Source organism: Lathyrus oleraceus, chromosome 1 (assembly GCF_024323335.1).
Source record: "Lathyrus oleraceus cultivar Zhongwan6 chromosome 1, CAAS_Psat_ZW6_1.0, whole genome shotgun sequence".
Lineage (NCBI taxonomy): Eukaryota > Viridiplantae > Streptophyta > Magnoliopsida > Fabales > Fabaceae > Lathyrus > Lathyrus oleraceus.
In genome coordinates, this window is record NC_066579.1 from 381,338,005 (window position 1) to 381,410,093 (window position 72,089).

At 36.2% G+C, this 72,089-nt stretch overlaps 1 protein-coding gene, 1 non-coding gene and 2 pseudogenes across 2 annotated transcripts; 3 read left to right on the forward strand and 1 right to left on the reverse strand.

Moving 5' to 3' along the window:
* Window positions 1-15,256: 15,256 nt before the first annotated feature.
* Window positions 15,257-15,363, reverse strand: LOC127117175 (small nucleolar RNA R71). The gene has a single exon (XR_007801933.1). It is a non-coding gene; the product is annotated as a small nucleolar RNA R71 (small nucleolar RNA).
* Window positions 15,364-24,263: 8,900 nt separating this feature from the next.
* LOC127108352 (plasma membrane ATPase 4-like) lies at window positions 24,264-28,860 on the forward strand (annotated as a pseudogene).
* A 5,471-nt stretch (window positions 28,861-34,331) lies between these two features.
* LOC127108361 (uncharacterized mitochondrial protein AtMg00810-like) lies at window positions 34,332-34,817 on the forward strand. The gene is made up of 3 exons (XM_051045827.1): window positions 34,332-34,480; window positions 34,523-34,659; window positions 34,705-34,817. Exons 1-3 carry the CDS (start codon window positions 34,332-34,334, stop codon window positions 34,815-34,817), a joined length of 399 nt encoding a protein of 132 aa, XP_050901784.1.
* Window positions 34,818-49,252: 14,435 nt separating this feature from the next.
* Window positions 49,253-50,134, forward strand: LOC127108380 (ATP-dependent 6-phosphofructokinase 2-like; annotated as a pseudogene).
* The last annotated feature ends 21,955 nt before the right edge of the window (window positions 50,135-72,089 follow it).

A 72,089-nucleotide genomic window follows, 5' to 3' on the forward strand; every position in this document is an offset into this window, starting at 1 on the left:
TAGGGACTTGATCGCCCCAAATTATCTCTGGCAGAGGTTGAGGATCAATGAGTTATTCCTCCTCATCCTTTTCCTTAGTATTTTGTGACTGATGCAGTGTGTAGACACTTTTCTATAGAGATTCATTTTGCTGGTGCAGGTTCTCCATAATTGGTAGGAGCTGTGTCATGTCTGGTGTGGTGCGAGATTCACTCATGCTAAGTGATAAACCAGACATTCTATAGCTATGGTGAAAATGTATTATTTTTGTGAGGCCTGAGAAAGTTTTACCGAGGCCGCATGGCGTATTTTTTTATTTAAAAATAACCAACATTTTCATTTAAAATACTAAAATAACCAAACTTAAAAAAAATCTACCAAAATTACCATCTTTTTTAACTGATGCGCCATTGGAGATGACGCATGCTCCCAATGGCATTGCACTTAGGCGTCATGCTTCTTGGCGCATGCATGTGTGGTTTAGTGTGTGCATCCATGCATCTGGCGCATGCATGTGTGTGCTTGCCAAGTGCGTGTGGAGTCTAGGAAATTGACGCATGCATTTCATGGTTCATCTATAAATAACATGCCCATCTCCAATATTTTTATTGAGAACTTCTTATCCTCCAACCATATTTTCTTTCATTCTATTTCAGTCTCCTTCACTTTTTTGTTCTTTAACCATGTATGAATACATTCACAAGAGAAATTTTGATTTAATCTTTTCAGCAGTGCAACCTCCGATAAAGATTCGACATTGGAATATAGAATCGTTTGAACATCTTAATCGGACATTGAACCGTTGGTTAACTGGAAAAATTGCAGATGGTGAAAGGTTTAGAAGATCTCAATGACTTGAGTCCAAGTTCAACTAAAATGGAGAGGTGCGTGTATGGGTGGATATTAAGACTGACAGAGACGTTCACAGGATGATGTATTATATGTTCAAAATTGTTTTGATGATCGTAATCACTTAGTTATAGTAATGGTATTTTAATTGTTGTAGTCTGTTGTGTTGTTGTTTGTGTGTTGCTTCTGTGTTGAATGTGTTGTATTTGTTTGTGATGGTATTTTCTCACAAAGTTATCATATGAAATAAATATTGTTTTTAATATAAAGTGAAAGAGTTACATGTAAAATTATCTTGTTGTGCTTGTTCCAACACTGGGACAGTTAGTACGATTGCGATCGGACTGGCGACATGAACTACATAATCGAACCATTTTGTTCTCCGTATCCATTTCGGTTTGAATACGGGTTCTGTTTTTCCTTTTTCTTTATTTGCATACTTTCATTGTGACAGAGAATGTCCCCTTGATATTCAAGTTAGTAATCCTCTTTTGTAACAAAAACACCAATTATCTGGTTCACTACTGTGGATATGCACCAGAGTGACCGTGTAAAACTGTCGTTCGGCATGCAGCAACAAATTCCAGAACCTCCGACGTGTTTGGGAGATTGGCATCAACAAAGAGTCGATGCCCAATGTGATTATTTCGATTGGAGAGGCTTTGTAAAAGAGATGTGTCGTCATTGGAGGAGTCGACGATAACACATCTTAAACGAACCAGTCATACAAGGTGCTAGATAAACTCAACAGTATATGACATGGTTTAGGTCGGTTACAATGCCACAATTTGTGTCTGATCCAAGGTATTTCATTGATCTACGCCAACTAGCTTCGTCATCATACGCCTAACAACAAATCCCCATCCAATAACAATGCCAACCCACCCAAACCCAACGACCAACGTCACACCATCACCCTACCATATACATCCAACAATCAAACACCCAACCTCGCAACCCATTCATGCCACACACCCAAACTCAAAACCAAGAATCAAACCCTAACCACCAATAACCATACGTATGCCCGACAATAGTCTATAGTCCAGATGATTCATGCAATCGTAGCCCCCCACCAATAACCACCCAGACATCTCATCGCCACAACATCCAACCATTGTTTGACTATAGTACACCCCATGAACCATTAATTCGTTTCCAAACCGATTCAATGTCCCAATCCGGGCAACCATACCGTCCACAACTCACCCAACCACAACGACCCAACTACGACAACATGGGTATCGAACTCAATTACGAAAGCGCCGTTGGCGACAACCCCCTCAGCTATTGGGAACAAATGATGACACATCTATCAAATATTGTTGGACCTTCCACCAGACCTTCACATCAGCCACCATTGGATCATGTTAGCACTCAAAGATCTCAAACACCTCAGGAAAATCGTGGGAGACCTCGAAGACAGACTAACGCAACTGGATGTGGAACATGGGGCGTTTTAATCGGGCGTATCATTGAATTTCTTATCAATTCTATGTAATTTTTTATTATAATATAAATATAATTTTTATTTTCAATATTTTTTAATTAATTATAAATTTAACATTTAAAATTAAAAAAAAAAATTAAAGGTGGATGCGACACATGCATTGACACATACACTATGTAGTGTATGCATGCGCCAATGCATGTGGCACCTACATGCATTGGTTTTGCATGCATGCGCCTGCACTATGGGCGCATCCTTTGGATCTTAATTGGATGCGGCATATCAACTGACGCATCAGTTAAATTAGGTGGTTATTTTGGTATTTTTTTAAAATTTTGGTTATTTTGGTATTTTAATTGAAAATATTGGTTATTTTTAAAAAAAAAAATCCCCATGGTGGGCCTCAAATGTTCATGATAAATACTATTTGGATTAATCTCCCTGAGGGGAGTCAGGAGAGATCAAAATCACCATGTATGTAGGAGGTATCAATTGTCTCTCTTCCTTGTTAGGAAGGCACCTTTTATACTTGTCCACTCATCAAGGGTCATTAAGGGATGCCCCTTCAGATCCCATGTTTAAGTTATCTCTAGTAACGTCACCATCTTCCCTAATTATCAAGTAACCCCTGTTCCATCAATTTCTGTAACTCTTATGCAATTATGGAGATGTTTCGTAACTGTCGTGTGTGACTTTTTATGTTGCCTTCTCTTACCTTCATGAGATCGGATCCGACTTATTTAGATTTATGTAATCCGACTTATTTTCTCCTTCGTACTCGGCCTTAGAAATTCCGGGATGTACATCCCTCAAATCAATTAATTCTGATCGATTTTATCTGATTTTTCACGAGTCTCATTGTTTTATTATATATATGATCCAATAACCCAACCAAACCAATAACAAATCTGATCTCCAGTTCAAGTAATTGGATCAGTTAAAACCGTCTGGATTTTAAAATTATGCTCAGGTTTTTTTACTTTCCAGAATCAAAATACCATTACATAAAAATACTGTCATTGAGTGAAAAGAAAAAAAGTATATTTCTTTTTTACTGCGCTGCACCTAAAAATCACAAGATTTGATGTTCTCAATGGATCATTATTTTTGGCATATAACATTACAAGTGTGGGGTCTAAATGTGATCAAATTAGTGTACGGATATATACACCAATACTGAAACATCGATATTGATAAAAAATTTAAAAAATTAAATTGAATGTATCCCAAGTATTAACAGTGATATCTGACAAATACATACACACTTTTTTTTTTAGAAGTGTCGGGAGTGTTACAAAAGTTATAACAATTGTAACATAATATCAATATTTGATCAATATTTAATAAACTTAAAAGAATGAAAATAAATCATCCATACACACTGCAAAACTATTGAACCAGTTTAATATCCTTTCCCAAGACCATACATGACCTTCATCACAACACAGCTGCAGGAAGTTCAAAGTAGGAACTGATAGAATCATCTTCGCTATTATTTTCACGAACTATTCTTCCTTGTGCATCCGTGTCAAAGTTTTCAAAAGAAATTGAAAATGTACTAGACATCACATTCACTGAATAATCCACTTTGGTTTCACTTTTTCTTGCTTTAATTGGTTTTACTTTACCAAAACCTGGAAGACACATTCCAAAAGCACAGCATTTCAACCCATCACCACCCTCCATTTTCTTGCTACGCTTCGGAACCTCTTTGATAATAGTTTCCTTTTTGTAGAAGATCTGTTGTTTCCTGTTTCCATTTTCACCAGTCCTCAGATCAAGCTCATCTGTGGTAGCATGTGTTTTTCCATTTTGAAACCTCATGTCTTGAAAACAAATATGCTTTAAATTTATGTGCTATAATATGATGAGAATGGTGAATATGTAGCAGATATGTGATTGAACTATTTATAGAAGAAAAGAGGATTTGAGTAATGTTGTTTCTGTCTCAACATCAATTGACATTTATGGCTATTTTAAATTACTAGATATATCTCTAGGCGGCATTGTACAAGGATGATTGACTTTAGAAAGTGATAGTTGAATTGGTTGAATGAGTTAATTTCACTTTGTTTTTTAGTTATAGTGATAGTTGAATATATGGTGCTGTGTCACAAAATAAGTACATAAATTGTAACGTGCTCTCATCAAAGGGAATGTACTTATAGTAGGAAGCAAACAAATCATAGAATCTTTGGATAAACAGAAGAAACATCTTATGGGATTATAGATTTGCCTGTGAGATATGAAACAGGCTTACAAGGTATATATACAAAAAGCCCTAAGTTTTAATATCAGCCTTAAAACAGAAACAATCCAAACGGCATAAGTTAGGGTTTTAGATCTCAAAATTAAAGATGATAAAAAATTAAAAAAAATTAATTTGGTTATACATATAAAATATCATTAATTGTTTTTATATATTATCATAGTTGAGTTGTTAAGAGGAATACTTCATCTCTTTTTGATCTTGAATATGACTCTTGGCTCTATTTAAAATCTTTAAATTAAAAATTATATTAGGTCTTTAAATAAGTTGGGTCGATCCAATGACTCATTAGTGATTTTATTATATGCCATAAATGTAACAAATTGTGACTATTAAGATTTGACTTTTAAAAGTCAATGATATGAGAAGAATTTTACCTAAACACCACTCTATTTGAATGGAGAAAGTTATAATGAGATTATAGGAAGACTTGAGAATGAGAAAATATTTGAAAAAAACACCATCATAAAAAGAGTTATGTATTTCAATCTACATGCGTCAGATATTTGTTATATAAGCAAACTCTTATGTAAATTTGAAAGTTCATTAGACTGGTTATGAACTAGTTATTGATAACTCTGTTTTTGTAGGATCATTTGAGGTTTGAGTTATGTTGAGATCTCGCCTACGTAAGAGTTGTGGAGAGTTGTGTGTGTTTTGCGAGGGAATTGGGGATCTCCCTTTTTTAAAATGGGATATATATATATATATGACTAGTTTCCCCTTATTTCGGTTAAAGGTGAGGGAGTGGAAACACTAGTTTCTTTCTATAATTGTGAAAGAAGCAGTCATTCCTCATCCTTTGATTCATTATGCGCACGCCACATATCCTATCAGTTGAATACGTAGGAAACGTAGTTTTGTTGTGGATGTTAGGCCAATGCCCAATAGGATGACTTCACATTCCTTCTAGGCCACATATGGCCTGACCAATGAGCACTTGCCCAATACTAGTACAATTGACTCAACTTGTTTTCTTCCAGGGCCCAGTGAAATTAGCCTAATCCACAATCCTTCAAGCACGAGGGCTTGAAAAGTGAGAAGTGGTTAACCCAAGCTTGTGCGGCCCTAAGGAATTCTTCGACCGGATATTTGGATTATTCATCCAAATGGAATTGGGACGAGTCCCTTAAGTACAACTTGGGCCGAGTCCCACAAGTGAAGCTTGGGTGAGTCCCTCAAGTAAATCTTAGGGCGAGTCCCTCAAATGAAGCTTAAGTAGAATTTCTCAAGTGAAGTTTGGGGTGAGTCTTTCAGGTGAAGTTTAGGGTGAGTCCCTTAAGCGTCACCGATAGTGGAATGTGCAACATTAAATGCTTCTAACGATGGGGTTGCCTCAGTAAGACAAAACAAATATATGAGAGTGGAAAGGTGATATAACCCTCTTCTTACTAGGGATTTAGATGAGAGTGGAAATGTGATAGAACCCTCTGATGGTAGTGGACAAAGTTATATTTACATTGTATGAAGATATTGAGTAAGCTGATGGGACAATCAACTATACGCTTTTAGATATGAGGATGTTTGCGAGCTATGAGAGAACCTCTGATTCTAGCAACGATAGTGACTTTTTTTATTCTATTTTTTACCAGAACCCCCTAATTGTAAATGGCACAAAACACTCCTAAGGATGTTTGGAGGCACATCGACTTTTTCAGCTATGGGCAATGAGTAGGATGTCATTCTAGAGCCCTGTTTTAAAGAGAAATATGCCAACATGACCACCCCACTTGACTCGCCCAATCCCTTCTTCTACTTGTATCACCCAATGATCCAAGATCTATGGATTTTAATTCCTTTTTACATTATTTGAATCACATGTATCATACGACTTTAAATATCGCTCCGTCTCAAATTTCACCAAACGACTAAGCCATTATTAGGGACTTTGAGATCATATGTTAATGACTGGATGCCAACCCTACTAAAGGGACACTCTATTCCTTCTACGGTACCAAGACCGAATTGGGAGAAGGTTAGGTGACCCTGGGCACCCTGGCGGGAAAGACATTGTGTAAGCCAAGAGAAATGACACCTATCAATTTCTTTCGTGTTAGACTGAGGACCCAATGCCATCATTTGCTTTGATTATGATTACGTCACCATCACAGAGAGGGAAATGGTTAACATTTTTGACGAGTTCTCTTTCATGAGCTCCATGAAAATGGTAGAGCTAGACCAGGGAGACGATAACAAGATTTATGAGAATCTGCGTAAGTTTATTATTATAGTTGTTTCTAGTCAGTGTTCTTTTATTCTCCCCATTGCTTATTCTTTTTTATTGCTTGTAGAAAAAATGTTATCCATTACATTTGCTGAGAGGGAAACCCCATTGGCCAAGAAGATGGTTGGGTCTAACGAATAATGGTCTGATAGTACAAAAATTCATTTGGGAGGCCTCGTTACTAAATTCACCAAAAGATGCATTATAGGAAACACCATTTATGAATCCAACCCCCTCAAAAACATGAGACCAGAGGGGAATTGAGGGAGTTCCTCTTTAACTCCCAATAAGAAGGATAAGGTCACCGTCAACACTGAAGATGGGGAGGAGGAAGAAGTGGGAGATCAACATGTAATGTTGTCCATCCAGACTGCGGTGCCCAAAAATATTTTGTCATCACCATGGAATGATTAGTTTGATGCGCAGAAGTACACCAATGCCAGACTTCCCTTTCACGATGACTTTCCCAATGATTTCCACATCGTTAGTTGGAGGGAAACTATGAGGTTATTTAATATATTATAAAACCAACTACTAAGGGGACTGATGATAGAGCTAATTCTCTTTGAGGCTCATGCTTATGAGGATAGGTTTGTGGGTGGTTTGCAAGTTGATTTGACCACTGCAAAGAGGTTGTGATTCAAGAGAAAGAGTCATTTAAAAACATGACTAAGGAGCACAATTGATTGAACTGTTTATACGTGAAGCTCAAAGAGGATATGAAGAAGATGAAGGAAGACACCAAAAACTTGCCTCATTGGAAAACACTTTGAAAAAGTCTCTTGAGACTAAGTTTCTTTCCAAGAAGAAACTGGAGGATAATTTGTCTAATTTCTAGGACGAACTGGTGGATACTTTAGACTAGTATTTTGAACGGTCCAAAGAACAAGTGGCATTCCTCTACCTCAACTTGAAGTTGGCCCATTTAGATCTATTCGAAGCGATATAGAATGACCAACTTGTGGACGAAGAGGATGTGACACCTCCAAAGGAAATTATTCCTTCTTCTAAGAAGGGCGTTCCGATTGAGCAAGAAGACGCCCCTATTAAGATAAATGAGATTCATGTCGAGGAAGTCATCTAAGAAGAGGTCACGCAAGAAGGAATGTAACCTCAGGAAGGAGGTCCGTGATCCCATAATTCCCTCCCCTTTGGGTTTTATCATTATGTCCTTAGTCACTTTTCACGTAATCACACCTTTTAGGGTTTTCTATGTAATCATGGCCTCAGGGGTTTTATGACTTTTGACCTTAGAGGCCTTTTGTAATATTTGTCCTTAGGGGATTCATGAATATAATATTTTGTGCCTTCAAGCAATTTGCTTATATTTATGTATCCTTACATGTTTTCTTAAGTACATTACTCGAGAGAGCCTTGAAGAATACCATGTCTTTTCATAAATATCATGCTAAGAATTCTTTTCCTAAGGCTCATAGCACAATTACTTTTAAGGGCCGTCAAAGTTCCTATTTGGGAGTCTGGCATTCACTACCTCTAGGGAGACAAATATTCCATATTGAGAATCTATCATTTAATTTCCACATGGGCGACAAGGACTCCATAATAAAGATACAACATTCAATTACCACTTGGGAATCAAGGATTCCATATTGAGGATCCAAAGATTTAATTACCACATGAATGGTAAGAATCCCATATTGAGGATCCAATATTTACATTGACACTTGGGTGACAAGGATACCATATTGAGGATCCAAAGTTCATATTTCCATTTGGACGACAAGGATCTAATATTGAGGATCCAACATCCATATTACCACTTTGGCGGAAAGGATATCATGTTGAGGATCCTAGATTCATATTGCCACTTGGGCAACAAGGATACTTCATTGAGGATCCAACATAACATATTGTCACTTAGGTGGAAAGGACACCTCATTGAGGATCCAACAATAAATTTCCACTTGGTCAACATGGATCCCATATTAAGGTTCCAGCATTGAATTGTCAATTGGGCTGAAAGGATCCCGTATTAACATTCTAGCATTCAATTTCCAATTGGGTGGAAAAGATCCATTATTGAGGATCCAACACTCAATTGTCCTTTAGACGGAAGGATGTCTCATTGAAGATATAACATAACATATTACAACTTGTGTTTCAAGGATCACATAGTTAGGATCCAACATTCAATTGACATATATCCTACAAAATTTAAACACAAGTGTGCGTAAATTTATAAAGAGGTGATGCACCACATTAAAAACCTTTGAACATGTAGGGGAAAAGAGTGTCACCCTATTTAGAACAAGAAAACCATGTACTTATAAGAAATCATACAATTGGGAGAGGTGACACCTCTCCCCTTAATCAACCAAACTAGTAACATAATTAATGAAAAAACAACATTAAATCTATCAAATCCTCTAAACTCTCTTTGGTACCCTTACTTTATAAACCCACACTCTTTTGGAGTAGTGTAGCCAACTGCTCATATTCAACTATAGTAGTGTGGGCTCCATTATTGGTGGTGCATTTTTCAAGAGGTATCATCTTCTCCCTTCAGGGCTCTGCTCCATACATCAAATCCATAATGTTCACTTCTTGCACATTTGACTGCTGAGCATGAGCCACGACCATAGTCTCCTTCTTTAACCTCAAGCTTTCCCGATATCACCTTAGAGAAGTCTCTTGATCACCTTGGACGACCCACACATGTCTGTTGGGAAGTGGTTACTTCATACTAACATTGACGGGGAGACTCCCAAGAGATTGAAGGCAGGCCACCCTAATGATTATATTGTACAATAATGGGTCATCTATCATAAGGTACTTTACCTTGACCGTCTTGGTGTTTTCCTCCATCCCAAACACTATTTTAGGGTGATGTAACATTTTAATTGCACCCGTTCGCTATAAAAGCCAATTAGTGAACCTTAGAAGGCTCTAAGATCGTTTGGATTTAGGCATAGCCTCTCGAAGGGGTCCTATTAGAGAATATATGCATAAGTATCTTGTTTAATTAATACTTGCTTGATTTTCCATTCGTCACACCTTAGGTTATGACCATGTGATCTATGTCACAAGGATTAAATTTCCTTGAGAAAGTGATATCGAACGCTAGAATTTATTTCGAGCCCAAATAAGGAATGGAGGGTGAACCTTCTACTGGCATGATTTTGGAACATTCTCATACTAGCGGAGTTAGTTTCTTCACCCCAACAAACCCTCGTGCTATAGTGTTTAGGGTATGGTGTATTGGCATGACATAGTCTCCTCTATTTGTTTTTTCTTTCCTTCTTGGGTTTGGGGCTTCTAAGGGGATCCCATCCTTAAGGTCTAGAGTCTTCTACAGACTGGTGAGAGCCACCTCGAACGTACTTTGTTAGGTGACCTTGTCGAATGAGCCACTCAATCTTTTTCTTGGTGTTCTGTGTGATGAACATTGATCTTATGATATTTACACAATTTGTTGGGCTCAAGTCCCATAATGTCAAACTTGGGGGCCGCTAGAGAAGGAATATCATGGGTATGGAGGACTTCACGTCATATATTTTCAGGGGCGTGAAGTTCTTCGTAGGTCTCCCACTACACTTGAAAATCACCATGCCCTTGACAAGTGAGGTATAATGTCTCATGCCCAATGAATTAAGATTTCCAGATACCCACTCCTTAGCATCTCTAGCCTTTCTCTCAGTCTTGCTCTCTTCATCCTGAATGTGACATTTCATGTGAGTCACATTCTTCTCCATGGAAGCAACTGGTTTCTAAGCGAGGGATTCATCGAAGTGTTCAGTCCCCAATCCATTATGGATAGATCCTACAAAGATCTCATGGTTCGGGTGCATGGCCTTGATAGTCACCTCATTGAAACATGGGAGATACTCCCTTATAATGTAGTGTCCCAATATGATCAAATTAGTTCAGTCATATCATATTAAGATGTATAATATAGTTATAACAACGACAACATAATATCATATTCAATAAACGTAAACAAAAGAAAATAAATCATCCATACACACTGTAAAACTATTGAACCAGTTTAATGTACTTTCCCAAGTCCAAGGTTTTAAAAAATGGTCGCAGTCACATAAATGTTTTCACGATTTCGATCGGTATAGGTGTCGCGACACTTGCAGTCATCGAAGTGTGAATTAACCATAATTTGTTCTTTAATATAGTCAATGGTGGTAACAATATCGGTATCACTATCTGGAAAAATTGTTTTGTCGCGGCCATTCTTCTTAACCTGTTATGAAGGATATGAGATTTGTAGTACCTGATGACGATGAGGAGGAATCTTCATTCCAATATTCTTTGACAGGTCCGGATGACATTATCATCCCCACAAATCAGATAGAGGTTTCTTCCTTCGTCCTTAATGATGAACATATTCTCGAGGAAAATGATTATGCTGGTTCGAGTTCTCCGATTGCTACTTAAATATTTGTTCCAATATTAACCCCATCCAACATCTATTTAGAGATACTAGTGGATAAAATTGTTGTTATGAAACCAGTGTTCGAAGTTAACGTTATTTCCAATTTATCCTCTTATGTCAGAGACCAAGTGAAAGACATTGTTTCTAGAGTTTTCATGAATCTCGATCCGATAAGGTGGATAGTGGAAGGTTCCAACAGTGGATATTTTCACGAAGACGGTGATTACGAAATTCCACCAAAACCTCATAATGTTATTTCAAAGATAGAAAGAACATCCACATCTGAAGCGTTTACGAGAGTATGCAGATTCACCATTTCTCCACTGCCACCAAAATTTTCATTCTCTGCCATGTCCATGATTCTAACAAGGGAGTATTTACATATGAAGCATGTTCAGAAATTTGGAAATATGGAGGTATTGAGATTCAACAACTATATCATTACATTTGTGGAAATTTATGTTTGTACGACTGATATGTTAGCAATTTTTGATGTCATTGAGAAATATAAATTTCGACATAATGCATTGTTAGTTGGCTCATGTTTAATGGATTTCATTAAGTCACTACTAGAAAAACATGAGACAACTGGTGGTTTTTATTTAGGATTGTTTCTCACTATTGGCTATGAGTGTGACTGTGTTATTGGAAGTAAATTCTTTGTTCTTGCAGCAACACATGGAAGTGTTATTCATGCATGCAAACTGTTTGAGAAAATGTCATATATAGAGGTTGTGATACCGTCAAGTGTATCTAAGAATTGTGCTTGATTTTTCTCAATTAATTTGGTTTCCTACTTTTTCCCACACTCTTTGCATTTTGCTTGCCTAACATTCACTTTTCAAATTCACCAAGCTTGTCCTAATGTGGAGCTCATCAGCACTATTACGTTTTCACATGCTAAGGGTTCTCTTCAAATTTTCATTGACTTACAAGATACTCAAACAAGACACCAAGCAACACATATCCCCACCAAAGAAAACAATGTTAGAAATGATATTATTTCTCTTGTGGAAGACCTTGCTCCTAAGACAAAGTTTCTTAATGATGGTGTCGCAGCGCGAAAAATACCCGAGTGTAAGGAACACTTGAAATGAAAACAAAATAGATTCGCCACTGAACTTTATTTATTCCGGAAAAGGGAAAGGGAAAATATCGATAAAATCCACAAAAAGAAAAAAGAAATAGTCGTCGTAATCAAATCGGGTTTGAGAGTCGATTATGCAAGGGAAAGGTATTAGCACCCCTCACATCTGTTGTACTAAATGAGACCCATTTAGTTAGTTTCATGTAAAAGTGTTAGCGTGATATTAGTTTGTGACCTTCTACTTATCGGGTGAGAAAAGAGAAAAGGAGAATATTTTTAATAATAGTTATATTAATAATAAACAATATAATGATAATAATAGTTATAATAATTATAAAATAAGTATAATAAACAAACAATAAAAAAGAAAAAAGGAAATAAAAAAATAAAAATAAAGAAACACAAAAGAGTGAGAGTGGGCGGTCGATGGTGTAAAAGAGGAAGAGATATTTGATAAAAAAATTCAAAAGAAGCATAGTTACCAACAGCGTTGCGACATGTGGCAAGGGGAGAAAAAAGTCAACAAAAACAACAAAATCCTTCCTCTTCTTCCCCCTTATTGCTCGGTTCTTCTTACAGACAGAACAAACAACAAAATAAGTTTTAAAAACAAAAACAATTGATAACATGAAATAATATCACATTCTAGGACTCGATTTAATTAAATTATATTATTATTTACTTCAGTTTATTTCATTTTACACGATATTACTCGGTATTTTCTTTCTATTTATCTCAGGTAGTTTATTTGAAGCACAAGAGAAAAAGGAAGAAAATGAGGTGCAAAAAGGAATGAAAAGAAGCAAATATCAAAAGCCAAAGCCCATCCCAAAAGCACAGGCGTTGTGCCTGTGACGAGCGTCACACAGGCTGTGACGAGTGTCACGCTTTACCCACTTGTGTTACGAGCGTAACACATGGTGTGACGGACGTCACACCATTCTCCTATATTTTTGGCTTCAGAAGCGCAACAAAGACGTTGAGGCCTATTGTTACGCTTGACCATTGGAACGTGAAGGGAAGAATTTTGGAAACCGTTACAACAAAGTGACCAGTATAAATATTGGCTGTGCAAACCCTGCAGAAGCTCTCCGACTTCGTTCAATTTTCCTCTTCCAGCCGTGCAAGCATACCATTATTTTTCTTTACTGTTTTTGCTTTTAATTGCAGTTTTTTGTTTTCATTTTTTTATTTTCTTTTCCAGTTAAGCTTTCAGCAATTAATTAATTTTTCGCACAATAGTTTCTACACCAGAAACTATTGTGTACCTTTCACTAGATCTAACCTTACGTTAGACCCTAGATTTTTATTCCTTCACTTTTATTTTTCTGTCTGATTGAAGAGTTCAAGAACAAATCCAACCGTCTGTGGTGGAGTGTTCAAGACTGCTATTGATTACTCAGGTTCTTTAATTATTGTTTGAATTTATATATGCCCTGCTTTATTGTTGATTTATATTATTTGCCTGAGATGAATCTGTTTATGCATGATAATTATTTAGATCTGTTTAGTATGTCTGGCTAATTTATTTAGGTATCGGTATGTAAAGTAAGCGGAATGAAGGAATCAAAACTAAGTTGGTTTAATTAAGTTTAAAATTAAAATCACTCTTTTCACGGTCTCAATTTACAGGTTTAATAACAAGGTTTTTGTACGAAAGTAAAAGACATAAAGAAGTTAAAATCAATAGAACGAGAGTTTGAGTTTTTAACTGGACATTGTAAATTGAACATTAATTCTAGATCAGGGCGAAAACAATTTTTAGAGTTAATTAAATTCTAATCTTTTTCAAAAAGTATTTTTAAAGGTTGAATGTGAGGACGAGAGTTAAGCATTTGAATTTAATTATATAACCTAAGTCAACAGAGCGAGAGTTTGAGACAAGGGTGTTTAAACGATTAGTGTTTTCTTAAAAAGAGTTTCTACGGATTCTATTGTTTTCAAAAAGTGGTTTTTGACTTAACTAATAAGTGACAGCTACGTTAATATAAAATCATAGTTTATTCAACAGAGCGAGAGTTTGAGATAAGACTTTTAATCAATAGTGTCAACTGAAAAGATTTATTTTAAAACCAAGAAACCAACGAAGAATTGATTCCCTAATTACGACGAACTACATACCGATATCCGTTTAGTTGATATTTAATTTAGATCTTATTTTAGTTTTAACTTTTCCCCCAAGCAATCAAAGTATTATCCGCCTTAACTTTACGAAGTAACCTTAGAAAACGGTATATCGATTCATAAGTCCCTGTGGGATCGATATCTTTTAAAACTACGCGATAGAACTGTGCACTTGCAGTTTGTACCCCAAATTCGACTCATAAAGTCGAGCGATCAAGTTTTTGGCGCCGTTGCCGGGGACTTTTATTTAGTCGATATCGTAACTCTTCTGTTATGCTGTAGAGACTAAGGCTTATTTTTCTTTTCTTTTTTTTCTTTCGTTGATTTGTATGCCACACACTCGCTCACAAGGCAAGCCGTTCTACTTACGAATCAACGATATCGAACTATATCTCCGAGTGTTACGACGAATTCAGGAATATCGTGCTGCAAACAATCTCCCTCCTGTCGAACTTCCTGATTTCAAAAATATTTTCCCTTCAATACCCGAGATGGCAGAACCAGCTCGTGCTCTTCGAGATTACGCCGCTCCATCGCAAGATGAGCCGCATTCGAGTATTGCTCCACCCGCAATCGAAGCAAACAACTTCGAACTTAAACCTTCACTGTTACAGGCAGTGCAACAGAACCAATTCTCTGGAAATCCTATCGAGGATCCAAACCTTCATTTATCCGTATTTGTTCAATACGCTGATACTGTTAAAGCTAATGGTGTCACTTCAGAGGCAATTCGACTTCGTCTTTTTCCTTTCTCGTTAAGAGATAGCGCTAGAAGATGGCTTCAATCTCTTCCTTCCAACTCAGTCACCACATGGAACGAGTTGAAGAAAGTCTTTCTTGCCCGATATTTTCCGCCAAGCAAAACAGCTATGTTGAGAGCCCAGATAAATGGATTTAAACAGAAAGATAACGAGTCTCTTTTCGAAGCATGGGAAAGATACAAAGACATGATGAGACTTTGTCCACACCATGGTTTGGAAGACTGGTTAGTAATTCATACCTTCTATAATGGTCTCTTGTACAACACGAGGTTAACAATAGACGCCGCCGCAGGTGGTGCACTAATGAACAAACCTTATGCTGACGCTTACCAACTTATCGAAAGCATGGCTCAAAACCACTATCAGTGGGGAAGCGAACGAACAATGGTGGAAAAACCTCAAACGAAAACTGGCATGTACGAGATAAGTAACCTTGATCATGTTAATGCAAAAGTGGATGCTCTGGTCCAGAAAATTGAAAGTTTAAATGTATCACCTCCAGCCACCGTGGTAGCCATAACTCAGAATTGCGAAGTCTGTGGAATCCAAGGTCACACTCCTGCAGATTGTCAACTCCTAACAGGAATCCAAGCGGAGCAAGTGAACTATGCTCAAGGAAGCCCCTATTCGCATACCTATAACTCAAACTGGAAGAATCATCCAAATTTTTCATATAAGAGTAATAATGCTTTATACGCACCTGGACAATCTCCAAATCAAGCCCCAGCTATACCTCCGGGATATCAGAAGCCGATCCCATCTACACCTAACAATAACGCCCCTAGGAAATCCAACTTGGAAATCATGATGGAAAACTTTATAGCCTCTCAACAGCAAACCAATAAAGATTTCTTAAACCAGAATGTACACACTGGCGAACAAATTAAACAACTAGCAAGTAAAGTAGATGCCCTGGCTACCCATAACAAAATGCTGGAAACGCAAATATCACAAGTAGCTCAACAACAAGCGCCTACTGCTGCCCCAACTGGTACATTTCCTGGCCAACCCCAACCTAACCCGAGAAGCCACGCTCATGCAATTATACTGAGAAGTGGAACGGAAGTGGAAGGACCGTCTGACCCAAGGATAGAAAACCAAAACTCTAAAAAGTCAACTGAGGAGGAAAGTGAATCTAAGGAAAAGGAAGAGAGTAATAAGGAAACCGTAGAAAAGAAGGAACCTTATGTACCTCCACCACCTTATAAACCACTTATCCCTTACCCTCAAAGGCTTATTAAAACCAAAGATGCGGGCCAATTTAAAAAATTTGTTGACCTACTGAAACAATTAAACGTTACAATTCCGTTTACAGAAGCTATTACGCAGATGCCCTCATATGCTAAGTTCTTAAAAGAAATTCTTTCTAATAAAAGGAAACTTGAAGATAGCGAAACCGTTACACTCACCGCTGAATGTAGCGCTATAATCCAGAATATGCCTTCTAAACTTAAAGACCCAGGTAATTTCTCTATACCCTGTCACATAGGAAAATTTGTCATTGACAAAGCCTTATGCGATTTAGGAGCCGGTATTAGTGTTATGCCTTTATCCATATGCAAGAAACTGGAAATGGGAGAATTAAGACCAACTAAAATGTCTGTGCAACTAGCAGATCGTTCCGTTAGATATCCTGTAGGAATTCTTGAAAACGTTCCAGTGCGCATAAGTCAATTCTACATTCCAACCGATTTTATAATTATGGATATTAGAGAAGATGAAGTTACACCCATTATACTGGGAAGACCGTTCTTAGCAACCGCCGGTGCGATCATAGACATAAAACGAGGAGGACTCACCTTCGAAGTAGGAGAAGAGAAAATTGAGTTCATTCTTTCCCAATTTTTGAAAGCACCTGCAATAGATGACACATGTTACTTCATGGATATCATCGATGAATGCATAAAAGAAACAGAGTTAGAAAAAGACAAATCATCTGACTATCTTGTAGAAGACAAACTTAACCAATGTTTAGCAATAACACCGGACCCTACGCAATGCCTTAAGAAGCCAACCCTAGACCTGAAAACACTTCCCAAAAATCTGAGATATGAATTCCTAGACTTAGAACTTGAACGACCAGTGATAGTTAATGCTGACCTAGGAAGACTCGAAACAGAAAAACTCCTGCATATCTTAAGAAAATATCCAACTGCACTAGGATACAACATCACCGATCTTAAAGGAATAAGTCCTTCTATTTGTATGCACCGCATCATGCTAGAAGAAGACTGTAAAACTTCTAGGGAACACCAGAGGAGACTAAACCCGATCCTGAGTGAGGTAGTGAAGAAGGAAATAACCAAGTTATTGGAGGCAGGTATCATATATCCTATATCTGATAGCCAATGGGTTAGTCCTGTACACGTAGTACCAAAGAAAGGAGGTATAACAGTTATTGAAAATGAAAAAGGAGAAACTATAACCAAACGAATCGAATCGGGTTGGAGAATGTGCATTGACTATAGGAAACTAAACAAAGCAACCCGAAAAGATCATTTCCCTTTACCATTCATTGACCAGATGTTAGAACGATTAGCAAAACATTCTCATTTCTGTTATCTAGACGGTTATTCAGGCTTCTTTCAAATACCAATTCACCCTGATGACCAAGAAAAGACAACGTTCACGTGTCCTTTTGGTACCTTCGCTTATAGACGAATGTCGTTTGGCTTGTGTAATGCTCCTGCAACCTTCCAAAGATGCATGATGGCAATATTCGCCGATTTTCTCGAAAACATCATGGAAGTATTTATGGATGACTTTTCCGTATGCGGACAAAGCTTTGAAGAATGCCTTGAAAACCTAGAAAGAGTTCTAGAGCGATGTGTAAAAGTAAACCTAGTACTTAATTGGGAAAAATGCCAATTTATGGTACAAGAAGGAATTGTTTTAGGACACATCATCTCGAACAGAGGAATTGAAGTAGACAAAGCCAAAATAGAGGTAATCGAAAACCTTCAACCTCCGAAAACTGTGAGAGAAGTACGAAGCTTCTTAGGACATGCCGGTTTTTACCGACGATTCATTAAAGACTTCTCTAAAATAACTAAACCTTTAACCGGGCTATTGATGAAGGATGCTGAATTCATATTCGACAATAACTGTTTAGAAGCATTTCAAACGCTAAAACAGGCACTGATCTCCGCGCCCATAATGCAGACACCAGATTGGAACGAACCATTCGAAATAATGTGTGATGCCAGTGATTACGCTGTGGGTGCTGTTTTAGGACAACGAAAGGATAAAAAGCTTCACGTTATATATTACGCAAGTAGAACTCTAGATGAAGCACAAATGAATTACGCCACAACCGAGAAAGAACTTCTAGCAGTAGTATTTGCGCTAGATAAATTTCGTTCTTACTTGGTCGGAGCCAAAATAATCGTCTACACTGACCGCGCTGCTATCAAATACCTCTTAACAAAAAAGGATGTTAAACCTAGACTCCTAAGGTGGATCCTGTTGCTACAAGAGTTCGATTTGGAAATCAAAGACAAGAAAGGAACTGAAAACGTAGTAGCAGATCACCTCTCTAGACTTGAGAACCTTGAACCGGAAAGAACATCAATTAATGATGATTTCTCGTACGATAAGCTTATAGCTACTTTGGAAGAAAATAACGCTGATAAACAGGTAGAAACCACCTTAGCTATATCTGCTACACCATGGTACGCTGATCTCGTCAATTATTTAGCTGCCGGAATAGTTCCACCTACTTTATCCTACCAGCAGAAGAAACGATTCTTCTATGACATAAAACACTATTACTGGGATGACCCCTTACTTTTTAAAAGAGGCCCCGACGGTATTTTCCGTCGGTGTATACCCGAAGAAGAGGTAAAAAATATAATCCAACACTGTCACTCCGCTCCTTATGGTGGACATGCAAGTACATCCAAGATCTGCTCTAAAATCCTACAAGTCGGTTTTTATTGGCCAAATATATGGAAGGATGTACATGCAGCTATTAAGAAATGTGACAGATGTCAACGCACAGGAAACATATCTAGACGTGACGAGATGCCACAAAAAGGCGTTTTGGAAGTAGAGATTTTCGACGTGTGGGGAATAGACTTCATGGGACCTTTTCCATCCTCTTTCGGTAACAAATACATACTCGTGGCAGTTGACTATGTATCGAAATGGATTGAAGCTATAGCTTCTCCAACAAACGACACACGAGTAGTAACTAGACTCTTTAAGAATATAATATTTCCAAGGTTTGGTGTCCCAAGAATAGTAGTCAGTGATGGTGGATCGCATTTCATATCCAAGGTACTCAAAAAACTACTGCTTAAGTATGGCGTAAGACATAGAGTAGCGACACCTTACCACCCTAAAACCAGTGGGCAAGTGGAAGTGTCTAACAGAGAGATTAAACAAATATTAGAAAAAACAGTCGCCACCTCAAGGAAAGACTGGTCGTTGAAATTACCAGAAGCTTTATGGGCTTATCGAACTGCTTACAAAACTCCCATAGGGACAATCCCATTTAAGCTCATTTATGGAAAATCATGTCACCTCCCGGTAGAATTAGAACATAAATCCTATTGGGCTATTAAAAATCTAAATTTAAACTATAAGGCCGCCGGTGAAAAGAGAATCCTTGATATAAGCGAATTAGAGGAACTCAGAAGAGACGCTTACGAAAATGCCAGAATCTACAAAGAAAGAACAAAACAATGGCATGACAAGCGCATATCAAGGAAAATCTTCAAACAAGGCGATACAGTCCTTTTATTTAACTCTAGGCTAAAGCTATTCCCGGGAAAACTACGATCTAGATGGTCAGGTCCTTTCCAAATCACCAAAGTTTTTCCCAGTGGAGCGGTAGAAATTAAAGGCAAATCTATGGAACCGTTTACCGTAAATGGGCAACGTCTAAAACATTATCACTATGCAGAAAACAATGAAGATTCGCAAGTCTTACACTTAGACGAGATGCCTCAAGAACTTATAGATTATAATTGATAGTTTTTATGTCGAGCTTGCGACATTAAACAAAGCGCTTAGTGGGAGACAACCCACCAATATTTATATGTTCATTTCTTCCTTAATTATTCTTTTAAATTTTATTTAGTATTCTTTCTTAATTTATTTTAATTTATTAAAAAACCCTTTTTCTTCTTCTTTCGGCATTTGGCCAAATCCTGACTAAAACTATTGTTTTTCTTTTCTCTAGCTAACATTAACCTGATGGGACAAATTGATCGTATGGGTATCAAATTCAGAGGGAAAGCTCAGAAATAAAAGTTTGAGGAACTAGCCACGAGAGAGATGCTACCTAGCCTGTATGCTGATGACTGAGCAATGACTGCCCTTGGACTAAGACAAAGTGTCCTGTATTTGTTGAATATAGAGAACTTGAACACTTTTGGGGAAGCTTGACTGGAAATGACGATCCCGAGGAACATGAGTTTCTCTCTGGAAACATACATAACCCGGCCTTTCGTTATTTCCATAAGATCCTGACCCACACCTTATTTGGGAAGAAGCCAAACAGTACCACAGTTTCACGTGATGAACTCTTCATCATATTTTGTGCTTCCCAGAACCGTCCAGTAAACGGTGCCACTTTTATGCTAGCAAATTTAGACCACCTTATCCAAGATGAACGAGCACCAATTCGAATAGGCGGTTTGATAACCATGATTGGTAATGCTATCGGATTACGTCAGCCTATGCTTGACTTAAGCCCTTTTTGTGGCATTACTATTATGAGTATACCCTTCCTCTTCAACACTATGTTTATAGCAAACCTAGGGTCTGACGAGTTTGAGCTTATAATTAATAACCAAGCTCTTTGCCTATTCACCACGCCCAATCCTAGGACTAGTGTCCATAACCGCAATAACTGGCTCTACGATCTGAACGCAACACCCTCTCCTGCTAGATCCACTGAATCCATCCAGGACTATGAGATTTGTGATGACCAGATTCCTTATGCCGAATCTGACCCTCTGACACCATCTGGTTATTATGATATTGATCCTCCTCCTCAGTCTGTCCCGGCCGAAGAATCAGCAATACTCGATCTTAGACATCATATGCCCGGAACTGATTATAACACCGCCATTCAAGCTTTGATGTCGGAACAAGTCGCCCTCAGAGACGAGTTAGCTAACATGGGACAGGAATTTCTGGGATACATGAACATGATGACAAATCAGTTTCACGAGTTGCTAAACCGTGTTAACTCCTTTGCTCCTCCGGCCAGAGATCGTGCAGATGGGTAGAAGTTGTTTTTCTTAGTTGTTTAGTTTTAAGATAGATTATTCATTAATGTCATTTCAAATTATGTTCACATTTGTTTTTCTTTCGCATTTTTGTTCTTTTTTTATTTTCTTCCAATGTTACATTATGATTATTTTATGAAGCTATTGATTTATTCTACTTTATTATGAATTATGCAATATCTATCAATAATGCTCTCTACTGTTGCTGCCTACATAACTTATTAAAGAAAAATATATTTATTATGCAAAGTAGCATAGCATGCAAGGGACATTTAAATAGCAGAATAAAATAATCTGAAGCAAAACAAAAAAATAAAATAAATTACTATAATTATTATGAAGAACGCAAGCAGTAACCATGCCAGAATGGCTGTGTGACGAGCGTCACACAATCTATCACGGACGTCACGCCAAGTGCCTGTGACGCCCGTAACGCCCCTGTCACGAGCGTGACACCGTCTGACCATGTTAACGTTACTAGCCGTTGGGTGACGACCGTTACACCACTTCACCTTTTTACCTTCCCCATTTATTCACATTAACCCACATTTATTTACTTTTCAACCACTTCCTTTCCAACTTCAAATTTTTTTCCTATAAATACCCACCATACCTTTCTTCCTACATCACAACCATTCTATACAATCAAATACATTTCTTTTCTTTCCTATTACTTCTTCCAACTCATTCATCAGTATGGCGGGAAATCAAAATTTTGGAAACATCATCTTCCGATCTGAAGATGATAATTATCAAAGGGAGCAGTTCGAGCGTTTCCAACAGCGAGGTGTCACCTCTACCAGGTATCCTGATTTAACTTGTTTACAAGAATTAGGATTACTTCAAGGTATAGAGTGGATGCTCCGTCTTGCTGATTTAACCTTTCTATGCACACATAATCAACCTACCTACCCCTCCCTAACCTTAGAATTCTTAAGTTCATACGCATACAACACTCCCACCGGTGAAGACGAATTCTTAACCGATACCGCAACCTTCCGTATGTTCAACACTGAATACTCCCTATCCCAAAACCAATTGAGCACCATGCTACAGTTCCCTGTAGAAGGTCAAATCCACCCGAGAATCCCTCCGAATTCCCAGTGGAACATACACGCCTTCGACCTATTTAAGAAAATATCCGGCGTAGATACCAACAACTGGGATGTGCTCCTTGCTTCCCATATACATAACCCAACCATCCGGTACTTCATCCGCATCCTGCAAAACACAGTTTTTGGAAGACCAAACAACAGCAAGGTCAACGCAAAGGAATTATTCTTCCTCGAATGCGTCTTCGAACCGGATACTAAGGTAAACGCCGCCTCCTTCCTATTTCGTCATATTCGCACCTTATGTGCTAGAGGCCGTCAACCTTTTGTAATTGGGGGATTAATCACCACCATAGCACTTAGCTTAAACCTAGGGGACCGACTCCAAACTTTAGAATCTTTACCTCCCCTATTTATGGACATAAGCTACTGTCGGTCCAGCCGCCTAATCAAGAACAGGATAGGCGGAGGGTATTATCTTATGGTGAACAACCAAGAGGTCCCAAGCGTTGTTCTACCCAACATTGCCTTAACCGATGTCACCAATCCAAACCGCCATATCTATGATCTAAATGCTCCCGAAGCTACCGAGCCTTCACACGCCAATCCGTCTACTGACGAGTTCGAAGAAATGGAGCAAGGTGATCATGCTCCTGCACAACAATCAGTTCCGCTCAACCCTTCCGATAATCCAGCTGGTCCATCCCCACGACGTCGCCGACGAAGAAGGCCTGCAACCAATGACGACATCATGGATGCTATTGATGGCATGCAAGCACAGAATCTCGAAATGATGCAAATGATGCGCCAAATGCAACAACAACAGGAAGCGAGGAATGCCATAACCGATCAACGGTTCACTGAGTTATTCAGCAGATTTGACGACTTAAAAATACGTCAACGATCACCAGGTCCAAGAACAAGAGGCGGCAGGCAGCATTAACTTTAGTTTATTTTTCTCCTTTTATTTATCTTTTGTTTTCTTTGAAACATTGGGGACAATGTTTCATTTAAGTATGGGGGGGGGGGGGGGGGGAAACCGTGTTCTTTCTATCCTCCTTTTTCTTTTTCAAGTATGTACCTTTCTTTCCATTGTTATTTCCCTTGAAATTATATAAAAAAAAAAAAATTATTATAATATAGATTTATGTTAAGTTAAGTCCAAAGTGTGAAAAATTTCTATTATCTATTCCCTCAAAATTTTCATGAGCCATAACAAATATTCAACACACTCAGTAAGTATAAAGGTTGCTTATTTTATCAAACTTGAGACAAATTAAGACAGAAATTATTACCGCCCCGACACTCTAAACAAACCTTAACATGTTAGATCAGAAAGGCAGCTGTTATACAAGTCCCTGGATTTTTAACTTTATAGTAACCCCGAGTAGTTTATACAAGAAGTCAGCACCATCTTAATAGCAAACTACGTGGAGGGCCGATGAATATAAGTGAATGATTCCCAAAATAAAAAAAATATAGCAGAAAATGCACTAACTAAGTTAGGTGATCCTCACCAGATCATTTAATCCAAAGGTTGCAAATCATGCAAAAACATAATACGAAAGACCCATTATGAGTTGGTTCAGCAGGTATCTGGTACTGAACTTGGTAGGGCAGACTACGGTCCGATCCCCCGCAATTCGCAATGGACTGAATAACAAAGTTATCCGACTTATGTACCAGAATTTCTAGCTAAAAGGGGATCAGAATCACTAACCGGTCACTCCACTATGTGCGCGAAACGATAAAGGGCTTAATGTGACTTCGCTAGAATGAAAACGGGTGAAATAAGAGTAAAAGAACCAGGCTAGCTATAATAGCATGACTCGAACTGGTTTGCGTGAGGTAAGATTATCAGATGTGGTAACGGTAGTTCTTGATGTCGAAATAAACTCAAGTTGCTTCTAAACAAAATCTATTTGCAACCTAGTACGAATTGATGTGTGTTTTGAAATTTCACCTGGCTAAATTTTTAAGCGATTTCTATACTGTATTTTGCTTGAGGACAAGCAAAGATCTAAGTATGAGGGAGTTTGATAACATGAAATAATATCACATTCTAGGACTCGATTTAATTAAATTATATTATTATTTACTTCAGTTTATTTCATTTTACGCGATATTACTCGGTATTTTCTTTCTATTTATCTCAGGTAGTTTATTTGAAGCACAAGAGAAAAAGGAAGAAAAGGAGGTGCAAAAAGGAATGAAAAGAAGCAAATATCAAAAGCCAAAGCCCAGCCCAAAAGCACAGGCGTTGTGCCTGTGACGAGCGTCACACAGGCTGTAACGAGCGTCACGCTTTACCCACTTGTGTTACGAGCGTAACACATGGTGTGACGGACGTCACACCATTCTCCTATATTTTTGGCTTCAGAAGCGCAACAAAGACGTTGAGGCCTATTGTTACGCTTGACCATTGGAACGTGAACGGAAGAATTTTGGAAACCGTTACAACAAAGTGACCAGTATAAATATTGGCTGTGCAAACCCTACAGAAGCTCTCCGACTTCGTTCAATTTTCCTCTTCCAGCCGTGCAAGCATACCATTATTTTTCTTTACTGTTTTTGCTTTTAATTGCAGTTTTTTGTTTTCATTTTTTTATTTTCTTTTCCAGTTAAGCTTTCAGCAATTAATTAATTTTTCGCACAATAGTTTCTACACCGGAAACTATTGTGTACCTTTCACTAGATCTAACCTTACGTTAGACCCTAGATTTTTATTCCTTCACTTTTATTTTTCTGTCTGATTGAAGAGTTCAAGAACAAATCCAACCGTCTGTGGTGGAGTGTTCAAGACTGCTATTGATTACTCAGGTTCTTTAATTATTGTTTGAATTTATATATGCCCTGCTTTATTGTTGATTTATATTACTTGCCTGAGATGAATCTGTTTATGCATGATAATTATTTAGATCTGTTTAGTATGTCTGGCTAATTTATTTAGGTATCGGTATGTAAAGTAAGCGGAATGAAGGAATCAAAACTAAGTTGGTTTAATTAAGTTTAAAATTAAAATCACTCTTTTCACGATCTCAATTTACAGGTTTAATAACAAGGTTTTTGTACGAAAGTAAAAGACATAAAGAAGTTAAAATCAATAGAACGAGAGTTTGAGTTTTTCACTGGACATTGTAAATTGAACATTAATTCTAGATCAGGGCGAAAGCAATTTTTAGAGTTAATTAAATTCTAATCTTTTTCAAAAAGTATTTTTAAAGGTTGAATGTGAGGACGAGAGTTAAGCATTTGAATTTAATTATATAACCTAAGTCAACAGAGCGAGAGTTTGAGACAAGGGTGTTTAAACGATTAGTGTTTTCTTAAAAAGAGTTTCTACGGATTCTATTGTTTTCAAAAAGTGGTTTTTGACTTAACTAATAAGTGACAGCTACGTTAATATAAAATCATAGTTTATCCAACAGAGCGAGAGTTTGAGATAAGACTTTTAATCAATAGTGTCAACTGAAAAGATTTATTTTAAAACCAAGAAACCAACGAAGAATTGATTCCCTAATTACGACGAACTACATACCGATATCCGTTTAGTTGATATTTAATTTAGATCTTATTTTAGTTTTAACTTTTCCCCCAAGCAATCAAAGTATTATCCGCCTTAGCTTTACGAAGTAACCTTAGAAAACGGTATATCGATTCATAAGTCCCTGTGGGATCGATATCTTTTAAAACTACGCGATAGAACTGTGCACTTGCAGTTTGTACCCCAAATTCGACTCATAAAGTCGAGCGATCAACAACTCAATCCATCTCTCTCACGTTGCTCCCAATCTCACTCATACTTCCCTCGTTCAATTTAAAATACATAATAAAGCCACAAACCACTGAAACAAACAATAAGGAAATCAACACAAAAATGAAAAGAAAAAATTCAACTGTGACAAAGGAGGGATACAAGAGTTGGTGATGGTTCGTTTGCGGTTCGTTGTTGTTGTTCGGATATGTGAATTTTCAATTTCACCACGGTTTATGCAAAGAAGGATGCGTGGATGGATATCAAAGTTTTAATGGAACTATTAATGCAGTGATTTCCAGTTATGGTGGTTGAGAGAATATGGTGGAAGCAGAGGGCGTGTTTCACGGTGGAATGTGAGTTGATTTTCTCTGGAGGTGTGTCGGAGGTGATGTTTGGTGGATGTTGATCAAAAGTTGAGTCTGGATGTGATAGGGATTCTGCCACGAAGAAAAAGATTCAGAATGGTTTGGTTGAATAGTGTTTTTTTTCTGGAAATGGGAGAAGATACTTCGCCGATGAGGGGTTGTTTTGATCGGAAATCATTTTGGTGGCGGTTGCGCATGAATTAGTGGGTGGGTGATGGTGGGTTGGACGATGGTAAAGAAGTGATTCTATTGTTAGTTTGAAAGTGATGATGAAGGAGTGTTGAGAGGAGGAAGAAGATGATGTAGTTGGGCAAAAAATGAGAAAGAAGAGGAGAAAAGAGAAAAAAAAGTGGAAAGAAAGAGAGAAATAAAAGTTTTGTAGCGCCAAGTCTTGCACCTTATCCCATCCTTTCCATATATCTAACTTTTATACATTGATAACCAACCGAAGAGTGCCACGTGTGTTTGGATTTTTTTGAAAACGAGAACAACATAGCATGCTAGTGAGGCACTGTGTTGCTCAATGTGAACTTTCTCAACAAATTGCAAACACATGTGATGCTTTTTATGTAATTAAAACAAAACAAATCCAATTTTAGCACTCTAGATATTTTTGAGTGTAGAATAAGTTTAAATTTTAAATCAAATAAAATCAAACCTTCTTAAAGTAATCACGATAAAATTAATTCTATTTGATTTTTATGAATATGTTGACCAAGAAATAAAAATAAATGGGATAAGAACGAATAACAGTCGGACGCAAAATTGCTCGAAAAATTAAATTGAATGCACTAAAAATGATCAACGTGAAATAAACTAATTGGAAACATATAGGTTTTGATCAAACTTTAAAATGTAAAATGATCAGTTAAAATGTTAAAGCTGATCAAAATGCGATCGAAAAAGTACTCGGAAAATAAAACGAGCACATCAGGTTTAAACTACGTGAACCGTAGATTAAGAATACTAATGTCTACAAGCTTGGTTTTGAAATTTTTTGCTTGCTAATTTGACGTACTTTGAAAATTTATTCAACGAGTCTGCTTATAAATACGAAAAATTATTTTGGTTAATATTTTAATCGTTATGCGGGACGAAATACATGTTGTGAAGAATAACAAATGCAGATTTTTTATAAGTGCTTTGAATTACTGATCGAATAATCATGACTAGACAATCAAATACAAAGGAATCATTCTTGGGCCATTTACTTCTGATTCTCAATCACAATTAAAAATCTACAAATATTCAGATGACGATAATACTCTTGATTATCACCCTCTAGATCTCTGAGACATGATGAAATGGAATGAACGGTGCACTGAGATTGAAATATCTAACATTTTGACTTAATCAAGCAAAATAATTGAATGAATGTCATCAAGACCAGATAAAAATGTCAGAACTCCTGACTTTTCATCTAAACCCTGATGAATGTTTTTGACTGAATGAATGTATGAAAAATATGAATGATAGCACTATGCAGATGCAAGTGAAGAAAATCACGATAAAATTTAGGGTGTTACAGATGGTAAATGGAGTGAGAGAGAAGCTCCAATCCTAGTTCCAAGTGATATCATTAGCATCAAACTTGGTGACATCATACCAATTGATGCTCGTCTTCTAAAAGGTGATTCTTTAAGGGTTAACAAAGCAGCAATAGTAGAAAAATCACTCCCGAAAACTCGACATTCAAAACAAGAAGTTTTTTCAGGCTAAATATGCAAACAAGGAGAAATTTAAATCGTTGTTATTACAACAGGTGTCAACACATTCTTCAAAAAAGCAACACATTTTGTTGACAATACAAACAATGTTGAACAACTATCGTATCTGTTCCATTGCAGTTGGTATGATGGCTAAGATTTTAATCATGTGTCCTATTCAACATCACAAATATTGAAATGAAATTGACAACATGTTAGTCATTTTGATTGGTAGAATTCATATTGTTATGACAACAATTTTGTTTGTCAATGGCTAGTTGTTCTCATAAATTTTCTCAACAAGGTGCCATTAAAAAAGAATGACTGCCATTGAGAAAATGGTTGGTGTAGCCATTCTTGACAGCGGAAAGACATAGACTTTTACACTTAACAAATTTCTTATTATTATGAACTTAATTGAAGTTTTTATTAAGGGTGTGTATAAGAAACATGTGATTCCTCTTGTTGTTAGGACTACTAGGTTGGCTTTATTTATTAAAGCTAACTCTAATTACTCCAAAGTTATGTTATACAACACTTTTAGAGTGAGTATTAAAATTTGGAAAGGTTGGAATTTCTTCCACAACCTTTAGGACAAGGTTGGTCTTCATGGGGTGGCTATTGATACATGTCATATTTGGGTTCAATGTTTGCTGGCAATGCTTTACGATGAGGGAATAACTTATATTAAGGTTGTTAAATTTGAAAGAATAAATATAATTAGGCACAAAAAGATGGGAAGGTTATGGTCTTGTTTCACATGGTTGATGTGTGAAGACAAGCTTCCTTCAAGATTTTGATGAAGACAACATATCAAGCCCTCCATATCAAAAGAATGGAAAAAGAAGATTATATCAACTATGCTCAAGTTTTTCATGGATCTAGTAAAGGTATATGGAATTCTTGACAATATATTCCTAGTGCTCAAAAGTTTTTATCATACATTATATGATCATTATAAAACTTTTTCTATCATGATTTTGTGTTTGAAAATGATGTTTAAAACATTGCATATTCAAAAGTTTTTTAACTTAGAAATTTTTCAAAGTTTTGCCTGTGTCAATCGATTGATCAAACTTTCTGTTTTAGCATTTTTCGTTTTCAAAGCTGGACCAATCGATTGGTGTTGTATATCAATCGATTGATCTTAGTGTATTTTCCTGTTTTTGGTTTATGTCAATCGATTGATGCTAGGAAAATTTTGAAAATTTTGAATTTTGTTTCACCACTCCTTGCACCAATTCATCATAACTCTTCATGGAAAAACCTTACATCTTTTCATCAACAATTCTTAGATTTCTCTTTTAACCATTGCCATGTTATGATTGAAGGGATGCATTCATACTATAAATACTCTTTATATTTTCATTTCAAATTCACCTCTTTCAAATCAATTTACAGAATCTGTATACATTCATTTTCATCTATATTTTCATATTCAGATACTTTTGAAATAAAATTTTCATATCATTTTCTTCAAAAGTATTCTTGAGCACTTAGAGATTATTTTTTCTTGAACCTTCATGTTGAAAGAGAAGAAGATTCTAATCAATTGATGAAAATATTGTCCAATACAATTATTCATATTCATTCAAAATTATTTTGTAAAATCTTAAGTACCAAGGATTGTTTGGTTTTAGGTGTGTTTCTTATTATCCAGGATTGTTGGATATAAATGTCAAGAAAAGGAAGGATTGTTTTCTTTTCTTGTGAGTTAAGTTTTCAAGAGGATTGTTCTTGATCACTTAGTTAAGGGCTTGCTTTAGGAGATCTAACAATAATAAAATCTCTTACACATTGTAAGGGGACTGGAGTACTCTCAAGTTGTGAGGGGAACCAGTATAATTTCTGGTGTTCTTTACTTTCCACTTTTTACCGCTTTCATCATCTTATCAATCCAGAAAAGAAAAGAACCTTTATCCACCAAATCAGAATAAATTTTCTAAAGTCCTAATTCACCCTCCCTCTTAGGCTCATTCCTAACTTACATTTGGCATCAGAGCAGGTTTTGGTAACTTGCTCCACAGATCCAGACGATGGCTTTCGCAAGCGTAAACCCGGTGTTTAAAGATGGAAGTAGTAGCAATAAACCACCTCTATTTTCTGGAGAATATTTCGACTTCTGGAAAATCCGCATGAAAGCACATTTAGAAGCACAAGGAGATGAAATCTGGGAAACCGTAGAAAATGGTCCGCATAATCCGATAAGTATGGTCAATGGTGTTGGCACCCCAAAGATCAAAAGCTCGTATGATGAAGACGATAAGAAGAGAATACTTAATGAGAAGAAGGCCATCAATATTCTTCAAAGTGCATTAAGTATGGACGAGTTCTTCCGCATAGCTCAATGCAAATCTGCGAAAGAAATATGGGATACTTTGGTGGAGACTCACAAAGGAACCACTGAAGTTAAAAGATCCAGATTAAACATATTGAGTCAAGAATACGAAAATTTCAAAATGCAGCCCGGAGAATCCATTGTTGCTTTGCAGAAAATATTTGTTCACTTAACGAATCACTTAATTGCTCTTGGAAAGACCTTCATAAATGATGATCTCAACCTTAAAGTTCTAAGATCCTTGACGAGAGAATGGCAACCTAAAGTTACGGCCATATCACAGAAGAAAATTCTTTCTACAATGACGTCCGCATCATTATTCGGAAAACTCCAAGAACATGAACTTGAACCTGGACGACTTGAAAAGCATGAAAATCAGGATAAGAAATCCAAAGGAATTGCTTTAAAAGTTGAATCAAAGGAAGAAAAATATGAGGCCGCATTGGAGGAAGATGAAAATTTCATGCTCCTTGTTAAAAGGCTTGGTAAGTTTTTTGGTAAAAATGACAAACCTTTTCATGCTAAAAGAAATAAACATTTCAGGAAAAGGGAGGCTTCCACTTCCACACAAGAAGTCACAGGTTATGAATGTGGAAAACAAGGTCATATAAAACCAGATTGTCTGAGACGCTCAAAGAAAGGAAGCTTTAAAGGCAAGAAGGATTTCAAGAACAAAAATGTGTATGTTGCATGGGAAGATAATAAGATAAGTTCTTCATCCGAGTTGGAGAGCGACGAATGTGAAAATTTAGCATTAATGGCCTCATACCACTTCGACGATGAAAAAGATGAGGTTAGTAGCAACTTTTCTCTTTTCGATAGTGATGCACAAGGTGCTATAAATGAACTTCTTAAAGAATGCAAAATTCTGTATAAAACTATATCATCTCAAAAAAACAATTTTATCTTTAGAAGGAAAAATCGTGACAATTGAAAAAGATGTCAACGATGAAAAACAAAAGATGATTAGTGAAAAACAAAATTTTGGATGTAAAAACTGTGAGTCACTTTCTTTCCAAATTGTCCAATTAAAAAGAGTTCTTGAAAGATATGAAAAAGGACAAATTGGATTGGAAGGAGTCCTTAGCCAACAAAGATATTCAAATGATAAAAGTGGTCTTGGTTACTCAAAGTTTTCCAAACCAAGTACCAGTAAAACTGTTTTTGTTAAGGCTAATGAACAATCATCCAAAGATAAAGTAAACAAGCCTAAAGTTGTTCATCACTATCCTAAAAAGAAAATATTTCCTAAAAAGAAATCTTATGTTCCTAGATATAGAAGCAACTTTGAACCTACTTATTTTTATTGCGGAATAATTGGCCATACACCAAATGCGTGCTATGTTAGAAATTTCAGCGTAGCAAGTGGGCATTATGTATGGGTAAAGAAAGACACTAATTATGAAGGACCCAAAGCAATTTGGGTACCTAAAAAAACTTAATTATGTTTTGTAGGTATGCTTGAAAACCACTTCAAACCTTTGGTATCTTGACAGTGGTTGTTCCAAGCATATGAAGGGAGACATTAACAAATTTTCAAATCTAGCATTGAAGGCCAAGGGTTATGTCACATATGGTGATAACAACAAAGGGAGAATTCTTGGCTTAGGCTAAGTTGGAGCACCACCTTTCACATCCATTGAAGATGTCCTTTATGTCGAAGGACTAAAGCATAATCTTCTAAGTATTACCTAACTTTGCGACAAGGGCTTCAAAATCAAGTTCACCAAAGATGAATGCTTGATTGAAGATGAAGTCTCTCATGAGGTAAAACTCAAAGGTACAAGAATTAATAACATATTTATGATTTCCCTTGATGATGTTTCTTTGAAGGTAAAATGTCTTATGGTGAGTAATAATGAGTCATGGTTGTGGCATAAAAGATTCGCACATATCTATATGGAACACTTGAATAAGCTTATAAAGCATGATGTTGTTATTGGTTTGCCCAAGATAAAATTCGTCAAAGATAGACTTTGTGATGCTTGTCAAAAGGGTAAACAAACCAAACCAACTTTCACATATAAAAAATGTGGTTTCCACTACAAGGCCACTACAATTGTTGCATATGGACTTATTTGGTCCATCAAGAACAAGAAGCTTCGGAGGTAATGTATATGCTTTAGTTATTGTTGATGATTTCTCTAGATACACTTGGACTTTCTTCTTAGTGCAGAAAAATGATGCATTTAAGGCGTTCAAGAAATATGCAAAGCAAATCCAAAATGAGAAATCGCTAACTATTGCCTCCATAAGAAGCGACCATGGTGGAGAATTCCAAAATGCCTCCTTCGAAGAGTTTTGCGAAGAACATGGAATATTTCATAATTTCTCAGCACCAAGGACTCCTCAACAAAATGGAGTGGGGGAGAGAAGAATAGGTCACTTGTGGAACTTGCACGAACAATGTTGAGCGACTCAAATCTTCCAAAGTATTTTTGGGCGGATGCGGTAAGCACGACATGCTATATAAGTAATAGAATTATTATTAGACCTATCTTGAAAAAGAGCCCTTATGAACTATTCAAAGGAAGGAAACCAAACATCTCTTACTTTCACATTTTTGGATGCAAATGATTTGTCCTCAACAATGACAAAGACAATCTAGGTAAGTTTGACGAGAAGTCCAACGAAGGTATATTTCTTGGATATTCTCTTACTAGTAAATCCTATAGAGTATATAATAAAAGAACTTTAAAAATTGAAGAATCTATGCATGTTACCTTCGATGAATCTAACCCCTCCAAGGAGGATATTGTTTTATGTGATGATGATGATGATTTTGTAGAAGTTCCTCAAAATGATACTTCAAGTGGAAACAATGATGATCAACCAAAACATCAAGATGAGCAAGATCAACAAAAGTCAAATGATAATGATCTACCTAAAGAATGGAGAACTCATCGGGATCATCCAATTGATAAATTCATTAGAGATATAAGTCAAGGAGTTGCAATAAGATTGAATCTTAAAGATGCATGTCTCAATATGGCGTTTGTTTCTCAAATTGAACCTTCCAAAATCACAGAGTCCTTAGATGATGATCAATGGATTCTATCCATGCAAGAAGAACTTAATCAGTTTGAAAGAAATTAAGTATGGGATCTAGTTCCTAGACCAAAAGGTAAGCATGTTATCGGTACTATATGGATCTTTAAAAACAAGCTAGATGAAAATGGTATCATTGTAAGGAACAAGGCAAGATTGGTAGCCCAAGGCTATAATTAAGAAGAAGGTATTGATTTCGAAGAAACTTTTGCCCTGGTTGCTAGACTAGAGGCAATTAGATTATTGTTGGCATATGCTTGTTCTTTGAATTTTCAGTTGTACCAAATGGACGTCAAACGTGCATTCCTAAATGGATACATACTTGAAGAAGTGTACGTATGTCAACCTCCAGGATTTGAAAATTTCAAACATCCCAATCATGTGTACAAACTCAAAAAGGCCTTGTACGGATTGAAGCAAGCACCAAGGGTGTCGTATGATAGGTTAAGTAATTTTGTTTGCGAACATGGGTTCGAAAAAGGTAAAGTTGATACTACTCTGTTTATCAAAAGAATTAACCATCATACTATCTTAGTGCAAATTTATGTAGATGACATCATATTTGGATCCACAAATGAATCCTTATGTGAAGAATTCTCAACAATCATGCAAGGAGAATTTGAAATGTCCATGATGGGTAAGTTGAACTACTTCCTTGGGTTGCACATCAAACAAACAATGGATGGGATATTCATCAATCAATCTAAATACTGCAAAGAACTTCTCAAAATATTCGATATGGATGCTTGCAAAGATATAGTCACTCAGATGGGATCAGGGACATATCTTGATCAGGATGAATCCGGAACACCAATTAACATAACTAAGTATTGAGGTATGATTGGTTCCTTGTTATATCTAACTGCTAGTCGACCTGATACTATGTTTAGTGTTTGTTTATGTGCTCGATTTCAAGCATCTCCAAAGGAATCTCATCTCTCCGCTGTAAAGAGAATAATGAAGTATCTCAAAGGAACATCCAATGTCGGTTTATGGTACCCCAAAGGTACTATATGTAGTCTTGTTGGTTTTTATGATGCAAATTATGCAGGATGTAAAACAGACAGAAAAAGCACGAGTGGAACATGTTACATTTTTGGAAATGCTCTAGTCTCGTGGCCGTGTAAAAAGCAAGGAGTGTGGCTCTCAGCATCGCTGAAGTAGAATACATCGCTGCTGGTAGCTTCTGTTCTCAAATTCTTTGGTTAAAGAAACAAATTCGCGACTATGGTATAAACCTTAGAAGCATTTCTCTCAAATGCGACAACACAAGTGCCATCGATATTTCAAAGAATCCGATAATGCATTCAAGAACCAAGCATATAGACATTCGTCGCCATTTCCTAAGGGATCACGTTCTCAAAGGCGACATCGAGATATCCTTCATTGATACACAAAATCAACTCGCATATATCTTCACTAAACCATTAGCAAGAGATGCATTCTATAAAATCAGAAGGGATCTTGGTATTTTAAGTGAAAATGACATTTAATCGAATCAAGACCCTCAAATGGTTCACAAAAGGTACATGCACTCTTTCTCATAATATTTTGTAATTAATTGTTACTTGTTTAATGTTATTGAAAATGTTTCTATTTTAATAAGTATGTTTGCTGATGTGTTAATTTTAAGCATTTATCGAAATTTGTTTGGTGTCAATCGATTGATGGTCATGTGTCAATCGACTGGTCCCTCTTTATTTCTCAATTTTTTCTTTTACAGTAAGTTCATTCAATCGATTACATTCTACTGTCAATCAATTGGTTCCTTAATTTTTTATTTTTTTAAAAATTCATTTCATCAACCAATCGATTGGATTCCAAGCATCAACCGATTGGTCCTCTTATTTTTTCAACTTTTTCACTATGCCAATCGATTGGTCCATGAGTGTCAATCGATTGGTCATTAAATTTTTTAATTTTATTTGTTCAACATGTGCATGATTTCTTTCCAAATATTCTTTCACATGTGCTTCCTGTTATTTCTACTGATACACTCTACCATATATCATTTATTTATTTTTGTCTTTTACTACTTTTTCTCCTATTCCTTCTCTTTTTCCTATTTTCAAGTACATTCTATTGACCAAGTCTTGTTAATAGTCTTTATGTCACTTTATTTCTATTCATTGTTTTTTATTTTCTTGGTCCAACCACTTGATTCTTCACATTACCATCATTACTACACTTTATCACCATAAAACCACACCTTTCTACAAGAAGTTTTCAGCATTGCTACACGATTTGTCTCATACACTCAAAGGCTTGTGCTTTCTCCTTCAATCCCTTGTTTTTCTCCAAGCAACCTTCATGGCCTCTCAACTTCAATCTAAAGGCAAAGGCAAGGCTTATAGTTCTAGAGGCCCTCTAGATTTGTCAAGGATTTTCACCACCAAGAGTCAACAAGAAAGGTACGAGAAATACTTCTTCCATAAGAAAATCATGAAACCAAAGTATGGCTCTTTTGTTTCTTTTCCTAAAGATGTGTTTAGTTTTCCCACTGTTTTAGAGGAATTGGGATTGAGTGACCTCATCGGTTATAATACAAATTTTTACTCCGAATTGGTCAAAGTATTTTATTCCAACATGGTGAAGAAGAAAGGTAAACTAACATCTGTGGTGAAGGGAGTTCCAATCTCCATGACGACCGCTGAGTTAAGTGCTATCCTCGAAATTCCGGTGGTCACAAGTTTGTTGGCACAAAGGCTCTGTGGGAAGACTATAGCAAACATGCCTTCTACTATAGCTTGAGTCGTTTGTCTGAGAATCAATTTTACAACAAGAGGAATAAGAGCTTTAGAGGAGATCACCCGGAACGTGTGTACTAGTCCCCAACTAAGTTCTCTATTGATGATAGAATGTTGCACTATTTTCTAGTTTATGTTATTGTGCCTAGATTCTCAAATCATTGCACTATAACAGATCCAGAAATGATGCTCCTATATGCCATTAAAAATAATTTTCGTGTTGATTGGGGGCATACAATTCTTTCTCATATGATGTCCCATGATGAATATGATGAGGGTTTGCCTTATGCACACTTCTTGACAAGGATTTTACATCATTTCAACATCAACATGGAGAATGTACTTTGTTTCTCTATGGAAAAGCCTTCATTCATGATTAGTATCAAGCAGGTCAATAGGAAGATAGGAGTTGTCTACAATCACCTAACCCATGAGGTAAAATATCTAGACAATGATGATGAAGAAACTCAACCTGAAGTTCACAGTGATGAAGACTTTAACCCTTCTTCCACAACCTTTAGGACAAGGTTGGTCTTCATGGGGTGGCTATTGATACATGTCATATTTGGGTTCAATGTTTGCTGGCAATGCTTTACGATGAGGGAATAACTTATATTAAGGTTGTTAAATTTGAAAGAATAAATATAATTAGGCACAAAAAGATGGGAAGGTTATGGTCTTGTTTCACATGGTTGATGTGTGAAGACAAGTTTCCTTCAAGATTTTGATGAAGACAACATATCAAGCCCTCCATATCGAAAGAATGGAAAAAGAAGATTATCTCAACTATGCTCAAGTTTTTCATGGATCTAGTAAAGGTATATGGAATTCTTGACAATATATTCCTAGTGCTCAAAAGTTTTTACCATACATTATATGATCATTATAAAACTTTTTCTATCATGATTTTGTGTTTGAAAATAATGTTTAAAACATTGCATATTCAAAGTTTTTTAACTTAGAATTTTTTCAAAGTTTTGCCTGTGTCAATCGATTGATCCTATATTGCAATCGATTGATCAAAATTTCTGTTTTAGCATTTTTCGTTTTCAAAGATGGACCAATCGATTGGTGTTGTATATCAATCGATTGATCTTAGTGTATTTTTCAGTTTTTGGTTTATGTCAATCGATTGGTCATGAGAGTCAATTGATTGATGCTGGGAAATTTTTGAAAAATCTGAATTTTGTTTCACCACTCCTTGCACCAATTCATCATAACTCTTCATGGCAAAACCTTACATCTTTTCATCAACAATTCTCAGATTTCTTTTTTAACCATTGTCATGTTATGATTGAAGGGATGCATTCATACTATAAATACTCTTTATATTTTCATTTCAAATTCACCTCTTTCAAATTAATTTACAAAATCTCTATACATTCATTTTCATCTATATTTTCATATTCAAATACTTTTGAAATAAATTTTTTATATCATTTTCTTTAAAAGTATTCTTGAGCACTTAGAGATTATTTTTCTTGAACCTTCATATTGAAAGAGAAGAAGATTCTAATCAATTGATTAAAATCTTGTCCAATACAATTATTCATATTCATTCAAAATTACTTTGTAAAATCCTAAGTACCTATGATTGTTTGGTTTTAGGTGTGTTGCTTATTATCCAGGATTGTTGGATATAAGTGTCAAGAAAAGGAAGGATTGTTTTCTTTTCTTGTGAGTTAAGTTTTCAAGAGGATTGTTCTTGATCACTTAGTTAGAGGCTTGCGTTAGGAGATCTAACAATAATAAAATCTCTTACACATTGTAAGGGGATTGAAGTACTCTCAAGTTGTGAGGGGAACCAGTATAATTCCTGGTGTTCTTTACTTCCCACTCTTTACAGCTTTCATCATCTTATCAATCCAGAAAAGAAAAGAACCTTTATCCACCAAATCTGAATAAATTTTCTAAAGTCCTAATTCCCCCCCCCCCCCTCTTAGGCTCATTCCTAACTTACATGATGAAGAACTTATATCAAAGGTAGCCGCTTTTAGAGTTACCAAAATTCTAACCTAAGTAATCGAAAGAGCAAAATTCAAGTTTTTTACTATAGGAATTCTTGATTATGTTACATCAATGTGGATTGAAAAAGGGAAACAATAGGATTCTAGGGTATATTTGAGTACCTCTATAGCATCTACGGTCACCATTCAAACAGTAAGGTTCTATGAGCAAATTTTACAACCTTGAGGACAATATTGTTTTTGAAGGGATAGGTAATGATAGGATCATGGAGTTAATTTAGCCAATTTAAATATTTAATTTATAAATTGAATTTATCTTAGTTGGACTTTTAGTGTTTAGTTATACTTTTTAGCTTTTAGATCTTTTACTATATTATCCATTAGTAGCTCTATATGTGTATTCTCAATGAGAGATTTAGAATTATGAAATGAGAAATTAGTCTTTTCTTCTTATCTTTCTTCTTAGGGGGCTTTTTTACCCTCGAAGTAGAGTAATCAAATTTCCCAACCATAATAGAATATGTAGCTGGTTTGTGAATAAAACTCTTTATAGAGAAAAAATAGGATTTGAGTGATGTTGTTTATATATCAACATCAATTGAGATTTTTTTTTTAAATTTAATCTCCTCATGTTATGAAAACGATATCAGAATAACAAAGTATAATCAGTTTCTTGATCGACAAGAAATCCACAAAGGTAGAAAAAAGGAAAGTAATAAGAACACAATGAAATTATTTATAAACTGCTATTCTTTACTTTCTCTTAGGAACAAGATTACAAGTGTTACAAAGTAGCAAATAACATCCTTCACCCTTATTAGGATTTGCGTTATTCAATGATGAGAGACTAATATGCTATTTATAAGAAAACTAACACACTAAACTAATGGGTTTTACACACAGACCCATTACACAAGCTAACTTAGAGAACAAGTTAACTTAAACAATTATGCATAAAAAACAGGCCCAATTCGACATGCTAACAGTCCTAGCATACTTCGACTATAGAAATTGAACAGACTTTGACTACATGCTAATAATCCTGTCGGATTTTTGAACCAAGAAGCTACCCTTCGACCATACTAGAGTTTGATCTAATATCTTACAAATCTCCATCTTGGAACAAACTAGCTTTCTTCATGCAGCTTTATCAACTGCATACAGTGGAAAAACTTACAACTTGGTAATGTTTTTTTTATCATATCAACAACATTATGATATGTCAAAACCTTCAGCACTTGGACTTCTCCATGCTCGATTACCCCTCTGGCGAAATGCAGCCACATATCAATATGCTTGGTTCGCTCATGATAGGCTGAATTCTTTGACATGTGTATAAAAAATTGACCATCACATTTAACAGTGATAACTCGACCTTGAAGTTTCAGTTCCTTAGTAAAACCTTCAAGCCACAATGCTACTTTCACAGCTTCAGTGAGGGTGACATATTCCACTTCAGTGGTTGATAAGACAACAACCTTCTGAAGTGTTGTTTTCCAACTGATCATTGTACCAAACATAGTGAACACATATCCAAAAATAGATTTTCTAGAATCCATACAACCTGCATAATCAGATTCGACATACCCTTCGATTTTTTCTTTACTATTTTCACCATATACTCCACCATAAATCAGAACTCTGTTCAGAGACCCATTTATGTACCTTAGAATCCACTTCAATGCTTGCCATTGATCCTTTCCAGGATTCAACATGTACCTGCTTACAAGACTTATTGCATATGCTATATCGGGTCTAGTACATACCATAACATACATCAAAGAACCTACTATGTTAGCATATGGGATGCTATTCATATAAGCTCTTTCGACCTCAGTGCTGGGACACTGATTTGTACTCAGCTTAAATTGAGGGTTTGTCGCAGCCACAATAGGCTTTGAATTCGACATACCAAATTTGTCTAGAATCTTTCGTAGGTATGTCTCTTGAGATAAGCATAATTCTGATTGCTTTCTATCTCTTCAGATGTCAATCCCAAAAATCCTGGATGCAGTCCGAGATCCTTCATATCGAACTCTTTATTGAGTCCAGCCTTCATATTCATTACATCCTCGACATTGTTGCTTGCTATGAGAATATCATCCACATAGAGCAACAAAGTAACAAATGAATTTCCAGGTCGAAATCTGAAGTAAACAGAATGGTCGAACTGACTTCTAATGAAACCTATGTGTTTCATGAACTTGTCGAATCTCTTATTCTACTGTCGAGGACATTATTTCAGTCCATATAAAGATCTATTCAACTTGAACACATAATCTTCCTTTCCCTTTTATGCATACCCTTCAGGTTGCCTCATCAGGATTGCTTCATCTATATCTCCATACAAGAAATCATTCTTCACATCCATTTATTCCAGTTCTTGCCTTGGCAAGTAACATTCAAAAGGAAATGTGCTTCAGAATAGGAGAGACCACATCATTGAAGTCGACACCTTCTTTTTGAGTGAAACCCCTTGCGACCAATCTTGCCTTGTATCTCTTTGATGTCACTCATTTGATTCCTTCCTTAACTTTGAAAATCCATTTACAGTTGACTAACCTGGCTCCAGCAGGTTTCTTGATCAATTCCCAAGTGTGGTTATCATGAAGAAACTTCATCTTATCATTCATGGCCTTCATCCATTCAGTCTTATTTCGACTCCTCATAACTTCCTCATAGTCTCTAGCTTCTTCATCTAGAACCTCAATTGCATAGATTAAGGCATAAGATATGAGATCTGCATGCCCAAGTCTTTGAGGTGGCTTGATGACTCTTCTTGACATATCTCTTGCCAACAGGTAGTCATCGACAATATCCTCAACTTCCTCAATATCTTCAGCATCCATTGCTTCTTATTTGACTTGATCTGGGATACACAATTCAACATCGACATGCTCCACCTCAACATGAATCTCTTCATGTTCCAGCTCTTCTTCAAATATCTGTGCACTTTGACTAACATCATCAATTTTCTTGAAAATCATCTCAGCTTCATTGAAAACTATACCTCGATTGGTGATACATCTCATGTAACCCAGCTCTAGGCACCATAACCTATAAGCTTTGACTCCTTCAAGGTATCCCATGAACATGCATCTCAGAGCTCTAGGTTCGACCTTGTCTTGGCTAATGTGAGCATAGGCTATACATCCAAATACTCTAAGTTTGTCGAGATCTGGTAGGTGTCCCGACCAAACTTCTTCATGTCTTTTCATATCTGACAGAGATTAAGGAAATTTGTTTATCAGATATGTTGTTGTTGAAACAACTCTGCCCAAAAAACCTTCTTTAACCCAGAACTAGTCAACATGCATCTAACTCTTTCCAAAATGGTTCGTTAAACCTTTCATCCAAACCATTTTGTTGGGGAGTACCTGCAATAATTATGTGTCTTGGAATACCAGAGGTTGCACAAAAACTATCAAACGCCTCATTGCAAAATTCAAGGCCATTGTCGGGTCTCAACCTCTTGACCTTTCTGTCAGTCTAATTTTCGACCAGAGTCTTCCAACTTTTAAAGTTCTCAAAACTTTCATCCTTAGTCTTCTGGATGAATACCCATAACTTTCTGAAATAATCATCAACTATGGATAGAAAATACCTTGCTCCTGAATGTGATGGACACCTTGCAGGCCCCCAAAGATCAACATGGATGTAATTAAGAGATCCATGTGTTCTTTGTTTGCCTTTATTGAACTTCACTTTGCAAGATTTTCCAAGTACACAGGGTTCACAAAACTTCAGCTTTTCAACTGTCTCCACCAAGTAGGTTTTTTCCCCAATTCGACTATAGACGCCGTTCACTGACATAGCCCCAATCTCATGTGCCAAATTTCTATCTTCCACAAAAGTTTTATGGATGCAACATCTGTAGAACCACTGACAACTTCAGCCTCAAGGGTATACAAGCCTTGTTTCTTCACGCCCCTTAAGACTTCCTTTGACGTCTTCATGACTTTTAAATATTTTTCTCTCCTTGGGAAATATATTCTTTCTTGTCGAATTCACCAAGAGAAATCAAATTTCTCTTCAAAATAGGTATATACCTGACTTCAATCAACAACCTTATTGACTCATCATGGAGAATGAGTCGCACATATCCAACACTTGCAATCTTGCAAGCTTTATTATTTCCAAGCAATACAGATCCACCATCTTGATCACATAGTTCCTCGAACAAGTCTTTGTTTGGAGTCTTGTGCCAAGTGCAACCTGAATCCATAATCCACTCATTACTTGAGTCGCCGCTTGAAACCACAAGAACATTAGATGATTCGAAATCATCTTGAACAATGGATGCGTTTCCATTATCCTTACCTCATGATCTTTCAGGCGTTCAGGGCATACTTTTCTTGTATGACCCTCCTTCTTATAGTGATAACATCGAAGACCAGATTCATGACCACTATAAGACTTCTGCTGACTTTTATTGTTTTTCTTGTCGAACTTGCCATCTATCTTTGTGAATTTCGCCTTAACTGACATGCCTTCACCAGTCGAAGATGTTTTGTTCTCCTTTAGTTTGTTCAAATCCTTAGAATACAAGGCTGATTGGACTTCTTCAAAGGTCAGAGACTCTCTTCCATACAAGAGAGTTTCTTTGAAGTGAGCATGTGATATGAGCAAAACACACAACAACAACAGTGCTTGATCTTCATCCTCGATCTTGACATCGATATTTTCAAGATCAAGAATCAGCTTGTTGAACATATGCAACTCCTCAACCATAACTTTGTCTTCACTCATCTTGAATGAATACATAGCTTGTTTCAGGTAGAGGCGATTGACCAACGATTTGGTCATGTACAAACTTTCGAGTTTCACCTATAACCCCGACGTCGTCGTCTCCTTCGAAACCTGAAGATGAACCTTATCATCAAGGCTCAATAAGATGGTATTGTGCACTTTCTCTATCATAGTCGTTTTTTCTTTGTCCGTTAACGCAACATCCATGACTTCAACTCCCTTCAATGCTTCTAAGCAATCATGTTGAACTAGTAGGACTTTCATCTTCAAGCGCTCACTGCACCAAGTTGTTGTAAAAATGATACCGGAATAATAAAGTATAATCAATTTCTTGAGTGACAAGAAACCATAAGGATAGAAAAAAGGGAAGCAAGAAGAACGCAATGAAATTGGTTATAAATTGTTATTCTTTATTTTCTCTTGGGAACAAGATTACAAGTGTTACAGAGTATCAAATAATCTCTCTCATCCTAATTAGGATTTGTGTTATTCAATGATGAGAGATTAATATGTTATTTATAAGAAAATTAACACACTAAATTAATGCGCTTTTACACAAAGACTCATTACAAAAGCTAACTTAGAAAACAAACTGACTTAAATAATTGAGCATAATAAACATGTCTAATTTGACATGCTAACAATCCTAGCATACTTCGACTACAACATGTGAATGGACTTCGACTACAACATGTGAACGGACTTCGACTACATGCTAATGATCTTGTCGGATTGTCGAACCAAAAAACTATCATTCGACCATACTTGAGTTCAATCCAATATCTCACATTTCATTTAAATAAATTAATATATGATTTTGTAAGAATTAGGATGATTTGACCTTTATGATTATTTTAAATTACTAAATATAAACATCTATCAAGGCGGCATTGTACAAGGATGATTGAATTTAGATAGTGATATTTGAACTGGTTGAATGAGTTAATTGTACTTTTTAATTATAGTGATAGTTGAATATATTGTGCTGTGTCACAAAATAAGTACACAATTTGTAACGTGCTCACATCAAAGGGAAAGTACTAAAAGTACTCATAGTAGAAACTGACAAATCATAGAATCTTGGGACAAACATAACCAACATCAGAACATCTTATGGGATCATAGATTTGCTCGCGATATGTGAAACAGGCTTACAATGTATATGCAAAAAGTCCTAAATTTTAATATCTGCCTAAAACATATAATGGGTGACTCATTCACACTGATCCAAGGGTCAAACAACACAATTTAAGGCTTTAGACCTCAAAAAGTTGGTTTATAAAAATTAATTTAGTTATACATATAAAATATCATAAATTGTTTTATATATTTTCATAGTTGATTTGGTAAAAGGAAAACATCGTTTGTTTTGTCTTGAGTTCAATTCTTAACTCCATTTAAAGTCTTCTCTTTAAAAGTTATTTTATATATCTAAATAGATTGGATAAGTCTAATGAATCACTAGGGATTTTATTATATACCATAATAAAATTACAATGTGACTTTGTCTTAAGATTTGACTCCTAAAAGTCAGTATTATGAGAGGAATTTTACCTAACTTCTATTGGAACGTAGACAGTTATAGTGAATTGGGGAGGAAGAATTGAGAATGCGAGAATATTTGAAAAATTATCCCATACTTTTTTATTAGTTTGTTTTATAAATTAAATAATAATCTCTCTTCTTTTATCGTCAAAACTACACTTAATTATTTTTATAGAGAGAAAAAAAATTAAATAAATTAATAAAAAATTAAGGATAAAATAAGAAAAAAGATAATCTTTACTTAAAAAGTAATAATAATTATTAGTTTTTTTATATGTATAAAAAGTTAAAAAAAACTAACATTTAAAAAGTAACAGAAGGAGTATATAATAACCTTTTTTTATTCTTTAATTTGCATTCAACATACATGGAAAATTCAAATCAAACCTCAAGTGACAATTTCCTTTAAACTAGAGCTGGCAATTTAAGGGGCCAATTAATTTAGGCCCCAACCCCCAAAATAAGGGGGTCTAAAAAAATTAAAGAATAGTAAGCCCTCAAATACATAGGCCCTAAAGTTAGATGGGCCCAAAATTTAAAAGAGGGCCATAAGGCCCCAAATAAAATAAAAAAACTTAATTTTGAAAAACAAAATAAAATAAATTCAAAAAATAAAAAAACTTTATTTTGAAAACCAAAATAAAATAAATTTAAAATATAAAAAAATAATTTTTAAATAAATCTGCTAAAAATTTCAAAAATAAAAAACAACTTTAATAAAAATTAAAAATAAAATTTTCAACATAAAATTCCAAAAATAAAAAAGAAAAGAAAACATATTACACAAACCAGTTCAATTATGTGACTTGCTAATATTTATACACTTGAGTAGGATTTTATGTTCTTTTTCAAACACAAACAACAATATTATCCATCTCAATTCACGAAAAATACTATGTAAACATATCACTGAAAGATATATGTCGATACTCCGGACATTCAACATTCGAAATTGAAGTAAATCAATACAAACATGAACCACATATCACATAAACAAAGACACTAATTCAACCAAAAAAACATGAAAAGATAAATTCAACAACCAGAATAAAGTATATGGCACTAAAATTAGTCTTCCACTTCAATCTTGCAATCCAAATGTATGTTGAGTCATTGTCACCTCAGTATTGCCTTCATCATTAGTGTTGATATCTTCCTCATCTTAAAAACACAATAAATCATACTTAGGTGCAGATGCAACAAAACAATGACATGAGTATATCATAAACATGAACAAATAAAAATAAATAAAATACAAAGTAGTATTACCATTCATATTTTCCGAAAATCCATGCAACCAGCTTCGAGTACAAATCAACCTTTGGATGTGTTCAGGAAGAGTAGAACTTCTGTATTTCGTAAGAACACGTCCACCGATACTGAAAGAAGACTCAGATGCTACAATCGTGATAGGAATGCTAAGCACATCGCGTGCCATTATGGAGAGTATCGGAAACTTTTTCTCATTAAACTTCCAATAAAGAAGTACATCAAAATCTTCAGAGTGTTCTTCATTTAGCTCCAGTAATTCATCGTCAAAGTATATATCTAATTCATTCTTTCCAAGAACAAACTTACTCTCAATCGAGTTCCATGTTTTAAAATCCTGCGATATATATAAATAGTTAGGACATATTTTACTCTCAATATTTACAGAAACAACATAACATAATTTTAAACTATATTTAGATAAATACATTTCATTTCTATCTATGTAAGTTCTTAATGTTGCTATGTTTCTATGTTAGATAAAGACCAATCTATTTTTTTCTAATCATTTAACAACATTGAATATTTTTTTTACAACTAATTAAATAATATCATTGAAATAATTGAAATATATTGCTATGTTTCTATGTTAGATAACTCACATTCAACTTTCGATTAAGTTACCAATGATTACAGTAACTCAAAAAAGAACCAAATACATTGTCTGCAATATTATTCAAGCATTTCCTTGTGACCATTATTAGTACTCAACATTCAGAATACACATGTATGCTTTACTAGTAAAGCCACATACAGAGTACAACACAAAGTTTCATGCAATAATCCTTACTAACAATTTCATGCAATAATCCTTCTCTTTTTCTAATACTAATAAAATATAAATAATAGACAACCTAAAGTTTTCAAACAAGTATATATATAAAAGAGGAAATGGGGTGAAATAAATATGTTAATATAAAAACTTACGGTTATAATCTTTGATTTTTTAGCTTTATTCCCCTCTCTAGATAGCTTAGCCAATGTGTTGAACTCATTAGATGGTTGAGAAAGAGAAACACTTTGATTGGTAGAATAACTCACATATTCTTCATAAAGCCCTTTGAAGTTATCCATTACATTCTTAAGTTTCCCTTCAGAGGTTGAGGCATCAAGTGTAGTATAGCAAAACTTCAAAAATTTATCCTTCAAGCGTGGATCAAGAATAGCTCCAAATGCTAGCACAATACTATAGTTTTTCCAGTATTTGTCAAATTTCATTTTCATATTATCAGACATATCTTTTATCATCTTATCAATACTTTTTTGATGTTTTTCTAAAATGCACTGGACTTTCCACACTTGCATGAAATACAGATTTGCAGTTGGATAAGATGAACCAGAAATCAAATTGGTAATTTCATAAAAAGGTTCTAAAAACTCACAAATCCTTTCCCCCTTTTCCCATTCCTCATCAGATGGACAATATTTATAGCTTCTATCCGCCACCTTATAAAACTCAAAAGCTTTCCTATATTGCAAGGCACTTTCAAGCATCAAATAAGTGCTATTCCATCTAGTAGATACATCAAATCTTAAACCACCGCTAACATTTATCCCTGCATCCTCGACACAATCTCTGAACTTAAGCATCCTTCCATCAGATCCTTTAATATGCTTGACACTCTCTCTAATTTTATGGAGGGCTTCACTAGCAACTTTTAAACCCTCTTGGACAATTAAGTTGAGTACATGGGCCGAACATCGGATATGAAAAAATTCACCATCACACATCAAATTGCCTTGCACTCGAAGATGAGTTTTCAAGTGGTCTTGCATGTTATCATTGGCAGATGCGTTATCCAGCATAATAGTAAATATTTTCTTATCTATTCCCCATTGTTTTAAGCAATCAAATAAAGTAGCTTCCAGTGCAATACCCGTGTGGGGGGGCTTCATTCGAAGAAAGTTAAGAAGACAACTAACTAACTTCCAATTTTCATCAACAAAATGAGCAGTCAAACAGATATAACCCTCACTAGTAGATGCTGTCCAAACATCCGATGTTAGACAAATTTTATTTGGAATCCTACCCATGATTTCCTTAAGCTTGATCCTTTCTTTATCATATATTTTTTCAATATATGACACCATGGTATTCCTAGAGGCCATTTCAACACATGGATTCAAATATTTCACCCAAACTCGAATTTTTTCATACTCGACAAAGCTAAAAGGAAGATCATGTGCAATAATGGCTTCTCCAAGTAATTCACGATGTGTGTTTTGGTTGATTGGGGTTAGGCTTGACGATTCCTCTAGACTAAGAAGGCTCAACTGGAAACTTTTACAAATAAAAACATGACGACTTAGATGTGAAGTTCCGTAATTTGTCCAGACTTGGGGTTTTTTCCAATGGCAAAATCAGTACTACAAAAATTGCATGCAACTCTTTCAACTCCATCTTTTCCTTTGCCGATTTTAGTGAAAATAATCCAAAGTGTTGACAATAGTTCCTTATGAGTTTCATCTTGACCTTGTGTATACTCACTCGCATCCATTGACTCCATACTATAACAAAAAGAATGTGTGTTATCATAACACTGTTATGTCATGGTTATATATTAAGACCTCAAATAAAACAGCAATATTGCTGCAGCAGTTTGATATGCTTTTGTGAGCTGGGAACTGAAAAACAGAAAAGCAGGACTAACCTCTATACTAAGGAATATCTTTTTGCTGAGCAAACTCTCAATGGCCTGGAACACAACATAAGCTCATAAGTACATGAGAGTTCCATATAATATTCAGTGCAAATTTAATTACATGTATAGATTTTCATTACATGAAAGACAACACATAGAAAAGTTTGAAAAATAATAAATGGATGATTATGTCAACATGATATTATTACTAATATTTTATCCATTCATCAACAACGGCAAGAACTACCTACCAAGACTGTATGAAGGCCCAAGGATTTTCCTGTCTGTATATTGCGGATACTGTCATCAAAGAACAACTACAAAACACAAAGTTATTAAATAAATACATAACTAACTTGTTAGCACATAATCAGAAAAATGATAATAAGTTAAGGATAAAATCTTACTGTTCTTTGAGGGTCAATATCTATCATCTTAAAAACCTTTTCAAATGAATCTTGAAAGGGTTTACAGACAACGGGGGTCTTTGGAAGAACAATATCAGCATCAGGATTACAGATATACTCATAAAAATCAAATATTCCTGTGGAACTTTATTTATAGTCACTGTCAGTTCCAGGAGAATCGAAGTTATTTGATTTAAAGGAATTAAGTGTCTCAAAGCTTATGATTCTTTCAAAACAATCCTCTAGTCCAAGCCTGTGAAGCACTCTCTTTGCATGTGCATCGTCTGTGTTTTACTGATAATGCGCTTGTGCACATCAACAGGTGTACATTATAGGTGGAGATGGGACTATGCGAGGGGTTGTAAAGATATTCAATGAAATACGACAACGCAAACTAAATATTGCAGTTGTTGGGATTCCTAAAACAGTGGATAACGACATAGGAATAATCGACAGATCTTTTGGATTTCAAACAGCAGTTGAAATGGCTCAACAAGAAATCAGTGCGGCTCACGTGGAGGCCGAGAGCGCAGTTAACGGTGTAGGCCTTGTGAAGTTGATGGGTTGAAGCACAAGTCACATTGCTCTTCATGCAACACTCAGCAGCCGTGACGTTGATTGCTGCCTAATCCCGGAGTTAGATTTTTACTTAGAAGGAAAAGGAGGGCTCTTTGAGTTTCTCGATCAACGACTTAAGGAAAACGGACATGATGTGCTTGTAGTTGTGGAGGGTGCTGGCCAGGATATAATACCTAGAACTGATTCGCAGAAGGAAGAGCGAGATGAATCGGGCAATTTAGTTTTCTTAGATGTTGGTGTGTGGTTAAAGTCAGAGCTGAAAAAGTGGTGGGATAGGGAGCATCCTAGTGAGCTATTTACAGTGAAGTATATAGATCCTACCTATATGATTCGTGCGGTTCATGCAAATGCTACTAATAATCTGTACTGTACACTGTTGGCACATTCTGCAATTCATGGTGTTATGGGTGGATATACTGGATTTGTTGCTGGTCCTATTAATGGAAACTATGCATACATTCCACTGGAAGATGTAGCATGTGCTAATAAGTTAGTAATAACCCAGTGAATACAAAAGATCATAATTGGTCTTGGGTGGGATCTGTCACTAATCAGCCTGATTTTCTAAAGAGCTAGACATTTTGCAACACAAACTTTGAAGGGAGATCAGATTTATAGGTGATTTTCATGTGATGATCTCAACAAGTAAGAGATGGATGTGCATAATAATAAATGATCAATTATAATGTTGTGCATACATTTGACACAGGACTATGAGGACATCCTTCTCCCGACAGATGAGCAGTGGCCGTTTCTCCTTCGGTTTCCTATAGGATGTTTTGGTATCTGTCTCGGCCTAAGCAGTCAAGCGGTTTTATGGCATAATCTGGCAACAAGTCCTGCCACAAGGTTTCTTCATATTACACCAAATATCAGTTTTCTAATATGGTTATTAGCCTTAGCAGTGTTGATAGCTGTTTCCATCACCTACATTCTGAAATGCATATTCTACTTTCATAGCACCTTATTTTCTACTTGAACTTAAAATCTATGGCCAGTGGCTTTTTGGAGGCAAAAGGCGTCTATCTAAGGTTGTTGAGGCATTTCCACAAACAGCTTGTTAGTGTACATATTAAGCAGTATTATAAACATGTTGATTCAAATGAAATAAAAAATGAAATTTGATATTAAGAAAACTAGAGATTAAAGAGAAATGGAGATAGAAGAGTACCTTTATTTATGTGATAGAGAAAAGTCGACGGCGGTGTAATTGGTTGACGGTGGCGGAAGCTTTGCACAGAGAAAATGAATGGAGTGATAAACTCAACATCCAAATTTTGGGAATAAAATAAGGCCCCTCAATGGGGCCTAAAAAAATGCATTATATAAAGGGCCTAAAATTTTATGGCCTAAAATAAATCTTAATGATAAAGGGCTTAATATATTAATGGGGCTTTAATAGGGCTTAATAATTGGGGCTTTTAAATATAGGGCTTATTTGACGGCTCTACTTTAAACCTTCCAATATTCAAAAGATTGAATTATTGTTGTTGGTGTGTGTCAAAATGAAGGTTATATTCAGATTACATGTGCTTTAAGTTGTGAGTGATGGTGGTATTGTATTGGTTGGAAATGCAAATGAAGTGTGAGGTAAATAATAAGGATGTAAAAGGTTTGTTCTTGATTAATTAATGTGTTTACTCAAACATTTTTTAAGTGGTCCTAGAGGAACAATTAGCAAAAGGTGCATGGGATACCTTTCAGAAAGCATATGGTGGTGATAACGAACTAAAGAAAGTGAAGTTGCAAGCATTGAGATGTCAATATGAGATAATATGAATGAGTGATCAAGACTTATTGTTAATTTTATTTACAAATTTAGTGAAGTTGACAACATGATTAAGGCTTGTAGAGAAATAATTAATGAAGTGGAGAAAATAGAGAAAGTAGTGAGGATTTTGAACTATTGATTTTGATGATATTGTCCTAGAAATAAAGTAATCCAAGAATCTTGACACATGAAGTTAGAAGATCTCCAAAAGTTCTTGGAAGTTCATGAATTGAGGATCAAATAAAGGAATTGAGAGGAGGTGGTTCAGAAAGTTTTTCAAACAAAATATAAGAAAAATGAGAAATGATGAAGCAAAGAAAAGAAAAAATGGATAAAGAAGAAGGATTAGTGAAAAATAGCTATAAAGGATTAAAAAAACTATGGTGAAGGAACAAGAAAAAATGGTGGGCAACAAATGGAAGTTAAATTAGAAGAATGTAAAATAGTCAAAATTTTGGATATTTTGTTGTTGAGTGCTCTGCAAATAAGGATTCAAAAGGGGTGAATAGTTAATTTAATGATGTGTTGCTAATGATTTCTACTAATATTTAGAGTGATGAATCTGATCTATAGTATCTTAATACAAAGTGTTCAAATCAAATTATAGGAAATAAAGAATGGTTCTCTTGCACATGACATTATATGATACTTGGAAAGGTAGGAAATCTAGTATTATACATCTTAAAAAATTGGTTCACTATGTTTTAGACATGTTCAATGAGCTGGATAAATATCATTCAATTGATGGCTATGAATTGTATGTTCTAAAAGAAAAAGAAAAAAAAAGTGGAGATATTATCTTTAATAAAGGAGATGTGTGGAATTAGGAACATTATGTTGCTCCTATACTAATGTAGAAAAATGGAAATAATGCAATATTTTTATTAAAAGCTTATCACATAAGTGAAGAAGCTCCTGAGAAGGAGATAAGATCAACTAAAGAAAGGAATCAATCAACTATATTAATGTGTTACGAGGTTTCTTTGATTTAGAAATAACAAATGACTTATCTGATTAATTAAGCAATTATGATTAAGTCATAATCAATCAATTTAGAGCAAGCTCTAAATGATTCAAATAGGTTAGAGTCCATAAAGAAAGATTTAAAAGCTATTGAGTAGAACATGGCTTAGGATTCAACACACAAGTGAATCAACAAGAAGTCAATAGATATGAAGTGGGTATATAAGGACGAATGTATCCAACAGTGAATGGATTTGGTATGGAGAGTGATTGATTATTCATTAGAGAGGATGCAACAAACTTGAGATTGAAGTTGTATCCTTTTTCTACAAATTCGAGGAAGATATCTTCATGAGGAGGATTCATAATGCCCCCAAGCTCTTTTACTGATAAAGATATCATATGCTTTATTTTACTTCAGATTAAACTATTCCATCAATGAGGTAAAGATTTGAGAAAAACATCTTGAATAGTGATGGATACACCTTTCTTTAAGGGTTGTAGAGGAAGGTGGAGAGATTTAGTTCTTTAAGGGTTTTAAAGAATTCACATTCTTTAAAGGTTTCTGAATCTAGGATGTGAAATCTAGAAGGGTTCGGTCAGCAAACTCTTGGATGAATCACACTTTTTGTTCTTGAGTGGTGAAGGAATCAGAGAGAGGGATGGAGAAAAGGCTTATCCTTCAAAGGGACATGATGATTTTGAGAGAATAATCTGACACTCACACAATTTGAAAAAGAAATATGCAATGAAAAAGAATAAGAGATGAATACATATTTATAGTGTATCTCCTGATTATTTGATCATGTATTTCTGAAAAGCAATCAATGGAGATTGTGCCGATTGAAGATCATATCGAAATCATTCCAAATTGGGTGTGCCAATCGATTGGTTGATGACTCCAATCGATTGGATAATCATAACTTTCAGGATATTGAGTGCTTATCATCAACATTGATATTTGATTGCCTTAGAGACTATGTTTCACTACTACAGATAACACAGTTCACTACGATTGAGAAAGAGATCTAACCACGATTGATGAACCGTGGTAAAGTAGTGTGTGGTTGTAAGTGAGATACTTACAACCATGGTCTACTGGCCGTGATAAAAAAACATAGTAGCATATAATATACCACAACGGTTATTTAAACCAATAGTAGTAAAAGGTTGAGGTCAGGGGTTTGATACCCAACGCCTGGATTTTTGCAGATTTTAATACATTTCACCATAGTTATAGAGTCCAACATAGTGAAAGACTTAGCACGCAAATTTTCACAACGATCCTTGATTCCATGATATGCTTACTTGAGTTTATTATAACTTATGTGAAATGTTTATTTCACAAACTACTCACTAAACATACAACCTTTGAATCTGATTTAGAAATCAATAATATGAAAAATTAAGTTAAATTAGAAAACAACTTACACTTATCATTATCTTACGAGCTTTTTACAACCCATTATCCATATTTTGCTCATTAACAGTTAGAACTTGTTTAAATGTTTCTAGTTCTTAAACTACTATTTCCTTTACCTATATTTCATTTTGCAAAATATTATTTACTTTTCAGACAAAGTTAGAGGTGAATGAAGGGGTAGTTTAAAAACTAGAAGCATTGAACCAAGTTCTAACGGGCAAAGAGTAAATTTTCGATAATGAACTGCAAAAAGCTTGTAAAACAATTATAAGTGTAAGTTATTTTCTAATTTAACTTAATTTCTCATATTATATTTCTTAATTCAATTCGAAAAGTTAAATATTATGTAATGGGTTGGAAAAAAACTCAAACCGCATACGATATAATAAACTCATCTTCTATAACATGTTGAACAAACATCATGATAGTTGCAATGTCCAAGTAATAACATTATAAATATCATAAAGAATAACATATCTTAAACAAAATACAACTTTAATAAAAAAAAATATAACTTTTATCAACAATAACATACTTTAAACAACATATATCATAGCTCTACAAAAACAAAATCATCAACAACATAGAACTTTTATCAACAGAAACATATTTTAAATAACATAGAACTTTTATCAACAAAAACAAAATCATCACCAACATAGAACTTTTATCAACAACAACATACTTTAAATAATATATATCATAGCTCAACAAAAACAAAACCATCAACATCATAGAACTTTTATCAACAACAACATACTTTAAACAACATACAACAAAGCTAAACAAAAACAAAATAATCAACAACATAGAAATTTTATCAATAACAACACACTTTAAACAACATGCAACATAGCTCAACAAAAGTAAAATCATTAACATCCTAGAACTTTTCTCTACAACAACATACTTTAAACAACATACAACATAGCTCAACAAAACTAAAATCATCAACAACATAGAAATTTTTTCAACAACAACATACCCTAAACAACATAAAACTTTTTATCAACAACAACATACAACATAGCTCAACAAAGAAAATCAACAACATAGAACTTTTATCATCAACAACATACCCTAAACAACATAGAACTTTTATCATCAACAACATACCCTAAACAACATATAACTTTTATCAACAACAACATAACTTAAACAACATACAATTTCACTCAACAAAAACAAAATCATCAACAACATACAACTTTTTTCATCAACAACATACCTTAAACAACATCGAACTTTTATGAAAAACAACATAACTTAAATTACATACAACCTTTATCAACAAAGACGTGAAGAGGAAGTGAAAGGTGGAAACGTCTACGTACCTGAAATGTGAAAAGGAAGTGAGAGAAATATATTTTGTGTAACATCTTTCCTTGACATGTAACTATTCATGGAGTAAGGTGTGAGAGAGTGTTAGGGTTTTATTAAGAAAGATATGTATGTCTATCTGGAAAGAGCGAATATGATTCACCATGCTTGAACTGAAGACAAATGATAATTTGAAGGTGATGTGGAATACCTTTTACTGTTACTCAAAAAAAGGGTCTGATTGAAGTGGATGCAATGATTCAAAGATTAGCCAAAGATATTCTTAGAATGTTGCAACGTCCCAAAACACATATTAATAACATGTAATTTTAAATTTATGTAATTTTTATCTATGTAATGTTTATTTTGGAGTTAATTTATGTAGGTTTTCCATTCTGTCTGTTTCTACTTTGGTTTAACAAACCATATTCTAGAGATACATCTCTGGAAATCTCATTGACTAATGGACTAAGGGGGTTACGGAGATGCATCTTCGAATCAACTTTTCGTGCATACATATATGCATCTTTGGATAAAATCTTAATAGAATAAGGGCTTCTCATCATTTTTTTCCTCAATTATGTGGAAAAGGTGCGCCCGGAGATGCATCTTCGGATGTTAGGGACATTTTAGTCTTTTCACGGTGATGTGGGAGAACCCATAAGGGTGGAAAGAGCAATCCATGATGGAATTAGGAACCTAACTCTGTATAGTTTGAAAATTTCCCACTTTAATCACGAATTGAGGAAAGTCATTGAATGGCAAATGAAGGAACTCCTCTACTCGTGGTTGCATGATATTATGTAAGATGGTGGAGTCAATTAGAAAGGTTACTTGACACTCCTTGGTTCTGCCTTCTACTTACGGTTGCCCTCAGCTCGAAGCATTATCCTACTATTTGTTTTTGGGAGCCATGAGTGAGAAATGAAAGTACCATTGATAAAAGACTTCATTGAGCCTTGGTAATCAATAAACAAGCAACCAATTCAATTTGTGTCCGATCAAACTCTAGAATTTAAAAATGGAGGATAGTGCAATAAAATGGAGGACAAATTTCAATTTTATGATGATTTTATTAAATAACGAAGGTGGGATATACGAATACAAGAATGTAAATAACTTTGCCGAGGCAGCAAACGACCCACTAACAAAGTAGGAAAATAACAAACTATGAACCAATTGGTGTAATTAATCACTCCATCACAAGTGAGTAAAATGCTACTTCCATGGCTTAAGCTTTGTTGTAATATAGTCTTTTATCCATATTAGACCCTTTGGAGATTTTTTCCTTGCCACCCCCTCACTCGTACATGGAAATCCCCCTCGTTGTGCTTTTATTATATTACCCTTGCATATTAAAAAAATATTCACTATTCATTTGTAATATTTCAAATTTTTCCAAAAATTATGCATCTGTTAGCTGGAGATTTCGACCATTAGGTTGAAGTCCTTTGAAAATATTATGTTTTGGAGAATAATATAAAAATGGCTTTGTGAAGCTATTTATTAAATCCTTTTCTTGGGAGAAAGGACCTTTTTGTCGAAGCTTAAGACTTAGAAGATTTTAGGATCTCCACAAGTTCTCTTCGACATCGGCGTTTGGCAGATTCGAAGCTTCGAGCGGGAAAGATTTGAAATTCAAACGAAGTAGTTTCGTCATGAGAACGCGTGGAAGCATCTGAGACACGCAGCGCTTGAAAACGTCGAACGTGGCAATTATCTGTGTAGAGACCGTTAGGGTCAAATTGTTATAAATAGGAGTCTTAGTTTTTAGATTTCGTGTGTTCAAACTGACATACAAAATTCACTAAAAATACTCAAAGTACCGGAGCGAGAGAAACGAGTCTTTGCTGAAAATGTATGTATGAAGAACACCATGATTACATTTCATGTTATCTTTTTAATGCAAGTTACTTAAATTAAACTATTTACTGTCTTTATTTCTATTTAAGCCTTCTGTCGAATTGTCTTTATCTTCAAAGTCTTTCATCATTGCTTTTACCTTTACATTTACATTTCGTCAAACCTTTATTTCCAGCACCTTTTCAAACTTAAAACCTTTTACTTCAAGTTATTTATCTTTACTTTTGCCAATTACCTTTGTTATCTTTAAAAAAGCCTTTTTACATAATTACTGCCATTTATCCTTTATCTTTAAAGTCATAAGCCTTTAGATTTCGTTTAGAGTTTATTGTCGAAACACCTTTTACTTTGTACAATTAACGCTAGATAAAGAACCCTAATTACCATTCATAAACTAGAAACAAACTTAATCATGAATCAAATCACCATAACACTAGTTCTTGAGACACATGTCCTAGGATCAATCTAGTCGATCCTGTAAGTTACCAAGATTAATAATATTGGAGGACTAGCGGTTGTTTGTCACAAATTACTGGTAAACAAATTGGCACGCCCAGTGGGACGGTGTCAAAAGAACTGTTAATTATAATAGTTTGCTTTACTTTTACAACACAAAATTGTTGTTATTCTTTTGAGTTAAAAAATCATAGTGTTGCATGAACCTTAGAAGTGGTAAGATAGCTAACAATTCGCAACCTATAACCAAAAGAAAATACACAAAAAAGATGGTTAATACAACCAGTCAAGGGGAACAATTTCCTCCCCAGGGAACAGGCACAATCGGAACAAGTTTGATTGATGCATCCACTGAGATCCCTAGTACACAGGCCATACCAACATCTGGATCCATGGTCTTAAATAATTCGACAACAATGCCTATTATGTCAAGCGTAGCAGACGTTTCTGCAAGTTCAATCCCTGACCTGTTTTCGACAATTGTCGGAACCCAACCAACAACTACTACCCCTAGGCCACCGGGATTTGAGAATTTTAGGCCTTGGAGAGAATACCCATATGGAATGCCATCTACTTCCATGGCAGGACTTTAAAATAATACTTCCATATATACTCAACCCCATAATACGGTTGTTTCGCCAATTCAAAATTCTGGTTCTGGCATGAACCATGTAGGTCTAAATACCCAATCATAAGGATTATCCACCCTATTACCTACCCTTACAACGAATAACCAGGAAGCCTTTAGACAACAAATGGATGCTAGTAACCATGGTATGGTAGGAGTTCTTGCCAGAGAAATGAATACCATTTTTTCTCCCCTAATACAGAATGCAAATAGGACTAACAATGATAATGCCCAAACATACCAACAATTGTCAGCGCAGATGAGACGCATAGAAGATTTCCTAGGCGCCCCTCAGTCCTCTATTCAACGCAGACCAAATCAAGTTATAATCCAGGAAGAAGAACCAACTATAAATCAGGTTCGACCACCTAGACAAGCGCCTGGCGAAAGGGTCATGGGGGCAAGATTAGAACAACAGCCAGTTCGACAGGAAGTCCCTGAAGAACAACCTAGGAGAGTAATGATGGTTAATAGAGACCAGGATGCAGACGAAGTAATTCATAGGGTTAGGCAAGAAAACATGAGGGAAAATAACTTAACTACTATGATAGAGAGAATCATGGCCCAGAATGGTCTGAATACAGGACTTCGACGGCCAAATTATACCTCTCATTTATCATAATACGTCCTACAAACTGAATTACCAAGGGGTTGTAAAATCCCTAAGTTCATCAAATTCTCAAGGCACACTAGTGAATCCACTATAGAACACATAGCCAGATACATGACTGAGGCAGGGGATTTGGCGAACAGTGAGAACCTAAGAATGAAATATTTCCCCAGTTCTTTAACGAAGAATGCCTTCATGTGGTTTACAACTTTGCCACCAAATTCCATAGATACTTGGCCTCATTTGGAGAGATTATTTCATGAACAATTCTACATGGGCCAAACTAAGATAAGTCTTAAGGAATTAACCAGTATTAAAAGAAAATTCACTGAACCTACAGATGATTATCTGAATAGGTTCCATTTGTTGAAATCTAGATGCTTTACAGTAGTGCCTGAACATGAATTGGTCGAAATGGCCACTGGAGGGTTAGACTATTCCATTAGGAAAAAGTTAGATACCCAGTATCTAAGAGATATGGCCCAATTAGCAGACAGGGTTCGACAAGTCGAACGTTTAAAAGCTGAAAAGGCCAGAGCGAATATGAATTATAAGAAAGAAAGGGTTGCTTATGTCGAAGTCGAAGATGAGGAGTCTGAAATCTCTAATGACCCTTATGGTCTCGAGGAATTCGAAGTAGATTTGGATGAATTAAAAGAAGCACCACCTTATGCTTGTAAATTACTTACACCTTCGAATGGCAGGAACCCTGTCGAAACTAAAAAGAATGATAGATTTCCTAAAAAGACTTACACATTTGATGTTACCAAATGTGATGAAATATTCGATTTATTAGTAAAAGATGGCCAAATGATAGTGCCTCATAATACCAAAATTCCTCCGTTAGAACAACGGAAGAAAAGAGGCTTCTGTAAATATCACAATTTTTTAGGCCATAAAACCTCACAATGCTTTCTTTTCAGGGATCTTATTCAGAACACAATTAAGGATGGCCGCCTCAAGTTCGTTGACAGGGGGAGAAACCAGATGAAGGTTGACGCTGACCCCCTCAACATTGCTGACACAAATTATGCTAAACCTGTCAAAATCAACATGATTGACATGGTGGAAGTGGAGGTTGTGAAGGAAACAGGAACTGAAGGCTATGTGCTAGTTGGAAAGCTGGCTACTGATGGCCTAAATAATGATATTCCCTTGGGAATTTCTGTCGAAGGTGAACAAGTTGTTGATGTCGAACCAAAGGTCACTGAAGGTCTTAATGGGAAGGCAACTGAGGCTACTGAGGGCCTAAGGAAGAAATTTGAGGAAATTTCAATCGCTGATGGCGCCAATCTAGGTGTCAACATGGTGGGTCTGAACCAATCCCCCCCCCCCAGAGATGGAGGAAGTGGAGAGGTGTCTGAAGATAGAGCAAGAGGGAATGCAGTTTGGCTATCCCAAAGCCAATGAGAGCCTACGTGAATACCTTTGGAGGTGTCACAAAAGAAATTCTGACATGTTGTTATGCCCAAGGTGTAGCATCATGATGTGTCGAAGGGTGGCTGAGGACTATGAAAGATGGCAACGAACTAAGACTGAGAGAAATTGGAGAAAGGAAAGCAACTACTGAGGGTGTATCCCAAGCCTGGAGAAAGCCTTCTTGGTTTTATTGTGCGTTGCTACAAGTACGGAACAAAATGCTTGATGTGTCTCAGATGTGGGACAGTTTACAACAGGGAATTGGCTGAAGCGTTCGAGAGAATTCCATCTAACCAAGGTTGGGATGGACACGGAGGTAACTCGAATATGTACATATTCGACAAGAGGGGAGTTCCTAGGAGGCAAGACAACCCTCACCCAAGGGCGAAAAGAGTTACGTTTAAGCTTCCGGCAGAAGTCCCTGAGGACAAATGGACTCAGGTGGGGTCGAAGAAGGGAAAGTGGAAAAGTTTTGAGGATGGAGGAAGAACCTCTTGGGCTTATAGAAAACAGTTCCAGGCATCTAAGAGAGAGGCTATCAGACTGGAGAACTACAAAGGAAAGAATCTCATGTCAAGGTCCCAGTGGAGAAGACATCAGAGGTTGAGGAAGGCTAAAAGAGAGATGACTTCGAGGGAGATTGGAGAATCCAGCAACAGCAAGGTCCCCTCAAATGTTACAAATTCGACCAAACCCCCTGTAGGAAGGAAGTTGTTTTCATCTGAAAACAAAAACACAAATCAAAAAGTTCAGGAGGAACAAATAAGGGAGGAAGAAATGCTCACTGACGACTTTGAGTCCGACAGAGTGTCATCTGTTAATATAAATTTCAATGTGGTATCAGTTCTGCCATACGAATATAATCAGGAGACGGAGATTGAAGACAATGAGGAAGCAGATGCTGTGGAGATGGCGAAGCATAAACCTGTGTGTTACTATGTTCTCAAAAACGGCGCCTTCGAAGAGCAGAATGCTCTTTTTGAAAGGCCTCACCAAGGGATGCAGAACCATATCAAGCCCCTATACATTAGAGCTAAAGTTGAACATGTGGGGGTGAACAAAGTTCTGGTGGACGGAGGAGCAGCAGTCAATCTGATGCCTCAGTTCATGTTAAAAAAGATAGGTATGTTCGATACTGATGTTAAACCTCACAATATGGTATTGTTGAACTATGAGGGTAAGATAGGGCAGACTCTGGGTGTCATACAAGTAGATCTGACTGTTGGATCAATCACAAGACCAATAATGTTCATGGTGATACCTGCGAAGGCGAATTACAACTTGCTGCTATGAAGGGAATGGATCCATGGAATAGGGGAAGTTCCTTCGACCATGCATCAGAGGGTATCCATCTGGAGAGAAGATGGTGTAGTAGAAAATGGTGAAGCTGATCCAAGTTACTTCATGATGGAAGTGAACCATGTAGATAAGAAGAACTTCGATAGGAACTTGGCTCATATAGGACCATGCCACCCAGTTGAAGACATCTACTCCCCAAATAAAAATACTTTGTATTTCTTGACTCTACATCCCAATGGCTTTCAGTGGTATAGGGAAATTATGGGGGACCCAGAAGAAGGGGAATCATCTGAAGTACGGCCAACAGGCTGGGATGAAGACCTGGATTATGCCTGAGTCTTCTTTTTTCGAAAAGATTTCGGCCTACATGGCTGAGAACAAAAGAAAAGCGACTCTTGAAGCCGAGATAACTAACATGGCTAACGAAGCCACATATGGTGAAATTTATAATGCAGGACCTGGGAAGTACTTTAAACCAAAACCCTCTGACGAACAGGTGCCTATGGAATTAAAAGACCAGAGGTTAGATGCCATCTATGACGAAGAGCCTCTGGGCTTCGAAAAAGATCCAGTGACATCGAGTGCAAAGTTGTTAGAGCAAGATCCCCTTGAAGAAATTGATCTTGGAGATGGGAGCACAAAAAGAATCACCTACATTAGCACTAAACTGGACCCCAAGTTGAAAGTAAGAGTAATTGAACTGCTAAGAGAAAACAAAGACTGCTTTGCTTGGGACTACGATGAGATGCCTGGTTTGAAGAGGGAACTGGTCGAATTGAAGTTGCCTATCAAGGATGGCAAGAAGCCCATCAAGCAGACTCCAAGGAGATTCTCCCCAGAGATCCTCTCAAAGATCAAAAAAGAGGTCGAAAGACTTCTTCGATGCAATTTCATCAGGACCACAAGGTATGTCGAATGGATTGCAAACATAGTTCCTGTAATTAAGAAAAATGGCTCTTTAAGAGTATGTATAGATTTTCGTGATCTAAATGCAGCAACTCTTAAAGATGAGTATCCAATGCCTATGGCAGAGATGCTGGTTGACTCAACTGCAGGCTATGAATATCTTAGCATGCTTGATGGATATTCTGGCTATAACCAGATTTTCTTTGCTGAAGAGGATGTTTCCAAAACAGCCTTTCGATGTCCAGAGGTAATAGGCACTTATGAGTGGCTAGTTATGCCCTTTGGTTTAAAAAATGCTGGGGTAACATACCAGCGAGCAATGAATTCTATATTCCATGATTATATAGAGACATTTATGCAGGTTTATATAGATGATATTGTGATAAAATCTATATCAGACGAAAATCATCTAACCCATCTCAGCCAATCATTCGAAAGAATGAGAAAACATGGCTTAAAGGTGAATCCTCTTAAATGTGCATTCTTTGTGCAGGCTAGAGATTTTCTGGGCTTTGTGATCCATAAAAAGGGGATAGAAATCAATCAGAATAAGAGGAAGGCTATTATGGAGACCAAAGTACCATCAACTAAGAAAGAATTGCAATCATTATTAGGAAAGATAAACTTCCTGAGAAGATTCATCTCAAACTTAAGTGGTCGAACTCAAGCCTTCTCTCCCCTCCTACGCCTGAAACAAGGGAAGTTCGAATGGAATGATGAACATCAAAAGGCATTTGACAAGATCAAGCATTATCTGACGAATCCTCCTATCTTGTCACCACCATGTGGAAAGAAGCCTATGAGATTGTATATATCAGCTTCCGACACTACTATAGGTAGCATGTTAGCACAAGAGAATGAAGATGGCATCGAAAGAGCCATTTATTATCTTAGTAGGGTTTTCAATGATGCAGAAACAAGATACACTTCAATAGAAAAGTTGTGTCTTTGTTTGCATTTCTCTTGTACTAAACTCAAGTATTATATAAAATCTATTGATTTATACGTCTCTTCACACTTTGATGTCATTAAGTATATGTTATCGAAGCCAATAATGCACAGTCGAATTGGCAAATAGGCATTAGCCCTCACTGAATACTCTTTAGCCTTTATGCCTTTAAGGGCAATGAAGGGACAAATAGTATCAGACTTTATTGATGACCATGCAGTGGTCGAAAGTCCTTAACTTCAAGTTGAGTTAAAACATTGGAGATTATTCTTCGACGGTTCCACTCATAAGGATGGAAGTGGAGTTGGGATCATGATAGTTTCTCCTGATGGAATTCCAACAAAACTCAAATATAGAATCGAAGGTCCCCTTTGTTCTAACAACGAAGCAGAATATGAAGCCCTTATTGCAAGACTTGAGGATTTGTTGGAATTGGGGGCAACTAGGGTCGAAATTAAAGGAGACTCAGAACTAGTAATTAAGAAACTAACGAAAGAGTACAAATGTATAAAAGAAAATTTGATTATGTACTTCGTCATTGCAAATAGGTTGCTCAATTTTTTTGAATATATAGACATAAAACATGCTCCTAGAATAAAAAACCAAGAAGCTAATGACTTAGCACAAATAGCTTCAGGGTATAGAATTTCAAAAGAGAAGCTAGAGGAACTTGCCGAAGTAAGAGGAAATGCAATGGCTGCCAGATTGTCTCCGACAGATTTGGAAAGCACTCAGTTTGGATACCTTAATGGATACAGATTGGAGGAATCCAATTATTAATTATCTCAAGGACCCTTCGATAGATACAGAAAGAAAAACCAAGTACAGGGCTTTATCTTATGTTTTGATGGGGAATGAATTATTCAAGAAAACCCTTGAAGGGATCCTGTTGAAATGTTTAGGAGAAAACGAGGCGTACTTAGCATTATCTTGTGTACATAGTGGAGCCTATGGAGCACACCAGGCAGGCCATAAGATGAAATGGTTGCTTTTCATATATGGAATGTATTGGCCCACCATGTTAAAAGATTGTATAGAGTTTGCTAAGGGTTGCCAAGAATGTCAAGTACATGCAGGAATTCAACATGCTCCTGCAAGTGAGCTTCATGCAATTGTCAAGCCTTGGCCTTTCAGAGGTTGGGCATTAGATCTAATTGGGGAAATTCGACCTACTTCATCCAAAGGTCAAAAGTACATCCTTATAGGAATTGACTATTTCACTAATGGGTCGAAGCAGTATCTTTAGTAAATGTGGATCAAGAAACTGTCATTGAATTCATTCAAAGGCAAATATTATATAGATTTGGGATCCCAGAAAGTATAACAATAGATCAAGGATCAGTTTTTACTGGTCGAAAGATGCAAGAATTTGCAAAGGAAATGGGTTTCAAATTATTAACATCCACACCCTATTATGCTCAAGCCAATGGGCAAGTCGAAGCAGCCAATAAAGTAATAAATGGTTTAATAAAAAAACATGTAGGGAAGAAGCCAAAAAATTGGCACAAAACTTTAGATCAAGCACTTTGGGCTTGTCAAACCTCCCCTAAATAAGCTACTAACACTACACCTTTCCAACTTACATTTGGACATGATGCAGTATTACCTGTCAAAATCTACTTGCAATCAGTGAGAATCCAAAGACAAGGAGAAATTCCATCTGACCTATATTGGGAAATGATGATGAACGAACTGGTTGATTTGGACGAAGAAAGGTTGCATGCATTAGAAGTATTAAGAAGACAGAAGGAGAGAGTAGCAAGAGCATACAATAAGAGGGTCAAAGGTAAAACTTTCATTATGAATGATTTAGTTTGGAAAGTTATATTACCTATGGATCGAAAGAATAAAACATTAGGAAAATGGTCTCCACATTGAGAAGGACCTTTTCGAATTTTAAAAGCATTTTCAAATAATGCATACGAAATAGAAGAACTAGCAGAGGATCGAAGAATCCTAAAAGTAAATGGGAAATACTTAAAGAAGTATAAACCATTTGTGCATGAAGTTAAAAACATAACAACGTAGTAAGCAAAGAACTATCATAGCCTAGATGCTGAATATATTTAAAACTTCAAATTTTGCCAAGATGGCTTTGTCTTAATCGAATTACAAACAAACAAAAGTCGAATAGAACGAATACAAGTGAAAATCAGAAAGGGGTAGTGGCCTTCATCCGGTCATACTTTATCTTCGCCAAGCTTATCTTGTACTGAACAGTAGCTTGAACCCCTTTGAGGCGTGCAATATCTTCATTCATAGCAGTAGCCTTTTCGACGTGATCTACGCTCTGCTTCGCCAGATTATCAACTTCAGTACTATCCAAGCCTTGGATAGCAGCCTGCTTCGCCTTAGCATCAGAAATCTTCTTCTGCAATTCTGCAATGTGAGATTCCCAGAGTTGTATCGAAGCAGTATAGGTATCGAACTCTGCTTGGGCTGATTTTCTGGAAGCGGCTAACTCCTTAGAGGCTTTTGAAGTTCGAAGGGCATTATCAAACTCAGTAGCTTGAGCTTGTTCAGTTGATTGAAGCTTTGCTTTGGCATCCACCTCCCTATGGTATTCAGCACAAACTTGGTCAATGAGGTTTTGGATGTCGATAAGGGCTTCACCTATATCAGTGGGGCAAGCAGTGATGTTGATCTTGCTTATCAGCTTCTTTATGTTAAAGCTTGCTCCCACATCCTTCTTCAATTCTTCAAAGAGATCTACATCAAAAACAACCTTCTTCACCTGCTTAAGGAGTTCATCATATGATGCTTTGTTTGCACTAGCACCAGAATGGGTCGAAGCTCCAGAAATGCTTTTTTCTTAAGAAGATTCTCTTTGAGCCATCATCAACCTTACATACTTGAGGGGATCATTTTGTTTCAAAGCATTTTTCTCCTTCTCAGTAAGTGATATAGGCGAAGTCTGGATTGTGGATGATCGAACATTAGTTGGATCTGGGACTGTTTCGACAGTAGCATCATTAGTTCCAGTCTGATTTCCTTCAGGATCGACTTCTCCCTCACTCATATCTTCATCTTGGTGAAAGTACCCCTCAATCTCATCAGAATCATGATCATCTTCGTCAGCATAATCTGAAGGGAACGTAACTCTTAGAGGAGAGTTATTGGGAGTATCCTCAGAATCTTCTTTCTCTTCTGATTCCTTCTCTTCAGCTTGCTTCGAATCATTTTTACCATCTTCGCCAGGAGAAGAGGTTTCTTGTTCGTTCTGGACATTATCTGCTTCGAGATTTTGTGCTCCAGTCGAAGATCCTTTGTTTTGAACAACACCGCTGATTGTCGGAGGAGGAGATGGATTCATATCGCTCGAAGGATCACTCTGATTGGCAATAGAGATGAGGGGATTAGTAGGTTTTTCCCGAAAATAAAGTGTTAGAATAAAAAAGAAGTTTATCGAAAGATAAAAGATTCAAGATAGAAGTTCACCTGTTGAGCCTCAGGGTCGGAAGCATTACTCCCAATATGCTCCAGCACTGCGCCACCAGAGGGCTGAGATTGAGTTTCCTTTGAAGGAGGAGGGAGAATCTTGATTTCGATACCTTGTTGATTGGTTGTTTGGTAAGAGGCAACTGTTGCCTTATTCTTTTTCTGTTTCTTCTCAAGTGGAGTTGGAGGAGTTTCTTCTTCATCTTCTTCGACAAGGGTTGCACTTTCAATTGGGACTTTTCTTTTCTTTGGCGTTAAAGGAGGCTTGCCACTACCCTGAAAGAAGGAAAATTATAAACAGTTAGAAAAATATGAAAGAGACAAAGAAGTTATTTGATGTAATACCTTTGAACTCTTCTTTGTTTTTTCTAGAGCAGCATCCTTGGCAGAAGGAGCTCCCTGGCTCGAAGAGGTAGTTGGCTTAGAAGCAGTATTCGAACTAGCTTTCGCCACAGGCTTCTCTTTCTTCACCACCTTCCTTTCAACAGCTAAAGAAGAATGTGAGTTAGTCGAAACATGCAATGTTTAAAAGATTAGCAAAAGACGAAAAGGAGTTGTAAAACCAAGAAATCCAAATATTCCACACCTTCACATGTCGGAGAGGTAATTCTCACTGCATCCAAGTCAAAGTGAAGAAAGCCTTTGAAACTGTCTAAGGTATGTTTGGTTGCAACTACTCTTTTAGCAGGTCTTTGTTGGTCATTTTTCAGTTCATTAAAAATGTTCCCACATGTGAACCAATCTGGGTAAGGGGGAAAAAATGACAAAGCAAAGTCTGCACTGGGTAAATTTGGAAATTTGGGTGGTTCAAACTCAAAGGCCAAATCATATTTAAATTCAGGTTTTACAGCTTTGTGAAATTTCTTTTTGGCAACTCGTTTTTCAAATTTCTCTTTTAAAACTGGCGTTGCGGAACAGACGGTTCGAACAAGTTCCATTGGGTTATAGATAGTTTCAAAGTACTTTTGGAATGCTTGGATTTCTTCAGAATGTGTAAGCTTACCCTTGTAGACATTTTCCTGCAAAGATGAAAAGGCCTTCGTTAGACGTTCCTTGATTTCAGCAGTAGTAAACATGTTCTTGGAATAGAAATCTGTCCACCAAGTGGCGAACCCATTGGTAGAGTGGAATTATGGTTGGTATGCTATTAATTTAAATTCAGCAAAGTTTGCATGGAATTCCTTGTGTGTTGCAATGTCTCGAGCGCTCCAATCAGTCCCTGCACAACATATCTCGCGCTTTCGATTGAATATAGAGACATGAATGAGTTGACACAACCCAAATTATCGAGAGACAAAATTAGGTTGGTAAGCCACTAAGCAAACATGGCTCTTTACTGGTAAGATCCTTGAAACAAGCAGCCTTGGGAAAAGAAATGCACGCCATATATCTTCGATCTCTGTGTTGGCGTCCTTAACAACATGTTCAAGCGAAGCAGTGAACCAGGAAGGACCATGGGTTCGACTGGAGAATGGAGCCATCGAAGGAGAGAAATTGTGACGCTTCGAGAACATCAGAGTATATTTGGTGAGGGAAGTTTGCAGATTGTCAACATCATCAACTGGAGTCAACTGAAGGAGTTTGGTGCCTTCAATGCTTCAATTTACTATCTCTGTGGCATTTTCATCAACATTTCCATGTGTTGGCAAAGAGGGTTCGAAGGTGGCATTAAGCCATAATTGAAGAAGCCAATAAGGCCCAGATAGTAATAAGTTTGTACCAGCTTTATACTCCTTTAACTTGGCACTAGCAGACCCTAGACTCTCATACAAACTAGCCAATAGAAGTTCACTTAAACACACCTTTCGACCAGCGTGCAATTGATTAGCAAGTGTTAGAAATCTCTTTGCAACTTGCAGAGATTTACAGCAGAAGAAAAACTTGGATAACCACAGACCCAAGAACGTTATATGTTATACGTCGGAAACTTCTTCCCCATCAGCATGATATAAACTAATATAAGTGTTGAACGAAGCATTCTTGACGTTAAAGTCAATTAAGTTTTCTCAGTCTTGATAGGGGTCGAAAGTTTCTCCTGTCGGAAGGAGTCCAGAAATAGCAAATACGTCGAAGAGCGTAGGAGTTATCATTCCACATGGGAGATGAAAAGTATTATACGTACTATCCCAGAAATACAGACTAGATAGTAACAAAGGTTGGCAGTAGCTAAACCCTAGTTTCGACATCTGAATCAGGTCGAAAATGCCCAATTCTTTCCAAAATTGAGCTTTCTTTTTCTCAACTTTCGTCAACCAAGCTAAATAAGATTTGTCTAAAGTGGGACAAGAACGAAAGGGTCTGAAACTATCAATAATATAATCTAGTTGAAAAGCCTCTCTTTCTACACTAGGAGCTGAAGGGGTATCATCAGAGGTTTTTTCCTTAGCAGACTTAGCGGATTTTTGGACTGAATCTTCAGCATTTCTAGAGGAAACAGTTTTGTTTGCTATGGGTTTTGTAGTGTGATAATAAGGAAAAAACTCTACGCATTTCTCTAAATGTCCTTCAGGAACTAATGGGCCTAAAAATCCTAAAGTATTTCCAGAAAGTAAAGAGGGAATCATTACCTGGGAAGCATATATTGCTTTCTGTTCTTTGATGAGTTTTAGAGGAGTAATGTACTCCCGATTCCCAACAGTTATGATTCTGCTTGTTGGAGTGTTTTGAGAAGCAGAACTCTTTGAAGATCCAGCGCCTTTAATGTTCTTTGATTTCTTCTGCTGTTTATCAAAAGACATTGTTATGGGTTTTTGAGGTTTTGAAAGATTAGGGTTTTGAAGAAGAAGAAACGTTTCAGAGAAGTTTGGAGATGAACTCAGGTTGAAGATAAAGATTTTCGTAAAAAAGGAAAAAGGAAGTGACAATGGGCTTTTATAGTGTTAACCTACGAGCTGGTTGGTTACACCTTGCAAAGGTAGTGGGCCACGTGGTGGCTTTTCTGTGAAGAAGGTGCAGGGATTACTGTTCATTCTTCTTGGAAGTTGAAATTCATGATGTTAATAACTGCACGCACGTCTTGATGAGACGTTTTGAAAAAGTAAGTCATGATTGACTGCTAGTTATGGACTTTTAGGTCTATGAAAGGTCTCTGGTCGAAATCTGGTGATTACAAGAAATTCCCATTTCTACATTGATTCGAAATAGACATTTATTTGGGGCAATTTGTTAGCTGGAGATTTCGACCATTAGGTTGAAGTCCTTTGAAAATATTATGTTTTGGAGAATAATATAAAAATGGCTTTGTGAAGCTATTTATTAAATCCTTTTCTTGGGAGAAAGGACCTTTTTGTCAAAGCTTAAGACTTAGAAGATTTTAGGATCTCCACAAGTTCCCTTCGACATCGGTGTTTGGCAGATTCGAAGCTTCGAGCGGGAAAGATTTGAAATTCAAATGAAGTAGTTTCGTCAGGCGAACGCGTGGAAGCATCTGAGACACACAGCGCTTGAAAACGTCGAACGTGGCAATCATCTATGTAGAGACCGTTAGGGTCGAATTGTTATAAATAGGAGTCTTAGTTTTTAGATTTCGTGTGTTCAAACTGACATACAAAATTCACTAAAAATACTCAAAGTACCGGAGCGAGAGAAACGAGTCTTTGCTGAAAATGTATGTATGAAGAACACCATGATTACATTTCATGTTATCTTTTTAATGCAAGTTACTTAAATTAAACCATTTATTGTCTTTATTTCTATTTAAGCCTTCTGTCGAATTGCCTTTATCTTCAAAGTCTTTCATCATTGCTTTTACCTTTACCTTTACATTTCGTCAAACCTTTATTTCCAGCACCTTTTCAAACTTAAAACCTTTTACTTCAAGTTATTTATCTTTACTTTTGCCAATTACCTTTGTTATCTTTAAAAAAGCCTTTTTACAGAATTACTGCCATTTATCCTTTATCTTTAAAGTCATAAGCCTTTAGATTTCGTTTAGAGTTTATTGTCGAAACACCTTTTACTTTGTACCATTAATGCTAGATAAAGAACCCTAATTACCATTCATAAACCAGAAACAAACTTAATCATGAATCAAATCACCATAACACTAGTTCTTGAGACACATGTCCTAGGATCAATCTAGTCGATCTTGTAAGTTACCAAGATTAATAATATTGGAGGACTAGCGGTTGTTTGTCAGAAATTACTGGTAAACAGCGTCTTATCGGACTTTTCGAGGCAACTATGATTTTTTACAAATATATATTTTTACCGACAATTTATGTTTGTACCAATTTTTTCATTAAAAAAGACACGCATTTTTACCGGCATTTTTGAAATGTCCAGTCAAAACTCATTTTTCTCATGCCTTTTTACAGGATATTTTTAAAAATCTGGTAAAATTGCATGCAAGCAAACTGATTTTTTCAAAAACACAAGTAGAAGAAAATGTTGAGATGGTTAATCAATATTTTTCAAAAAATCCTAGAAAGTCATGTTGATTTCTATATATTTTTAAAATCGGATAGTTCATATTTCTTTGTTTTATTTTTTGCAGTGAGGACTAGAGGAAAGGATGGCATGATTGCTTCTAGAAAGATAGATCGAGTTGCAGAGAGGTCTCATGTGAGGCCAGGTGACCTCAAGGATTTTCATATCCGAGAGGGGAGGATAACTCTGACTGGTTCTCATAGGAGGAGTATGCAGGAGCAGACACGCGCACCCTGCACAATTCGATGCATAGGTGGTAGAGTTGATGGATGGGCCAAAGATCTTGTTGATGAGTATGATGTTGCGGTTATTGACGATTTTGAGACAACATCTAGGGAGGTGGAGGCTCAAAATGACAGAAAGATGATGGTTGACACAAAGGTGACTAATCATACTAAGATGGAGGCCTTGGCTGATATGGAGGTAACTCTTCATGCTGATATAAAGGCTACTGCTATAGCGGATATGGAGGCAACTACTACGGGTGATATGGAGGTGCTAATAAGAAGGCGACTACTATGGATTCGACGGAGACATTTGTACACACTGATGAATGGTTTCCTTGAGGGCCTAGTGATTGTTTCGTGTTCATCGGATTCATTGGTCATGTGGCATTGAGATAATAGTAGGGAGAGGTATATATATATTTTATTTTGAACTTGTTTTTATTTATTATTCATACGTTGAAAATAATTGATGCTATTTATTTTATTTGTTACATGACTGCCTTCCGCTGAAAGTGCCTACCCACAGGGATAAGGTGAAGAAGTTCTTAGATGTCGAGATGCCTCAGAAGGTAAGTGAGATTGTTGATGATTGCGGTGTCCTTTAATTGGTGGATTATTTGTTGACCATGCTCGACGCTTCACTATTGTTAGCTTTTGTTAAGCAATGGCATAACGGGACATCTTCCTTTCATCTTCCAATTGTTGAGTGATATTAGGGGACCTTCTGATGACATGCCAACACTTCCACCTATTGTGTCTGATCAGAAGTGTGTGTAGATGATGACAATCATTATGGATAACCTCACGGGTTCGATAAACACATATCGTGAG

Coding starts and splice junctions, on each gene's coding strand:
- LOC127108361 (XM_051045827.1), top strand. CDS start 34,332: ATGGATGGGATATTCATCAATCAATCTAAATACTGCAAAGAACTTCTC. Junction 34,481..34,522: donor ACACCAATTAACATAACTAA/GTATTGAGGTAT, acceptor TCTAACTGCTAG/TCGACCTGATACTATGTTTA. Junction 34,660..34,704: donor CGGTTTATGGTACCCCAAAG/GTACTATATGTA, acceptor CAAATTATGCAG/GATGTAAAACAGACAGAAAA.